The sequence below is a fragment of the Wolffia australiana genome, chromosome 2 (genome assembly GCF_029677425.1).
Source record: "Wolffia australiana isolate 7733 chromosome 2, ASM2967742v1".
In the NCBI taxonomy this organism is placed as follows: domain Eukaryota; kingdom Viridiplantae; phylum Streptophyta; class Magnoliopsida; order Alismatales; family Araceae; genus Wolffia; species Wolffia australiana.
In genome coordinates this window covers 15475688-15545614 of record NC_135836.1, presented here as the reverse complement: position 1 = coordinate 15545614, position 69927 = coordinate 15475688, and the positions used below count along the sequence as shown (strand labels likewise).

The 69927-nt window shown below is 42.6% G+C and overlaps 6 protein-coding genes across 7 annotated transcripts; 3 read left to right on the top strand and 3 right to left on the bottom strand.

Annotated features, from left to right (window-relative positions):
• Positions 1-15591: 15591 nt before the first annotated feature.
• On the top strand, positions 15592-17942 carry LOC144716973 (GroES-like zinc-binding dehydrogenase family protein). Its single transcript, XM_078592265.1, has 10 exons — positions 15592-15750; positions 15833-15969; positions 16052-16101; positions 16183-16514; positions 16583-16665; positions 16749-16824; positions 16911-16972; positions 17127-17222; positions 17298-17459; positions 17626-17942. The coding sequence occupies exons 1-10, from the start codon at positions 15711-15713 to the stop codon at positions 17734-17736; spliced, it is 1149 nt and encodes a 382-aa protein (XP_078448391.1). The 5' UTR covers positions 15592-15710; the 3' UTR covers positions 17737-17942.
• A 4841-nt stretch (positions 17943-22783) lies between these two features.
• Positions 22784-36293, bottom strand: SETH5 (transducin family protein / WD-40 repeat family protein). Of its 2 annotated transcripts, none has more exons than XM_078592263.1 (20): positions 34935-36293; positions 34170-34481; positions 33864-34076; positions 33649-33769; positions 33428-33582; positions 32709-33342; positions 31272-31336; positions 31097-31198; positions 30426-30565; positions 29886-29941; positions 27340-27998; positions 27011-27201; positions 26618-26918; positions 25852-26136; positions 25658-25767; positions 24866-25151; positions 23688-24095; positions 23435-23542; positions 23248-23356; positions 22784-23165 (listed from the first exon to the last, which is right to left on the bottom strand). In XM_078592263.1, exons 1-20 carry the CDS (start codon positions 36216-36218, stop codon positions 23140-23142), a joined length of 5565 nt encoding a protein of 1854 aa, XP_078448389.1. In that variant the 5' UTR covers positions 36219-36293; the 3' UTR covers positions 22784-23139. The 2 variants fall into 2 exon arrangements, with proteins under 2 accessions (XP_078448389.1, XP_078448390.1); XM_078592264.1 differs by having other exon boundaries at positions 33428-33561.
• A 5846-nt stretch (positions 36294-42139) lies between these two features.
• GBSS1 (UDP-Glycosyltransferase superfamily protein) lies at positions 42140-46538 on the top strand. The gene is made up of 13 exons (XM_078592261.1): positions 42140-42294; positions 43010-43391; positions 43469-43549; positions 43639-43737; positions 43838-43927; positions 44119-44182; positions 44254-44354; positions 44714-44823; positions 45039-45459; positions 45692-45883; positions 45958-46044; positions 46125-46253; positions 46326-46538. The coding sequence occupies exons 2-13, from the start codon at positions 43041-43043 to the stop codon at positions 46449-46451; spliced, it is 1851 nt and encodes a 616-aa protein (XP_078448387.1). The 5' UTR covers positions 42140-42294; positions 43010-43040; the 3' UTR covers positions 46452-46538.
• Positions 46539-46570: 32 nt separating this feature from the next.
• LOC144716971 (large ribosomal subunit protein P1-like) lies at positions 46571-48261 on the bottom strand. Its single transcript, XM_078592262.1, has 5 exons — positions 48134-48261; positions 47948-48024; positions 47681-47804; positions 46855-46949; positions 46571-46767 (listed from the first exon to the last, which is right to left on the bottom strand). The coding sequence occupies exons 2-5, from the start codon at positions 48011-48013 to the stop codon at positions 46714-46716; spliced, it is 339 nt and encodes a 112-aa protein (XP_078448388.1). The 5' UTR covers positions 48014-48024; positions 48134-48261; the 3' UTR covers positions 46571-46713.
• A 163-nt stretch (positions 48262-48424) lies between these two features.
• LOC144716968 (ubiquitin carboxyl-terminal hydrolase 9-like) lies at positions 48425-59783 on the bottom strand. The gene is made up of 13 exons (XM_078592260.1): positions 59353-59783; positions 58403-58627; positions 52415-52559; positions 51720-51779; positions 51532-51627; positions 50734-51129; positions 50536-50676; positions 50262-50432; positions 49918-50175; positions 49691-49839; positions 49148-49612; positions 48790-49066; positions 48425-48717 (listed from the first exon to the last, which is right to left on the bottom strand). Exons 1-13 carry the CDS (start codon positions 59499-59501, stop codon positions 48541-48543), a joined length of 2709 nt encoding a protein of 902 aa, XP_078448386.1. The 5' UTR covers positions 59502-59783; the 3' UTR covers positions 48425-48540.
• Positions 59784-66910: 7127 nt separating this feature from the next.
• Positions 66911-68368, top strand: LOC144716372 (pentatricopeptide repeat-containing protein At3g53360, mitochondrial-like). The gene has a single exon (XM_078591490.1). It carries the CDS (start codon positions 66911-66913, stop codon positions 68366-68368), a length of 1458 nt encoding a protein of 485 aa, XP_078447616.1.
• Positions 68369-69927: the final 1559 nt, after the last annotated feature.

Genomic DNA, 69927 nt, shown 5'->3' with positions numbered 1-69927 from the left:
CCAATGTAATCGCACATCGGTGGTTAGGCTTGTGAACTTCAGAGACGGAGGCTAGCTGAAAGTGAGTATGGTATGGTGTAAGGCTCCAACATATGCGACATTCCCACACAGAGGCCTGCATGCTAACTTGGGTAACATATCTGTATGCATGGATTCACGATTTGGCGACTAAGTCATGAAGTGCGAAGCTACAACATGCACTGCAGATGGTGACGCCCGACCCTGATTTTTAAAGCTATCACCTTTATGGTGTGCGTTCTCGTTGGTGCTCAAGCACAACAGATCAGGGGGAGGCCCGTGTGTGGGACGTGCAATCGGCGTGTCAACGTTGTGGTGTTGCACGCGGAGTCGTGCGTGTGAGTCGTGTGCGCTGTGTGTGCGGGGCGTGGGCCGGAAGACATTCCACCAGGAGATTGAGGCATTGGCAAAAGACATTACCCACGTGGCGCCCCCACGGGCAGTGCTCGGTGCACAGTGCCCAGCTTGAGGCGCCGAGCACGACTCAGGACCGCATGCGATAGGTGTCAACGCGGGTGCTAGTGGTGCGCGGAGCATCAAGGCTGGGATGGGACAACAGATGGCCGAGCGCAATGCCCACAGGTGCATGACATCCGGCTTGGGGGCACGCATGCAGCAGCGGGGCTTGTAGGTGCGCATGGAAGCTACAGGCCTCAAGGTGCAGGTGCGACACTACTACGGTGTGCGACACCTCATCTCGTTACTTTGGTATCTTCCCTTGTCTCCCCCATGTAATGTCCATGGCTACAATGTAAGCTCTTCACGATATGAATGCAATGACCCTATTCCTATACAGGGCTGCATCTCCACCTTCTCTCCTAACCTATTCTATGCAATCTTAAGCTATTATGAAGACTTCCACATCAACAAAGCAAGGTTTCCCGGTGTTCGACTCCAAGCACTGAGGTCGGCGGCCATTAGATTCGAGCATTGTTCCTAGTTCGAGATTTGACCGCGTGACATATAGCTATAATATATCTGAGTGCAAACCTACTGGATAAAGGAGGCCCAATGAAGTGCTCATGAGATGCCTAGAGGAGAAAAATCATGAAATAAGTACACATTCATGTGATTCATATCAGAAGAAAGTGTTGGCAAAATTAGATTGTACTCACACCTGGAAATAATTTCAACATGTCTTAAGGGATCTATGATGCAGACAAGGATAAAATTATACTGATTTATCTTAGAATCAGAACAGGTAGATTATGGAAACCAAAACAATCCAAACATCAGCATCACTTAAATCACTAAATGTATCTCAAAAGTAATGATCTTAGAAACATAAAAACACATAATGTTGAAAAGTGTGGGCTAAATGTATCTCAACAAATAATAATTATATAAGATAATATCAACATCACTTAAAGCACTAATTCAGTCCTGTATGAATACACCACATCCTAAGTTTCAAGATACCCTTTTCTAAAAATTTATAAAATTTCAAGTCAATGCTACAAATAATTGGTTGTACTCAATGTGAAAGCCCATTTTGTTGATCATATTTAGAATTTGATCTTAAGGGATTGCACCAATGAAATATTTTAATGATTGTTCTATCATGTTCAAAATATTATTTTCATTACCTTTGTTGTGACCATGAAATAGTAAATTGAAAAAAGCAAAAATAAAAAATCTCTAAATAAGATGTCCAACAAAGGCATGACTGGTTTTAACTATTCTTGTACCCCGAACACCAATGAAATACAAAGCCTCCAACATATATTATTTTTATTAGGCTTTTGTATGTTAGATAACTCAATTTTTACGTAATTATAATTCTTACTATAAATCTCAAGAATATATGTGAAAGATCTGTCCCTAATTTGGTTTAATTTTTACTATATATATATATCAAGTTTTATGCTCATCAAAGAAACAATCCATGAGATCACCCAGCCCCTCTTACCAATTAGCCCTAAAACATTGCAGGACATGCATGGAGCCTATAATATGGGGCTATTTTTTTGAGACATACAATAATTTTAAATACTATTTGATAGAGCTTTTAATTGTGTTTTCCATATAATTTTCAGATAAAAATATCTAGGGCAATAAAAAATATAAATGTATAATATCATACTAAAAGTTTTCCATCTTTTCGAGCCTTGAAAATTTGTGATTTTTTTGGTCTATGTATATTATTTCATGACTTTCTATAAAGTAATTAAAATTCAGAGTTCAAGGTAAAATTTCCTTTTAAAAATAGAATTCCAAACATGTAATATTAATTAAAGTTAGTTTATCTAGGTATGGAATTGGTATAAGATTCATAAACATCAATGATATATTACATTCCAACAAAAAAATAGAACTCACTAACTTTGTGTCTTCGTTTTAAGGAAACTACGATCATAAACTAATCAACAACATAAATTATGCATTCAAGAGAAAATAAGGTTCCTAGATAAATTATATATAAAATGATAACTCGGACGAGTGAGGTATGAAAATATCTATGTTAATTTAAAAATAGTTTATTTACAGAGAGTACATGCATCAAAGCAGTTCAAAAAGAGGTAACCTTTGAAGTGACCAACAATAAAGCTACATAATACTAAGTTTCTTTTTAAAAACTTAAAATTTAAAATCTTCATACTATTTAGAAAAAATAATCTCATCTAAATCCAGAAAATACAAAATAAATTTAGTCAGTATGCCAATCATATTATTTATCAATCTACTTAGATATTTTAAGGAATCAGCATGCGCAAGAAAAGTTTTGACCCATAAAAAATGACGACTCACAATATATAAATATTCCATGAATTTAAGATGATTTTATAAATTTCACGTTATTATTTAAGTATTTTATAGCTATTAAGGTTTAGGTTTAATTTAGAAAAAGGTTGTCAAACTTGAATGTATCATCGTTATTTCTGTTTTATATCTTCCCATGAATGGTGCATTACCACCACTCTAGCACAGATAAATAAATTATGAACTTAGATTTTCAAATAACGAAGATGAATTAAACCATATCCAATTTTAAAAATTTCTGATTTTAAGATTTATTGTGACAAAATAAGAAGACAATTAAGAGTTATTTTTCAGTTGTTGACTTGTTTGAACAAATATTATGGTCTTGTGTCATTGAATCTTCCAAGATAAATGATATTTTACTAAGTTTTATTTTGTGCTGATGGATGACCTTAGTAAGAATAAGCAGTGAGAAACCCATCAGTATACCTGCTCAAAAACTATACAAGCCTCAATTCTAGAGGAAATATTTAAAATGATAAAGCAGATGGCCTTTGACTCTATTATCTATGTGGATGATTTATAAATTTAGAAATTATATTAGTAAAAAAATTAAAATACAACTGGAATAACACTTGGGGTTGAGCCCCAAAAATCCACCAAAAATAGAATTTACTTCTACTTTTTTACTAAACTTTCTGTTAGGAAAGTTAGGGTACTGCTCTATTTTTAAGTAGGAAACCCTAATGTCAAGGTAAATAATTGAAATGTTGGTAATTATGGGTGATATGAGAGTTGCTTTATAACCTTTCAATATATCTAATATATCAAATATGGGGCTCTAATTTGCTACAAAACTCAGAATCATCTTAAAAGGAAATGGTTTTTAATAAAAAATGAAATATGAATCATGTTTTCCATTTAAACCGTACACTGTAGGGGTTTTTTTATACATGTATGTGATCTTGATTTCTTTTAACTTTATCTCATGTTATGAAGAATGGACTACAGTGTCGGTATCCTAATATGACATGAACACATAAATATGTTATACTGTTTGCCTTTGTGTATCATTGAACATATTCTGCAACAAGTTTATTTCAGCATTTCCAGTGTCCCATAATACCTGATTATAATTATACATGCCTTATAACATATATTCTTTGTAATTAACTGTATCAATTTAATTATTAAAACAATGTCTGAAATTCTAAAATTAGGTAAATTCATTTGATGCTTATATTTGAAAAAAGAAGGCAAAAAATGCATCAAATTAGGGGGAAAATAAAGAATTGAGATCTCTATAGAATAAAATGAGAAATCAAAGCTATTCACACTCCAAATTTTGAGAAAATGAGAAAACATAGTCCTAAAAGGAAGTTAATCAATATGCTTTCTCCGTGCATGGGGTTAATTGTTATCCGATACAAACATTTTGGAATGATGATATGAAAAAATCATATGGATTAAATAGGCCATGGGATATTTAAGGCAGAAACAAAAATAAAAAAGATAATTTCTCATGCAATGCCTCCATTTTTCACAACTTGACTTTGGCCCGACAAAAAAATGATTAACAATTGTTATTAGACAAATAAAAGTCCCACATACTAGAGAAACCAAGAGAATGATTGTGACTTCAATGAAAGAAAGAGAATGTCAAGGAATGTGAAATAATGACTTTGTCCATCTTGAGTGTGTATCTTGATAAGATCTTATGCCACAAAAAATATTACAAGAGCACCTTACTTTAAGAGGAGGCTATCTACTTAAAATCTCCTTTGAGAGAACCATGCGTACAGACCATAAAGATAACACTTTTATAGAGCCGAAGCATGCTTGCACCACTCCCTCAATCTGCCTAAATGCAAGGTGACAATCAAGAGGGCCAATCAGGTTGCGGTAGGTGAGGACAGTTCAAAGGTACCAAAGGAGAGAGGGGAGAGTTCGTGTGAAGAGCAGGGGGTCTTTCAAGCCGACCTGCTATGTGAATCTAGATGGATATCATCGGTGGCCTCAAAGGCAGGTGGCTGACACCAGAACTGGGATGCCCCCTTGGCATTGGTGCCCAACACTGTGGCTGACGTTAGCATTGTCAATTATTGGAACTTAGAAAGTGCCCCGAATAGTGTCCAAAATCAAAATTTTGGAATCCATTTTGGGTATTTTTGCTTTTCATTTTGTTTTATGGCCCTTAGGGCCTGGCTCTGAAACCACAGTTGGGTTATAGGCCATGAAGTCTTAAGTTGGAAAACACTTTCAAGTTGCAGAAGCTGAAATCAATCTCAAGTTAATCTTTAAAATTAATCAAACTTATGTACCTTGAGGGAAACTTGTTCCACCCTTGACTTGGTCCTTGGGAGTGTCCACTCGATCAAGGGGCTCTTAAATATCCACTTCTTCTCCAACTCTTCTTGGAGACCTTGCAATGAAATGAAATGTAGGGTGCTATATTGTCTTTATTATTTGAGTTAATAAATAATAATTTATAAACCTTTACTCATAAAATAATTTTACTAGTTAGTGATAAGCAAGGGTCGTCTCTAGGGTTTGAAATTTTGGACTGGGGACCAGACATACTTGATTGACGAGACTGCCATTATGCCATTTCAAGTAGCACTAGTTGGTCGGGCCGGATCCTGTCCAACTGTCAAAATAGACAGTGACCAGATACTAATTTAAAAATAAAATTGTTATTTTTATAATTATTTAATAAGGATGATATGTATAATAATACGAGGAATAGGTAGGAGGACATGGATAGATCACATGGAGATGAGAGAGTGAGATAGATGAAGACATGAAGTGATGATGAATAAGAAGACATGATGATGAGATGGGTAAATGGACATGAGTGTATGTGGATGGATGATGGTGAAATTGGTGGCGACAACGTCAACGCACCAACCTCGAATGCACCGCCAACTTCATCCACAATGCCTCGCATCCAGACTCGTCATCAACATCAACTAAAAAACCGCGAGGATGACGACCAAATCAGCGCATCGACGACGAACGCACCATCATCGGACGTGCAACCACCACCTCCTGAACCGTCACGCATCATGACACGTCGTCAACGACAAATCCAGAACTGCCCTTTGACGTTACACGATTACACGTCGTCCACTTTTATTTTATGTCGTTTCTCATATTTTCTCTTTCCTCCAAGGCCTATATGTAGGCCAATGTTGCAAGAAACATTTGGCAAACTTATTTTCAAGAATTGAGTTTTCTTCATGGAGGATTTTCCCTAACCCTCTTTCCATCGGACCGTCGCCGCCGCTACCGCCGTCGTCGCCATCACTGTCACCTCAAGCCGACGGCCGTCGCTCCTTCTCCGCGCCCGCTCGTGCCCTGCTGTCCAGTGTCTGGCTGCCAGTGCCAGGCCACCCAAGCGCTAGGTCGCCCTTCGCCAGGGCCACCCAACGCCCAGACCGCCAGAGCGACCAGGCCGCCCAGGGTCCGGCCGCCCAGCGTCCGGCCGCCCAAGCGCCAGGCCGCCCTTTGCTAGGACCGCCCAGCACCTAGGCCGCCGAGCGCCTAGTGCCGGTTGCCCAACGCCTAGCTGCCCCAGCATCAGGCCACCCCTTCGCTAGGGCCGCCCAATGCCTTGGCCGCCAGATCGATCAGGCCGCCCAGCACCTGACCGCCCAAGTGCCATGCCGCCCCTCGCCAGGGCCGCCCAACGCCCAGCTCGTCGAGTCCCCAGTCGCCAGTGCACGCCAGCCGTGCTCCTGGACGCCCTCACAGCCACTAGTCGCCGCACATACCGTTTAGGTGTCGGGGCGCTGCCCCGCACCCCGCAAGGGGGCAACTCCCACCTTGACCCCCCGCCAACTGACCGCATAGTTGAATCCGTGACACCCTGTCGAAGCGCACGTCAATCATCCCGCCAACGACGCGTCGAGAATTCCCACATCCTCGTCATGTACCCCTGGTGCAGAGGTACCCCTAAGCTCTTTGGTGTCCGGTGTTCTTCGTCTAGTGTTCTGCAAGAAGTTCTTCTACCGCCGTCGGATTTCTTTTGGATTTTCTGGAATTCTCAACGACTAGTGGATTAGGTATTTCTTGAGTTTTCCAGCGGACATGAATTCGATTGTATTGGTTTTGATGCTTAGCATCATCGCGGTGGTTGAAGACATTACTCCCGCCCTCGACAAGAAAAGGGGCTACACCACTACTATCTCATCAGATTTAAGTCTTCGAAATCGACCGTGTGATTTGTGGTCTGTTTTATCCATGCCCACCTTAAACCAGCCCAATATCTATCACCCCCATTGTCCTTTTTTTCCATCACCTCAGTCGTCCTACATCCATCACCACCTGTCATCCTACATCAGAAATAGAATGGTGGAAGGAGAAATGATAATGATTAACTAATGGATCTGATGTAAGAAAGGATAGGTGGTTGTGAGATGGAGAAGAGGATGATGCACTAGCTGATTTTGGGCTTTGATATGAGATGAAGGTGATGAGATTGAGATGGGAGATGACTATGGTAGGGCCAGATGATGGAAGATGGTGATGAGAATGTAATTATGAAAGATACTGATGTAGGTCTAACTAAAGGGATGTGATGAAGATAAATCAAAGGTAGGCAAGACCCTAACCTTAGTTCCCTACATTTTTCCTAGATCAAAGTACTTTCCTGATGTTCTTCTGATCTTCCCCAAGCAATCAAGACACCAAGAACACTCATGATGGGCCTTCAAAACTTCACTTTCTTTGAATCTGCATCTTTAAGAGAGCGTGAGCTTAAAGATAATTTCTTACAAAAACCTCAAGCATCTATATATATATATATATATATATATATATATCCAACCATACAGATGGAAAGATTCAGGAAAAATGAAACTATGCTCGAAATTTCAGCCTCAAACTCCTTAGGGATCGTCAAATATCTCGACTTGAACTTGGATCACTCTTAGCCTTATGATTTCTCTCTCCTCTAATTTCCCAAGATCAAAAAAGTCAATGATTAAATAATTTTGTAAAATAGATATTAATTCATAAAAATGTTAGAAATATATTTTTCAATTTTAAAAAGGATATCCCTTCGAATATAATGCAAAAGATTAAGGAAAGATTATATTGTGACTCAAGAATTACGTTCTTTTATAGTATGACATCATAAACACCATTAAAAACACTTTAAAATTCATAAAACTCAAAATATGATTCTAATTTTAAAAATCATTTTAGACTTGATGACACACATTTATAATTAATTTAATGCAAATAAACATGTTAACTAATTTTTTTTTCCCAATTACCTTGTTGTCACCTTCTTGCTGTTCTCATGATCAAGACCCTCTCTTTGGTTAAAGGAGAGAATGAGAGGGAAGAAAGGGGGGAACCTAGATCTAATTGGCCTGGTTTCCCTAAATGGGAACTTTTCACTATTAATACTTTACTTATTTTTCAATAAAATTGCTTAAGTAAAAGTATATCCACCAATGTCCCTTTATACATTTGACCTTATGGACCCATGTATCATTCTAGTAAATAAATTTAATGGCCCAATATAAATTAAAAGCCAAACTTATTAATGTACTTCATCAACATAGATATTAATTAAGGATTGGTTTGACCCAATAGATAGGTCAAGTTTCTATCATTTGGGGTGCAAAGCTAACAACTTGTTCTCTGAAAAATATATAGTAGTGCTTGAACTCTCTCAAAGAACCTTTACCATTATCGGTTAACATATATGTATAATCCTTCGTCTGCATGATATTCCCTAATGACTTACGATATGGTTAATCATGAAAACCTAATCAGTCATTCAGTTGTTATTAATGCATAGTAGAGATCATTGAAGAGTGCCTTCTCAAAATATCCTCACTATCAGAAACATAGATATGACTACAACTTCTTCCTTGAGTAAATCTCCTTTTATACGGAGGACGAATGATCCCATCTTGTCCACTCAATGATCTGTGTACTTGTTGCTATATCTAAGCTATGACTTATATGAATCTTAGGATTAGAGACTCAGAAGTCATAGTCAAAACATAATTGTCCATCCATGATATGTCCTTGGCATATTAGGTCAATAGATTATTTACAAAATTATGATTAGAATCAACATAATTGACATTTAGGTATAATATCATTCAGGGATTCATGAGAATCCGTTCAGTGAACTCTTTCTTTGAAGAGCACCTGCCCTAACCTCAATGACTCTACACTAATGATCACATGATCAGCCATACTTATCATATAAATAGGATCAGATAGTAATATTCTATCTAGATAATGTGATGTCTATTTAAATTATCCATAGCACAATAATATGTAGAATACATGATTAAAGACAATCAAAAAATCTATTATGACCTCACCATAATTTACTATGGCATGGCACATTGATGGACTTCATTATAAACATCACATGTCAATAATAATGATAATGTCTTTCAATGAACTGAAGCAAAACATGGCATTATGATTGACTTGATGGCCACATATTATCCATTAGGAATTACATCAACTTTCAGTGGAACATCTCCAAGTGCCAAGTTGTTATCTCACCCATTCGTCTTTATTTCTCTTCTATCCTCTTGTCCTATTTTCCTTTATTTCATCTCTCCACTTTGATAGTTATCTAGTCAATATATAGGTGGCAAACAAGGTTGGAAGTTATAAGACGGGTGACAATATGTGGAGAGTGATGGAAGGATGTGAGCGATGGTGTGCAAGGGGTGTCAGACATGGCAACTATTGGTGCACAATGGATGCCAGATGGAAGCTATTAGGCTCTTAAAAGATTGACGCAAAAAATGAACATTCTCCTCTTAATGGCCATCATGGCAGCCCAAGAAAGTGGGCCGAGGCAAATTTTGAGCGTAAAACCTAATCCCATTAAGAAAATGATCATTTAAGCCTATTTATAGAGATGTAAAAGAGATAGAAAATAATGAAAATTTGATATTTTCAATAAAATAAAAGAAAATACTAGTAATAAATGAATTTAGGATCCTACTTCCTAGATTGGTGAAGATGGTGTGAAATGACCCGGGTTCTGGTTGTATCCTCCAACACTGATACCATTTGATCAAATGGGAAGGGTTGGGTATTTGACCCACCATACATGTCCCCTAATTCAGGTTGTTATCTTATTTATTCATCTTTAGGTATCTTCCCATCCTCCTCCAATTGATATATCACCCCATTTGAATATTTAGGTGTCACTTGAAAAATATGCATTCATACAACTTTTATGTTATTTGTTGACTCTTGGTAATTTTTGTAATTGAAGGAAATAAACTTATGTCTTATGATATAAATAAAGTAGTTATTTGTCAACTTTTTATGTTTTAGAAACATGTTCTAAAAACATAAAAGGAAAACAACAAGATAGTACTTTAGTTGTGTAATAAATTAACACAAATATTAAAAAATAAAAAATATTTAATTGACACGATGTAAGATCAGCTGTAAATTCCTTTGTTGTAATAAAACAAACTAGTAAGTTTGAATATCTATTCCAATGGTATAGACGATGATAAAGATCTGGGTATTGGAAGTTCATTTTTTAATGATGAACGAACATCCTTCATTAATGAAAGAAAAACTAAAAAAATTATGTTCCTATTTGTTTTTAGTTTGTAAATTTTTATTCATGAACATTTGGATTTTTGTTATGAAATTCAGTAAATAATGACATGGGAAAAAAGGCCATTAAAGACCTTCTTGACCAATGATATGGTTGACCATGGCGGTATAAAACGGGGAGAAATAAAGGGTCTGGATTCCTAGAAAATTCCAATCAAACACCTCAACAGAAAATATCCCCATATTTGAAGGCCAGAGCTTCTTTATCTGGATAGTTGAATTTACACCTTAGTGGTGACATGTTGCAGTAGTAGGCTCAGTATGATGACATTCTGATGGAGGACAAGGCCTTAGCCCAATAAGATGGTTGGCGAGCACGCCATCAGGCACACTTCCTGCTTTTGACCCTCCATCTCATTCTAACTGAGTTTCATGGTGGTTTGGGATATATTGAGAGCTTCTAATATGAGGAAACAAACATGTGCAGAATAAAGGGCAGGAGAAGCTAAGTAACCAACTGAAGGTAGACGGTGGTTTCAGTAGCACGGCAGCTTCTCTGCACTCTAATTGTTCTCTCTCTATCTCTCTCTCTCTCCTGCATTTCCATCTCTGGTACCACCTTGCATCAACCCCGATTGGAAATCTGCACCACAAAACCATTAGAGAAAAAGAGAAAGACGAGAGAAGATATACAAAAAGAGGGAGATAGAGAGGAGTTAAATGGGGAAGACAAGAGAGCCTTCAGTGAGTTATATGGCATTAGAGGAGCTGAAGACGCCACCAGGGCCGACGTCACAAATGGTGGCAGAAAAGTTTGAACATTCTTCATGATTTATGCATTTGTCGCACCTGATTGATGATAAAGGAGATGTTTCTTCTTTTGGGTCATCATGCACAACATTTATGCCACCATCATGCCACATGTGCGGGTGAAACAATGAACTGCGCCTCCATTCTCCACCACTCAGCACTCATATTGGTGGTTTGTACAGTAACTTCTAGGAATGCACAGAGGGCTTCTCATATGTGTATAATGTGTGCCTTGACACACATGTTGGCAGAAAAGCTCGGCCATTCCTTCTGAGGAGAGTGTGGTCATTTTTCTTTTGTTCACGTGTTCAGTTTTATTGTGAGTTTCTTGTGCCTATAAAAAGCCTTGAGTGTTCAATGCAAGTAGTATGAAATTTTATGTGTTATCAAGGGGTTCTTTCATTTTATTATTATATTATTTCTTATTGAGTGTTATGTGAGTGTGAGAAGTGCTCTTGGATCATCGCCTTGGGCATACTGTATTCCAACAGATGAAACTCGCAAAATAAAATGCATAGATTGACAAGCTGATCATATTGCAGATGTGAATGAGCCAATGTGGTTGAGTGCTGGAGGGGAAGTTGGCCCGGTCACTGGACCGGCCAAAGAAGAAACCAGTCTTTTATTTGTTCCAAGTGATATATTGTTTGTGAATGGTGTTCCTATGTTTGTGTAAAAATCAGTTTGCCAACAGTTTGTAAACAGTGTTTGTGTTAAAAATCAGTGTTCATCCTCATGTTCATTTGCAAATGTTGACATAAAACTTCCCCTTTTGTGCTTTATTGCAGTAAAAATTCAAAAATAAAGGAAATTGATTTATGAAGGTTTGGGCTATTCTTTGATCCCAAAACTATGAAAAAAATCCCTCTTGATGTTTAATGCTTTGCTGTGGGTTTTGATGACAACCATGAGCCAGAAAGTTAACTAAACACTCCGGTTTAATATAGACGTTTGCCCCCGTTTTCATTATTTCCCTGAAAATGTTCATCATATACATTGAAAAATCAAGAAACAATACATTAGTTAATTTTCATACAAAGATATTAAGTTCTCCTTTGAGACACTAAACCACAATTTATAGCTTCATATGATATAAATTTAAGGTAAAAAACTTACATTCCAATGATTGATCATGATATCAGAAATCAATTCTTTTCATTAACATTAAATTCTATGTACTACTAAAATTTCCTTGAAGATAGCTCCTATATACGGTGAAGGATGGGCTGAATCAATTTTGGTGCTAGTAGTATATCTATATAAAATCACCTGAATGTATTCTCTTTTATTTCCAAAATTATCTCACCCTGAAAGTTGAATCATTCAAGCACTAATCATATATTCAAATCATCCCATGATCTCAATGAATAATTTTGTAGCTAATCTCACTATTTCCTGGTATAAATATGAGTATTAAAATAAATGATTTTCTTCATAGTTAAAAATTTTGATCTACATGTGAACGTAGATTTTATCTTCCCAGAATTAAAATTCACATTTTATATTGTGTGTTGGATCATGGTGTTAAAGAGCTGTATATTTATGTTTATTTTAAACTGAAATTTAATTTAGGTAAAAACCCTACATTTGAATGATTTGACATTACAGCAAAAGTCAAATTCTTTTCATTTACATAAAAAGCTAAGTACTACATGGAATTTACCTCTAGTTGGCTCCCAAATCGTTGGATGTTGTCCTAAGGTTTTGTGGAGATGTAACTGGTATGGCCGAGGTTAGATTCTATTGAGTATAGCAGCGTCCTCTCACAAATTGAGATCTCTAAGGCAATGAAAAATATGATTCAATATTAATAATTTTTTTTCAGGAATTTAACATATTCAATGATATCCAAAATCTAATTTGTCATCGTGCTTGATGAGGCCTAAGTTAAAAACAAGATTGTACTGTAAATGCCTAAGTTTAATCCCTAAGTTCATATCTTCAAGTAAAAAACAAGATAATAGTCGTAATAATGAAACTCAATTGTTGGCTAAAATGGACAAATCCCTAAGGTTCCAAATACTATGCTCCCTTAAATTGATCTAGTGATCCAGAGAAAGGAGACACCACTCCATCACAGATTTGCATTGAGTTTATCATTCAGCGTGTAGTGAACAAAAACATAAATGAATAAATAAAATACGTGTTGAAAAAAAGAATTGTTGAAGAAAAAGGAGTGATTATGACCATGGACTCATGGTCTACCTGATCAAACCCCATATGTTGGCATAATTATATTTGATAAAAAATCAACTCTGATCATAATTGAGCTCTGATGAGAAATCACTTACTAGCATAAACTTGTATTTCTGATTTTACATTTTACCTCAGTAAGCTATGATTGGAATCACAATGTGATAATAATTGAACTCAGTTGTCTGCAAAAATCAAGACATTTTAAATTCTATGCTCCTTAATCTTGATCTATTGATCCTGGATATGATATACCATTCCATGAGGGGTTTCCATTTAGGTGATCATTGCTTGCATAGTGATCAAATATTGTTGAAAAAAAGTATCACATACTAATCAGACTATGACTCTGATCATAATCCCTCTCTACTCAAACATGGACTTTGATCAGAGTAAGTCTCATCATAATGTATTCTTACTAGTTGATTGAGTCTACATAACACTCCATGAGGGGTTTCCATTGAGGTGATCATTTCTTGCATAGTGAACAAAAAAGAAGAAAAAAACAAGTGTTGAAAAAAAAGTTAAAGAAAAAACAGCTGATCATGTTCATTAATGGTCGACTCTGACCAAAGTCATTTTCTTAGCAGAAATTGTATTTGACCAAAAATCAACTATGATCAGAATTTATGTCTGACCAGTAATTACCTATGAGTAGAAAAGTGGGCTTTCTATTAGAATCAGCTCTGATCAGAATCTGAATCTGATGAGATTTTCACGTTCTGTAGACTCAATCAACTAGTCAGAATCCGTTCTGATGAGACTGACTCTGATCAAAGTCCGTCTTTGAGTAGAGAGGGATTCTGATCAGAATCATAGTCTGATTAGTATGTGATACAAATCAGACATTAAATTCTCATCAGAGATTGTTTATGAGCAGAAATCAACTCTAACTAAAATGTAATAAGATTAGACTAGATTCTTATCACAGCAATTTTCTGAGAAGAAATGTCATCTGGAATTAATGTAATTCTGATTAGAGTCAATTTGTGCTTAGAAATAAACTTTTACCAGAATTACGTGCATTACATAATTCAATAAAAGGAAAAAATGCCGTTAATGTAGTAAGATACATTTTATTTTTTCCCTTTTCAGGTACAGATGGTAGAAGCTGTTTTGGCATGTCATTTAAATTGAAAATTGCAATTATTGGTGGCTTTGGTGGCAAAGGCATGTAGTAGTGCCTTGATGGATTATCTTTTCACATGGATTTTGAAAAGTCAAACTAAGCATTTTTCATAGATATCAGAAACATCAAAAATAATTTCAAATGAAATATTATCCTCTTGGATTTGATGACATATGTCAAATCTCATCAAGCTGGGGTACATACAAAACTTTATCACAATGTTTGCAACCCAATTTGATTATGCACCTAAAATTTGGGAATATTGAATGATGTGAGTTATATACATAATTTGAATAAATTCAGGAAATTAATATACAAAGATAGAGCCCAACTAATCAACAGCATCAGATTTTGAAACTTGAATTGGGTCTGAAATTCAAAATAGGAGCATAACCTAAGGTAAGAAAAATATGGTCGGTGTACATGCATGACATAAATAAGTCACAGGCATCTGCTTCACAATGCATGAAACCCTAATAGTGTTTTCCTTTTATTGAGGTCAGGCCATAACTTTTCCTAATTTGCAAATTAGGGTTTGACTGTCCTGGTGCTGTCCACATTTTTTTTGGTTCAATTCTGGTCCGTTGTTGTTTGGTTCCCGTATAGTCTTGTTTGATCCCCCTGGTAAAAAATGTCCCTTTCCTCACTTCCCTTTATTTTGTCTGTCTCTCTATCTCCCTCTCAAGGTCTTTCTCTCTCCACACCTCTCTTCCTTCATGGTATAGGTTGCAATGTTCTTGCAGGCCGCCTTAGAAGAAGAGTTCCTCTTCATCAAGTGGGCACCTATGGACAGTAAAATATGCCGCAGCAGCATCGAGCTCGATAGAGACCGCTTGAACAAGTTGGGTCCAATAATTTTTATAATTTTACTCAAAATATCTAACAAATATTTAATAATATACTTCCGGTTCAGACCTGGTTTGATCCTCATACTTAAACCTGCCCAACCAACTGGTCCCCCTTATGATGGCGACCTGTGGTCCTGGCTGGGACTGGTCTGACAGTTCTCTGTCCCACAAGTCCAATTTTATGTGCAATCATCAACCAAGCAATTACAATAATGCCCTTCACATGTGGAAAGTCAACTTCCCTTCATCTCCTAGGTTTTTAACAAAAGAAAGGGGAAAGATTGAATTTCGATTTGTTGCTCTTCTTACATCGGTCATGTTGATGTATTAGAACTAAGTAAACACAACAGTTTACTTTATAGTGACATCAAATCAGAGCTGTCGCTTGTTCCTCTTATTAGAGAGAGAATACAGCTGCGAAGGAGGACACAGATCTCTTCCACGGCGCCATGGCTTGCGACTGGACAGGAAAAACCATCACTTGCAGAGGTACGCAAAGAAAGTTTCAGCGAGATCTCTGTTGCTATTCAATTTCTTCTTCACAGCATCTCATGTCGGCCAATTTGTGAAGCTGCGGTTCTCTGGGGTCCTTCGGAACCGCTTTCCATGGAAGAGATCGAGGTCGACCCTCCTCAGAAATTGGAAGTCCGAGTCAAGATTCTTTTCACCTCAATCTGCCACACCGACCTTGGCGTCTGGAAAGGAGAGGTACGTTCCAAGCGAACTCACAAAATTATCCTGACTTTTTTGGTTCTTTAACCTCCAAGACTTTTTCTCAATTGTACATTAGAACTCAGCCATGAGCGTATACCCCAGAATACTTGGACACGAGGCATCCGGGTACCCTTTCTCCACTCTCTCTCTCACGCTCTCCCTAATCTTCTCTCTCCGTAGTTCAATTTATCAGCTTTCTTCGAGCAGCGTGGTAGAGAGCGTCGGAGAAGGGGTGAAAGATCTGAAGAGGGGCGACCACGTAGTTCCAGTATGCGTAGGGGAATGCGGCGATTGTGTCTACTGTACTTCTTCCAAGACCAATATCTGCGACAAATACCGGATCAACGCTTTCAGAAGCACCATGATCAACGATGGGAAGACGAGGTTTTACACGGCCTCTGCAAGGCAGCCCATCTATCACTTCCTCAGCACCTCCACGTTCAGCGAGTACACTGTTCTCGACTCGGCCTGCGTCGTCAAGATACAGCCCAGCGCTCCCCTGAACAAGATCTGCCTCCTCAGCTGCGGTGTCTCCACTGGTATATCCCGAGGGACAGCTTAAGAAAGATAGCGTAGTCCGACGATAACAAAGATAAGATTATCTCAGGAGTCGGTGCGGCGTGGAAGACGGCTAACGTGCAGGAGGGGTCAACGGTGGCTGTGTTTGGGTTAGGCGCCGTGGGATTAGCGGTGAGATTATTTCTCTTTAGATCTTCTTCAGAATAAAACTCGTCGTGTTCTTGCAGAGACTGATATATCGACGTGTCTTCCAGGCAGCGGAGGGAGCCCGTATTAGAGGAGCTTCTCGGATTATCGGAATCGACGTCAACCCGGATAAATTTATCAAAGGTGGACGATGGGCACTGCGGATAAATTTAACAAGATTTAATCTTTTTCTTTTACCGACGGCAGTTTTCGACTTGCACCATGTGCAGCGAAGGGGATGGGCGTCACCGACTTCGTCAACCCCAGAGAACAGTCGATTCCTGTCCATGAGGTACAACGGAAGAATCGGCACTCAAACAGCGTCATTTAAAACCCTTTGAACTGAGGAACATTCGTGTTAAAACCTCATAAAATCTGGAGGATAACGAAGACGAATGTCTTCAGCGCCCGTTTTAATTATGTGTACTGATGGCATGGCTGCTTAGGTAATACGTAGCATGACCAACGGGGGCGTCGATTATTGCTTCGAGTGTGTCGGCAACAGGGAGGTTCTCCGGGAGGCGTTCATGTCGACCCATGACGTAAATTCGATAGTAACTTCACAAAGCTCAAATTTTTAGCTTTCTCGTAGTGACAGAAGGCCTCTTATTTTACAGGGATGGGGACTTTGCGTGGTGGTCGGTGTCCATTCATCGCCAGAGCTTCTTATGCTGCATCCGATGGAGCTGTTCGATGGCCGGAGGATCGTCGGAACCATCTTGGGCGACATCAAGCCGAAGTCAGAGCTGCCGGACATGGTTGAAAAGTATACCAACGGGGTGAGCTCCTCTCCGTCTCAAGCTCTAATAGACACAAAAACACTTCGCCATCAACGGGGAAGGAATACAACCCATCGTTCGCAGTCATCCCTTGGCGCCTTGTCAGGGGGATATCTCAGACTACCATCTCTTTGTTTATTGATTTTCTCTTACTTGTTTTCTGTAGTTCCTTAAGGTGGATGGGCTGATAACCCACGAGCTACCGTTCGAGGAGATTAACACGGCCATGAAGCTGCTGGCGGACGGGGTGTCTCTACGGTGCGTTCTCAGCGTATAACTTTGCCTCCGCTGGCCGTCCGCTAAGCGAGGAACAGGGAGGTGGAGTCCTTTCTGGGAAGAGACTTGTAAGGGGTCAACGCCCTCTACTGGCTTAATGAAATCTACTTGCTCAAATGTTCTTCTTGTAATGTCAAACCGGGATCTCCCGTCGTAGAATTTGGTTATTGTTGTGATATGTTAACAGAGCAGAACTGTTTTTGTTAAGGATAGTGAGATGATATGTTGTATTCAAGAAGTGGGAAGTAGAGATGAAGAGGGAAGGAGGGTCATCTCACGATCCGAACTCAAAAGCCATTCGGGCTGATACATTAGAGAACAAAAGAGAGAGACGGTGATCGGGGGAGCCGACGCAATGGGAGACACATTTTGGTGAGAAAAGCCTCATTAAATCAAGAATATTACCGAGTTATTTATAGTCTCAAATTGAGACCGTTTCACTGAGGACCATTGTCATTCAGTTATAGCAATGGATCAATTCATTGCCGTTTCAGAACGAGCCTGTTATACTGCGACCGTTGTTGTTCAGTTGTGCAACGAATCTTAACTTCCTCTCCTGGACGACTGTAGCCAGTTGTCTCAATAGTTTTAAGCTACTTAACGCCATATTTTGGCGGTTTTGACCATCTTTTGGGAATTTTTTTACCTATTTTGGGCCTCGTTTCGAGCCAGAGCAGGGCACTTCGGTGATGAATTCCAAAGTCATTTTAAACTGAATTGGTGGAGATAGCTTTAAACAGTTAAAGAGATGGATAAGAAAGTTGATTGGTCGTTTTAACAATTTCGTTTTAAACTCAGATTCATGATTTCCAAAGCATCCAAGCTCATGTTTTGCTCAAAGTTCACGATGATTATTGATTGGTCAAGATGGGATCATCTGGCCTTGGTAAAACGAGACGGTCAAGGCAAGACTATATGATGAAGTTCTTGGATAAGATAGTGGTGATTGAAATATATGTGACCAGAAATCCAATCACACATTCCATATAACTTCTCATGTTCATTAATCTAATAAACTCATTTATATTACACATGTGATGCTTACAACAAAGTCTATGAGTACATGATCCAACTGTGCGTGAATTATGATGGGATCAAAATACAGATATCTCTATTATTTAAGCATGAGTTCTAAATACTTGTGTTCAAAGGATACTCAAGAAGGATATGAAAGTATTCTAACAGAATAACACTGTCTAGTCCATCTCATACGAGGAGTATGTTCGATCTTGGAGGCATTAATGTGGAAGTAGTAAGGATAGATAGTGGGTGTTCTTTAGTGTGAAGTTTTCACTAAATTGGTATGTATGTATCTTTGAATGGTATCATTCCAAATTTTTAATCAAGTTGATTCACATCACAATTGTGTAAGTGGTCCTTAAACTTGAGAATTTTAAGATGTCCTTTGGATGAACGATTTTATTTTAACCATGACATACAAGTTCATAATCGTGGAATTACAAAAAATATAGTTCACATGCATTAAGAATTTATCACAGATTATTGAATTGATGTGAATTGATCATTTCCCTCGGTATCTGTGGAGATAGCTCAAGGAAGGTGATGAAATGAAGTCCTACGCCAAGGTAATGGAATGTTAGAGGAGTTCTCCAATGATTTCTAAATTACCTTTCAATTTTATTTTTTTTATATGTTGGAGGGGTGCGACCAGCGGGTTTTGAACCCAGGTCTCCCCACTCAGCAGTTGAGGCTCTGTAACCATTGGGCTATAGATTTCTAAATTACCTTAGCACTAACTCGAATGACCAATTAGGGTTTGATTGTTGACCATACGCTATGTCATCCTAGGAGCGTTGAGCGAATGGATTCAACATACACGGTAACTAATGACAGAAAGGTTCCATTAGTGAATCACAAAACTATTTTTTATATCTTCTAAAGTGTAAGGTATAGTTTGACACTCCATCAGCTAGAAACTAAACCTCTCCGTAGGGTTAAATTGATGGCTGATTAATTAATCTATATAATGATATAGGTAATAAATGTAACCGTAGAATAAACTTATTGGGCCATTGGATTCATTAAATAGACTGATATATGGCCCTAGAAGATTACACACAAATGTTCCTTTGACATCAAAATATTAACTTTAATTCTAGGTATATTATGAAAAGTTCTCACTAATTATAAAAGGGGAAGGCCCTAATTGAAATTCACATAGGTCATAACTATTCACATGCCCACCCTTCTTTTACCTTACCCCCTTAGCTCCTCTTCACTCCTGATGCGATTGAGACATTATAATACACAATGGAGTGGTAACAAGTCTCTTCAAGATGGAGTAAAGACAACGTGCCTGGGATTGTGATGATACATCTAGAGGATGAACACATGAACAGCTCAACCTGTCTCACTCAGAGGACTGAGAAATTATAAATATGGGATTCACATGTTTTTTACACGAGAATAGATTGAGCTTCATCTCAATCATGTCCCTAGAACCCAACAAGTGGAATATTGGAAAAGAGTTATACAAGGATTCTCAACATCTCAATACTATCAAGATTGACCAATTAGGGCTTGACAATTAATTTACCTTAAGTCCTCATTGTACCACCATGCAGATGAAGGATATACGCACAAAGTAACCTATAGCTATAAGGTTCCACGAGTGAGCCATTGTACTCCTTTATATTTTCTAGAGCACAAGGTATATCTTGTAACTTCACTGGATATAAACTCAACCTATTGATTGGGTTAAACTCACCCATGATTAATTAATTAATATATATGGTGATAAGTAATTAATTATCTCACCCAATAGGTTATTGGACCACTAAAGTTATAAACTATGTGGATATATTGGTCTAGTGGGTCAAATAAAACTGGTTTGTTAGATGTCAGAAAATAAACTAAAAGTTTCAGGATTGTAAGATAAAGACAATTAAGTGTAAATGTCTAAAACACATGCTTAAAAACTAGTGATCATCTTATCATGATTTCATCATAATTCACTTTGTCAGATTGATCGTCATATTATGATGTCATCATAATTCCCTATGTTGAATCATGTATTCATGTACTTCATTATAAGCATCATTCACTTATTATAATGGAAATATTTTCCTAATTAAAACTTAACTAGATATGGAATGTGTGACTGTCTTGTCGATCACATATGTGTCCATAAATCAGAACAATAAAACAAAGACGGAGGATCAACAACAGGGATCGTCAAGAGGGGATTTCACGTGTTGGGAATCATGGGAGTACGTTTAAAGCCTGGACCTATGAGTAGCTTGATGTGTCTGTCTTTCAGAATTGAGAAATTTCAGATTCGATCCACACACAGTTTATTTGATCATCATTTTTAAGTGGCATTACAATTATTTTTCAGTCGTTTGCTACATGAATTGCCTTCTTCATGTCAATTATGGGCTTAGAACCCAACATAAGGCATATGTCCTTAGGTGCTCATGCAAGGCATACCTGGGTGCCCCTCCTTTTATCAAATTCTCTGAAAAAGCTGCCCTCTAAAGAGACTAGATGATGAGGATATCTTCTACGATTTAAAGCCTTATTTTTTCAAGGGAACAACTAGGAGATCCAAACTTCTGAAGATTACATGGATACATATAAAAGCTAGACTCTAAACTGACTCCAAGAGAGTTGTAGAAGTATCACACTGATAATGAAATGTGTCCCGCATAAGGTGATTAAATCATCTGATAGTTTGGTTTAAATACTATTCGATTTGCTTCCTTTCTATAGTGTGAATTGTTTTAGATCATCAATCTAGCCTAAAAAAACCTGATAGCGATGTTTTTAACATCCAGAAGAAAGAACACATTTTTTGAGGGAAATATTTGTTGTTTTTTTATGGAAAAGTATTTTTTTTTACAGAAAATATTAATGTATGATAACATAGGTATCATTTAGGATGAGAATGCACTCAATCAAAATTAGTTGTTCTTCGCCTTATATCACATTATATTGAATAGCTAATGGAAGCTAGGGGTCGTCCTCTGTAATTGGATTTTGGAGTTAGAGATTGGAGATGACCTTTATTGATGATTGGAGGTGAGCCATATTTGGATAGATTAGGTTCAGAGGCAGATAGATGTGAGGACTCAAATATGGACAAGATGAATCCAGAATGAAGAAATTGGAGTACTGATATAAAAGTACATATGCCCGCTATTTATCTACTCCTGACCTCCAAATTTCCTTGCATCAACTTACAAGATGCAGATTATATGAAATTACCAAAGAACGAAGAGCATGCATTGGGAGATATCGCTGCACCAGCCTCTTGCTTCCAATCTCTACAGAGACAGGCCCATCCCCTTTGGGCCAAGCTTCTCCAATCATTCATCAAGAAATACCATCTCAAGAAATCACAAATATCAAGATACAAGTAAAATGGATAAAGAACATAAAAGAATTGCCTTAGAGTGTTGTTTCATTTATCTAGCACAAGGTTTAATTAAAGATAGAGAGGATGAGAATATTTACACCTGTGTGCAGTACTTAACTATACAGTAATACGAGAAAACAACGTCTGTACCAAATGTAAAATTTATGCCTTTCGAGTCTCTCTGGGTAAAATTTCAAGGTTAATGTAATTAATCCAACAGATGGCTTTATCGCATGGAAATGTGTCATTCAAATTGATTAAGCAAGAAACATCAAATTTGGGGGGATTCAATCGCACACCATTAAGAAGCTTTCAGATGTGAACTATGTTTGTTTTCCATGGATTTTGGGCTAACTTATTCTGACGTTGACATAACTCGTTCAAACACTTGATAAGGAAGAACTCCATAAAGGCCAATGAATGTGATGAATGATTCAGATTCACATTGATAAGGGTAAAGTGCACATGCATCAGATTACACAAAATAAAGAACGGAGAGTGATAACTGAAACTATTGGCGCCTTTCAGCTTGAGCTTTGAACGAAAGGGTTTGCTCATTGTAAACGCCAAAGTGATATAAATGGTACGAAGGTTGGATTTTATTCAGTTCGCCATTTCCTTAAGCAGACAATAAAGTAGAGCAGCTTTTGAATAAAAGTGGCTAACACTCTTGACAAGTTCTTTGTTGACATGATATAAACAGTATTCTTTTGCCAGCAGAGCTAATGCTGAATGTCCCAATTAATATACAGAAAAGAAACAATCCAGGGTATCATAATTTACTGATCGTTGACTAGGAAGGGATTTCCCATGGATTATCAAGAGGACGGAAGCCACCTTGTCAAGCGTGTTCTAAGCTTTATTATTTTCGATCCAATTAATTTTGTGATATTCCTTGTCAAGACTGTTCTGTCGTTCACAGTTTTCTCTATTTTATTGCTATTTGACCTTTCATTGTAATTTGTTTCAGAGGAAGCCCCCCCCCCGTCTTTAATATAGATGACAAACAAATAGAGGTCGACTTATTCACCGGTTCACAAACTTTTCTTTTCCTGAAAAAGAAAAGAGCTCATAAATGAGCCAAGAATCGACAAGGAGATGCGTTCATAATAATAGAAGGGCTTGCGCACATACCAAATATTGTCGACTTTAAGGGGAACCTTTTTGAGAAGCCTTTTGTAGCACCATCCCGAGATTGTGAGCTCTTGCTTGGCTCATTTTTCAAATATTCCGGGCTGCCTCCCTAAATATATTTGTGAAGTCGTTCAGTTTTTGCTCAAAAAGAAGAAATCTTTCAAAGAAAACATTTAAATTGAAGGACCTTTTGGACTTTCTCATGGTACATGGAAGGCGGTGCCAGTTTCAAAGGTAGGACGGGATCACCCTGGACCAAATTCCTGGATTCTCGAAGACCACTCAAGATCGCAAACTACAAGTTGAACCAGAACATAAAAAACGGTAAGGTGAAAATTAAAACATTTTTTAAGAAAAATGCTTATTTTATTTTCTATGTTAAGGTTAAACAATAACCCAGTCATTAATACTGCTAAAATATTTGGGAGGGAAGGAGTTACTCTAGACACTGGAGTCCCATAAGCCTTCTCCGGTGCATCATGATCATGATGAAGATGATAAACAGAGCTGGACCGTTTGATTGCCCAAGAGGTCGGATCTCCGATCAATGTCTTCTCTGTTTTGACAGATTTATCTCTGGTGTGAATTTGCTTTCTTTTGAGCACACATAACGGGCAGCCACCAGGGAAATCTCGGCCACCAGCCCCTCTCTCTTGAGGCTCACAATGAAGATGGGTGACATGACCACAGCTGAACAATCGAATGCTTGACATCGATGCAAGTTTGGAGAGGGAATATCCACAGAGACAGCATGTGAGACTCTGCGGAGCGTAAGCATGGGATACCCCTTTTCTAAGAAGACCCAAAGTGTGAAACGTGTCATCCTCAATCAGCGACTTTGCTGTAGTCTGAAAACAGAAAAAAAGTCACCAATGTTGTTTAGAACAGTTCCCCGGGAGGAGAGAGTCAAGGTTTTAGTTAGAATAAAAATGAACTCACGCAGAATAACAACTGTGAGTTTTGTGATAATCTGAAAATCGGAGAGAATCACAAATAATGGAACAAATGATAACAAAAAATAAAAAGAAGTAGAAAATACAACGAAAATAGATAAAAAGGAAAAATTAAATTTGTAAAAGAATATTAAATGATAAAAATAAAATGATAGATCAAAAAATTAAAAGATAAAAATAAAACTGACGGATCAAAAAATTGAAAGATAAAAATAAAACTGACAGATAAAAAATTAAAGAATAAAAATAAAACTGTCAGATCAAAAAAATAAAAGATTAAAGTAAACTGACAGATCAAAAATTAAAAGTTAAAAATAAAACTGTCAGATCAAAAAATTAAAAGATAAAAATAAAATCGGCAGATCAAAAAAATTAAAGATAAAAGAAACTGACAGATCAAAAAATTAAAAGATAAAAATAAAACTACGGATCAAAAAACTAAAAGATAAAAATAAATTGACAGACCAAAAAATTAAAGGATAAAAATAAAATTGGCAGATCAAAAAAAATTAAGGATAAAAAAAACTGACAGATCAAAAAGTTAAAACATCAAATTATAAATGAAATGAAGTAAAATAAATTCTAATGAAATAAACTAAAATTAAATAATTAAATAATATATACACGAAAAATAAAATATAAAAAAAGGGAGGAACCAAAATTACCAGGATTCTCCTCTCGAAGGCATAAGTTCCGAGCAACTCTGACAGGGCAAGTTTAAAGTCTCCAAACTCCTGGGCTCCGTTATCAGCGAGGATTTTGCTCATGACTGATAAAATAGGCACATAGCCAACCATTTTCTCTACAATCTCTTTCACAAAATATGAAAAGATACCACGTAAAAGCCTCAGTTTAAGCGATGAGCCTTCTTTGGAGACTGAGAAACCAGATGACGGATCAGATTGAGAAGATACCCGGCTATCATATAGGGCCCTCAAAGGCTCACAATACCTGGCTCAATTCGAAGAGACCAAAAAGTACATGAAAAGCCATTCGTAAAGCTTGAGGAGATAAAAAAATGGGAGGCAATTTTCAAAAGTCAACCTATGAAAGAGTTGTTCCTCTATTAGTTTTCATCAACGAATATAAAGAGAAAAAAATAGTTAAGAGAGAATATGATCACTACGAAAACTTAACTTCATAAAGAGAAATGAAACTTCAAACCAAGGTTCCGCGGTCTCAATGCACACTTCTGCAACAGAAAATAGATCTTTAATCTCTGAAACGACGCAAGACAATGTTCTGTCTAACGTCGTTCAGAGACTTTTTGCATATTCGAGGGAAAGAATTGTATGCTGTCTAAAGGCTTAAAGATAAGAAAGAAAAAGCAAATTCTTCACCGTTGTTACTGTGATTCTTGCACGATTTAAACCGTAGGCCTTCATAATCTGGTGATTTAGAAGCTTAAGTTTCTTCAAATTTTGCAGATGATACAAAAGCAAAAAACATGGACTTACAAATCAAGCAGACGAAACCAGAGAGACTTTGATTCTGGGAGATCTAAGCGTTTGGTATTTCTCTGGCATAGACCAATGGCCATGTCCAATACATCGTGTAAGGATGAAACCTTCAACATACATAAATTCGATTTCAAAAAGATGAAACTCATCCAGAAAGAATCAACTGAAGCTTGAGGTGTTGAACGAAATACCTCATCCATCTGGAGACATTCGTTCAGCAGATATGCTTCAGGAATGTGCACAGACTTTGCGGTCGTAAATTCTTCAACAGCGTCAGCAAGAATCGCAATCTTTGTGTCCATCCCATTCATGAGAAATTCTAAAGCAGCTCCCACATCACCGGCTCTTTCGAGCAAAAAAGCAGCAGCATCATTCACGCCATACTTTTGACACATTTGAAGGCAATTTTCTAGTCTATAATTGTCGAAAGTCTCAAGAAATCGAAGAACAGTTCTGGGCTCGTACTGGCACATAAGCTGCCGGAAAAATAGGCATGATTAATACATAAATATTAAAAAAAAGGCGAATGAATGGATTTAGAAGCTAGAGCAAGCCACAACAAGGATGCACAAAATCTTTTGTCGAGAGAGAAAAGTATGTAAGAAAAAGCATGCCCCAAACGGAGTTGGTATCATGTAAAAAGATTCTTTTTTAAACAAATCATGTTAAAATATAGCATAACTATGAGTTAAGCTCCCTGCAGATGGAATAATGTAAGCAAGTTTGCAGTCCATGTTACCTACCTTTTATGAATAAAATCAGCTAAGAGATAAGAGAAGTTTATCCAGAAATTGATTGTTGACAGAAAATTTCACATGAATTGCATTGGAATGAATGTGAGAATGACAAAAAAGAAGAAAGGAGTACACTTTGTTTTGAACACGGACATTTTCTTTTTTGAAGAAGTTTTGAACACGGACATACTTTGCTAAAAGAGAGAAGATTTGACGGACTGACCTCGATAAAGCTTTCAGTCATTTTATCATCAACATTGAACGGGTTTTGCAGAGGAAGCCTGCCAAACTCTGAAACCCGATTCATATACAGTTCACGTTCGCTGCATGGTTTTCCCATTCTCCATGTGACCTCTGAGACCAAAGAATTTCTCAAGACCGGAAAATCAAGAGTACCATGCAAGTGAATATCAAAAATACTCTTCAGAAAGAGAAAAAGGCTTTCTGGATAGCCTTGCAGCTGGGAGAGAATATCCATGCTCTCCGTGCCAAAATAATCTAGAACCAAGAGAAACGCATCCTCTCTGAGAAAAGAACAGAAAACAAACTGTCATTTATTCTTTACAGGGATAGACAAATGAACACAAATATAAAAAACGGAAAGAGTTAAACCTACCTGGATAACTTGATCAGTTCAGGAATTCTACGTTTTACCCCAGAATGGAATGTGGAGAGTTCGGAATTTTTTAACTTAGACATCGTATCATGGATAAAAACGAACGTTATAAAATTCTCATATTTGTCCCTCATATAGCAATCAAGAGCAGATAAGTAATGTCCTCCCCTAGCGTGTATTAAGCCACAAGCCTGAAAAACGAAAAGGTGACGCAATTAACCTCTGCACGCTATTTGAGTTCAATCCCAAAACATAATAATACAGATGTTTTGAAAGAATAAGCAGATTCCTATTTTAAATATCGTATATGAACATAATATAGAAAATACCTGAAAAAACTGTGCCTTTAGACATTGATCCAACACGACAGAATTGTCCCAATCTGTCCCAGCTGTATTATTCAAAAGTGACAGCACTTTCTTCTCTAATTCAAATCTTTCACTTGTATCAGTCTGCCAAGTTGAAAGGGTGACATCAGCCGTCAAAAACTCCAAAATATACTTCAGTACATTTCCCCCAACTGTGACTTGTTTTGAAGCAGTGGACCAAACGATGAACTCTATAACATGAATGAGATCTTTCTCTAAAGGCCAACTCTCAACCACCCCATTTTCATCAACTTTAAAAGATCTTTTCTCAACGGATTCTACGTCCAGGATGAGAATGAGGAAGTTCAAAATGTTTTGAAGCAAAAATGCATTATCTCCAACAAGCGTAGAAGTATTTATGTCTTCCTCACTGTTTAATTCACTGCACTGACTTGCAGAGCTGTCCAAATTTATAGATGGCCCTGGAAATGCATACCTAATAACCTCTAAAGTAGACTCTGTATCCAGCCACAGTAAGTGACATAAGTTTGGGCAAGTTCCATAAAAGGACTTAAAGTTTAAAACTACATTAGATGTTAATGCTGTTGAATCTTCGAGAAGAAATTTTAGCAGCTCTTTCCTGACCGAAGCTATTCGATTAGGGGGAAGTTTACCATGACCTGCGATCAAAAGATCCAAAATTAAAGATACTGACGATATAGGCAAAGCACATATTAGCGCACATAAAGTACAGATAAATTTAGAATAACAAGTATGAAAAATTGCACCAAATTTTTGGAGCCTCAAATAATATGCCAGGATTCATGCTGTTGATGAACTTGTTTTGATTTAACAGCTTACCAACTGTGCTAAAAGCTATGGCTAATAGCAACGGTGCTACTTTTCATTTTTAAGAACGATATTATACTTAAAACAAGCCACCACAACACCTGCTGCTGGCCATTTTATGGCCCAAGCATGCAATGTGTTGCTACCGGGAATTAAACCTGGCATCTGGCTCTGATACCATCTTAAATTCAAGTGCTTATCAACCATGTTAAAATCAATAGCTCATTGTGAGGGCGCAACTTTCATCTTTAAGAAGGATGTTGTCCTTAAAGAAAACTAAATCAAGACGTTCAAGATGCCAGTAGGAATCAAAAAGAGACTTGAAGGCCTGTGAGACACTTCTTGTGCAAAGACTCCGGGACCACGCAAAGTCGCAAGCTGGCGCCGGTGGCATTGGATATCATTTTCAGGCCTACAAAACTAGGAGAATTGGGAGTCTTATATACACAAAGTATGAACATGGCACTACTAACAAAGTATGTGACAAGGGTCATGAACCCCCCTGATGACCTTGTCATTCAAATATTGTGTGACAGTTATGATCAGGGATAAGAAAGCAGGCCCAGTCAGAGGGTTGTTGCCATTCTGACAGGATCTGAGACAGTTTTCCCCCAAGTCCGAGACTTCTTCTCCGCCAGGTTTGGAGACGGCTCGATACTTCAATTCTTGTCAGATACATGGCTGTCATTTGGCCCTTTGCGAGAGGCGTTCCCTCGGCTTTTTGCATTAGCCTGGTGTCCAGATGGCACAGTGGGGACTGTTGGGACAGCACATGGAACCCGTTGGTAGAAGACGCTCAATGACACCAGAGGGTGGCGGAGTTCCTGGTCATGCAACAAGCTTTGAAGGAGAGCAGCCCACAACTCAGAGAACAAGAAAGTGTGATATGAACCAGTGCTGCTTTTTTGGTCTGAAGGGCATATGCAAGGATCCGAGAGGGACCTGAGGAGGAACAATCGACTATCTGGGCATGTCGGCTACATGGCAACTAAAGGTTCCATTGAGGGAGGGTAAAGATTTTTGGATGGCTTTTAATGCGAAACAAACTGCTGACTTCTGCCTTTCGCCAAAGGATGTATCCAGATACATTGGCAGTGTGCATGTCATGTACAAGAGATGATGAGGACGGCAATCATCCGAAAGATTGCCCCTTCACCCGAAAGATTCGGGCCACCCAAGCGCAAATGATGGTGAATGTCACATCAGAGGAGGCCTTATGGGTATGGGAGTCCATCTGGAGAGGCGGCCCTGGGAGTAGGGAAGAGGGGGGCCAAGAGATGGGCGTGCTCTGGGCAATATGACTCCATTGAATGAGGTGCTGTTTAGGGGGAGGCAGACTTCTACAGACTGGCTTGCCCACAAGGCTGAGGGCCTCATGGCGTCAAGGTTTTCTCGAGCTGTAAACAGCAAAGGGAGGGGATGACCATGTATGAGTATAGCTTTAGGGACCCCCATGTGTAAGGTGAGCAGTTACCGTTTCGTCGAGTGACCATCTTTTTCAATCATCTTTCAAAAAAATCAAAATTTTTAAATATGACTTGATTTTAGCCAGAACAACAGGTGAAAAATGGAAAACTCCATTTTATAATACTGATAAAAATTAACCGTTTGAATGAATAGAAAAGACAACACATGTATCGAAGTCGGAGCCACAGTTCCATTCGAAAAGATTCCGAATAAAAAAGTACTCAATCTAGTAAGGATATAAAAGGGCTAACCTGGTGGGAATGCAAGACCTAAAAAACAATACTTTAAATAAACAAGCATCCTGTACCTGTTCCAGGGAAGACCATAAGTTACGTACTCATTACAAAAAAGAGAAGTTCCACAGAAAGAATAAAATAATTTACCACAGATACCATAAAAAAGATGTCCAAACTCTCTTTCATTTTTTAAGATATTATGAGTACAGTAACGTGGAGCATCACTGCGAGTAAAACAGGTATCAACGTGTAGAAAAGTCCAGCAAGAAAGTGATGTTTAGAAATGATTATTCCTCACTCATTCTGAACATAGAAATCTACAAGTAACTCAATGAAAAAAGAAATAAACTGATATTTACTATGATGTCAAATATATTTCTCGTACAATTTTTTGAAAAAACCCTTTCCCGTACAGTTAAAAACGGAAACTACACCACTCTTACATTTGTAAGGAAATCTAAGTTTCTTGCCCTTAAATTTAACAGTGGACAACAATCTTGAGGATAGATGGATGAATTTTAATTTGACACCAAAAGCAGATTAAGATCCACGTACATGAGAACAGTCTCTGTTCTCTGATCCTTGGTTATCACAATCAGAAGATCTTCTAAAGGTGTCCTGTAGTCATCCAAGCCTCGATTGAAAAGATAAATTAGGGCACTGTATAAACCATGCTCACGGCATAATCTTATAACCTACACAAAGGAGAGAAAAATATATTTCATGTACGGAGATAACAGATAATAAAAGTTTTATTCTACAAAGGATATGAATCATCCATCAAAATCCCACGGTAGAATTAGCACATATTTAAATAGAGACTAATGAAAAGCCTAAAACTGTTTCGTGCCAACAAGAGAGTAACAATAGTAGAATTTGCATGGATCACAATAATAAATGTAAAGGTCGAATGATTTAAACGAGGGAACCAACAGTTGCATGTCAACTCCACCTTTGAGACTATCACGATAACACTGCTCAAACTTCAACTTAATCTCAGATGGAGACTGATATGTGGAATAAAATGATTCTTTGCGAAGACAATTTAAGTTGACAATTGAGATAGAAATCAGAGAACATGGACTTAAAATGTTAAATTAAGCTAGTTCATGCATGCCAAGTGGATTGAATCCCTGATGTCCCTGGTCTCACTACATGAAAAGTAGTCGGTAGCCCATATGATCCATTGAATGATCATCAACGTACTCACAACTTGTCTCAAATACCTGATTAAAATCCAATGATGAAATATCCATGTGGAGAACACACTGTTCGACCCTCTGTAGCCATCCCTTGCTACTGTAGTACTCCACCAACGCTTGCATAATCTTTAAAAATCAAAAGGGTCAGTAGAGGGACAAAGGCATATCTCCCATAAATAATGATAGGAGCAAAAAGAACCTCAGGAGGCAAGCATCCAAGCATGTCTTTTAGTATATATGGCTCCAAAATTTCCAAAAAAGTCCCTACAGAACGAGAAGGAACGCAACTTGAGCATACAATAATCTGCCTCAAACTGCTAGAAACAATTTTATAGGGTTGGACACATGAAATTCGAACTAAAACCCCTATCTGGAACGTATCAGGTACTGATGACCAATGCAATTGATAATTCCAACGGATCTTGATATTCAACGAAAGAATGGTTCAATTCCAACCTAACAAAAAGAGAGAATTAGGGGGAGAGAGAGACAAAGAGAGAGAGAGAAGAGGTGAGGAGAGGAGAAAGGAGACGGAGGTCAAAGAAAAGAAAAAGATAATTACTTTGAATTAAATGCTAACAGAAGGCACCAGATATTAGGCTATGCTTCAGTACTCCCTATCAGAGTATCTTCTCTCCTAATTCTCAGCCCCCCTATGTACTCTTAGAATTTTATGATAGAAAATCAAACATCTATCACATAAGTTCACCTGTTTTGATAGAGGTTACAAAACTAAGAGGGCTAAGCCTGTAAGTCCACAAAGTGCGCCATGAAATCAAGTTGCCCCCGAGTTTGAGTCATGTGACTTCAGTTATGAAGTACATGGAAATAAAAACGTTTAAAACAAATTGTCGGTATCATAACTCAAACAATCTCTGTGTTTAAAGCGACGCAACTAAGATCCTAAATGTCCAACCAGACCCAGAACCAATTAACTGGATCCAACGATAGAAGCAATAAGATTGTAATAAGATCCTCTCACATACTTATCATGAGAAGAAGGGGAGAAAACTCAACCCAACAGATGCGACTGACATGGCACGAGGGAGTTTGTATTCATAAAGTGGCAGGAAAGAGAGCCTATAAGTAAATCGGAGGGGAGAGAGTCAAGGCATCAGTCAAAGTTGAGCTGCGGCTTCTGGCTGGAGGGAGATTCTCTCGTCCCGGAGGAAGGAGAGCCGTTTCAATTTGTACCCGGTTCCCATTTCTTTTTTTCCCTACATCGTTTGTTCTTCTCGTAATTGTAAGACTCAGTTTGGCACTTATCATTCAGATCTAGAGGATTTCTGAGTCACTCCCTTCGGGGATAGTAACAAACTGCTTGTATGCGCCTAGTACAGTATGATTCCTCAGAACGAGACAGAATGTCAAATCCCTGAGGATAATGATACGAAATCTTAACAGCTATATTTTCTTCTGTCAAAGAACGATAACTTCTAAGATCCTAAAAGCAAAAACGAAATGCTGCTGACATGATGACAAAATGCTCATTAAAGTTCTCGGGTTCCTTAACAGGACAGCACCGTCTAGAACTGGCTACCAAACGACTGTCACAGCATGCATGAATTGATGAAAATGGAGTAAATAAAAATGTTACAATTAATGGCAGGGTAAAAGAAAGATAATCCAATTATACCTGCATGCTTTACACTGACAAACCTGAAGAATATACCATCAAAAAGGATATCAAGCCTCATGATGTGAACACAAAATTCAACAGCAACTCCAGCAACACAAGAAAACTGTTCTTCTGCTTCAGCCGTTGATGAAGGGATTCCTAAAGCTGTATCGTCCTCTTGACTTTGTTTTACAGGTTGATAGCCAGACGCCACAGAAATATACGAAAATACTTCATCGACATACGACAAGATGAGGTCAACAAGAAACGGCATCATAACCTCACGTATAGCATCAACTGACTTTGGAAGATCAATAACACCGTGTGATTGGCCATCATAAAGCCTCATAGCCAGATCCAGCGCACCCATCCAGTCACCTGCTCTGTGGAGCGTCTGTATCCTTTCCTTCCAAGGGAGAAGACGCGAAACAACAAGTTGTGTACGAGTTAGTATGTATACAGTTGCTCCTCTCACAGCAACTGAACTTTGATAGGCTTTCTCAGGGTTGCCAAAAATATTAGTAAAATAGGTATGGTAGATTATGCCATCATCTATTCCAGAAGCATTTGAAGCAAAACTTGTTCGATGAAGCTCCTCACCACCCTTCCTGTACAATTCCAGATAACCCTTGAAAGTAACGATGACCAGCATCTGAATGCAAAACAAAGTCAAGTTAATTTTTTTTTCAAAAGTAATAAGGCAATTAAGGTTCTGGCGGTTGAAAGGTTCCACCCACCTCGTCATCTAACCATTGAATACCCATTGCCTCACTTTCGAGGTTCCACGAACTATATTTTGTCAGTTTAGATTTATTCAAATGGAATATTTCAACCTTCCGATCCCATGCTATGGATAGCCACGATACAGGATCTGGATTGTTTGAGTGTTGCTCTGTCACGTAAGATGTCAATAATTTCGTGGGTAGATGAAAAAAAAAGAAAATTAATGAAAGCTTACCGCTTGACATCTCTCGTGAGTATGAATAGCTTTTCCAAGCCGTGTATGGCAAAGAACCTTCCCGAGTTCCATCTGGCCTGGAAAGTTTTTCGTACACTTCTACATTTGGACTCAGCCTTACCTTTGAAAAAAACAAGGAGATGTTACTTATCTCAGATACTAGCCATAATTTTTTTTTCTTGGGTGACAAAAATTTTTTTTTTTTTTCTACATACCACTAAAGCATTCTGATGGGTAGCAAATATGACCACCCCTTCCTCCGGAAGTGTTCCTTCGCCGAATGGCTTTCGAACAGTATCTCCTCCAACGCCAGCTCCTACCATGCTCCCCATGCTGCCTTGAGAAGATAATGAACCGAAATATGATTCATGGAAATGAAGCGGACTCGCAGAGATTACAGTCCCAGTCTTTTGCCCATCGAGGAGACACTACAACGGCAACATTGCCACAAAACGACTTTAAATATTCTCTACATAAAAAAATAAATACTTTCAATTTTCTTTTCCTTGTGGAGAAGATACCTGGGTCTTTACAGAGAAAAGATTAAGCAAACGGACCCCAGAAAAAGTATGCAAAAGGACAAGACCCTTTGAATCACCGGTAACAACTTTGAACTGCCGCGTAGCCTGTAGATCTTGTCCAAGAAATAGCACGTGCACAACTGGAGCTGCATGCTCCCCATGAATAATCTTTATATATGAAGCCTTTTGGACATCCCAAACTGTTAAACGACCATCCGAGCACCCGACGAGTAGCAGGTCACCTTGCGGGTTGAAGCACATGGATGTTACTGAAGCATAAGGTCTATCTCCGTATGATCCTAGCAAGGACATCTGAAATGAACCATCATATTAGCAATAGCGTACTAAAAATTAAAGTATTAACTCTTTACTTCGTTGAATAATCCAAAGAGTACATCGATATTCAGGAATAAGAGCTCGAATTACTAAAAAAAACTAAGGACCAGTTGTTAAAATTTCAATAACGAGATTTCACAATAGGCTCAAACAGACATTGAAAACGTTAACGAAGTTTCCCTGCTGCAAACTCAGAAAACGAAAAGGATGATTAAACAGTAGAGGAAAGAATTAGCATGCTTTAACAACTCCTGCACAGTGAAAAAGAAAACGAATGATTAAACAGTGGAGGAAGGAAAAAGTATTCTTTTAAGCGACAACCCGGGAATCCAGGGTTTCTCGTTCAAAAAGGAAGGCGACAAAACATCTTAAAGCAATGGCCATTCAAATTTTTTTCACGCACTAACCACAAAAGAAACGAGAATTAACCTTCGCCTCCATATTATCCTCAGATTGAGAAGAATATTTACTTGGAATTACAAGAACCAGACCCTTCGATGTGCCCACAGCAATAGAATTCAAGTGCACTGCCAACACTGTGGGAGATCCATGATCACGCACAAATATCTGGGAAGATAAAGCACGAGTGACTGCATTATCAGAGGTAGTCTGCAAATATCCCACTGCCGGTGGATCTCTCCTAGTGCCCTTAAGCCTCATTGGTTGAGCAACTGCACCCTCTTCCCAGTGCAATCCTGAAGAAGCCTGCCTCTTCTCCAGTTCTTCAGCCCATTCAACCGGCTTCATCGATGATCTTAACCTCTTTTCAGCTTTTCTAATAGCCCTTTCCTTTTCCCCCGAAATCTGAACTGCATCTAACTGTAATTCGATATCTTCTTCCCTTTCTAAGATAGTAACACTCTCCTCAAATTTATGATCATCAGATGGCTCTTGGGACAAAGAGGAATTTCCAACATCCTCCCGGATGGTCTCTGTCTCTGCCTCTGTCTCTACCTCTGGCTCTGTCTTAAAATCAAGCGTTTCTTCCGACTCCTCTTCAGGTGCAGTATCATCATTTTCGGTAAGCAAGCAATGGGTTGAAGTATTTTCCTCCTTAGGAGCTATTTCCAGATCACTGTCATCAGAAGTGGGGGGAAGGGATGGAGATGGAGACGGCAAAGACGACTTCAGGTTGGTTTCTCCAGAACTGGGTTTGGCTCGTAAGCCCAAGCTGTTATCAGAATCAAAAATGCCAATTTCTTCAATGTCATCGTCGTTGTTCGTCGGGATCACAGACTGGGCAACTTTCTCCAGAGAACTGAATTTCTCTCGACGGGACTTGATGGCACGCGATGCAGCGGCAGCAACGGCCAGAGCTTGACCAGGTTTGGGGTTCTTCCAAAGACCACCAAAGAGAGGAGGCAGAGAACGAGAGAGAGAAGAGACGGAAATCTCTTTGGAGTTGGTAAGTTCAGGAAATGTTACGCTGCTCGAACCTCCGTTCTTCTCCTCTTCTGCCGATAGTTCGGAGCGTCGATCGATTGGTTCATCCGCTGGTGGAAGAAAGATCGCGGCGGATTGAAGGGAGACGGTGTCGCCGGAGGAGCTTGAAGCGTCGGAATCGTCGAGGATTTCGTCGACGGTGCGATGGCGGAAGGCGTTGGCTTCGATCTCTTCTTCTCCATCGTCTTCCTCGTCGCTGCTGACTGCGCCATGCGATCGGAGGAGAGAATCGAGGTCGAGTTCTCCTCGGCTCGAGCTCGCCATCGCCATCTCAGATCCCTGCTCATCGGAAACTAAGCAAAACCGACATGAATCCTCCGCCCCTCTCCTCCAACTATGCCAAGTTTCAATATAACTGTTCGGCTGTTCTTCGTAACGGTGACTATGTTTATAAATTTGACGATGACGGTTAGAAGACGCAATCCGTCATCGTTACTCCTCTGTGGATGACGTAGTGGTACTCATCACCCAGGGATCGGTAGTCGTCATCCGTTATCCGTCAATGTCCGCGAAAGTCTACACTGCATGGACGTTTCTACTAAGGGTTGCTGACAGGCGATGATGATGAGACAGACATTTGTAGTTTAGCAGCGCACCAGCCTTGATCTCGTAGTCTAAGTCAAGCAGCATGCACCATCTCAGCAGAAAATCGCTCTCACATAATGGACAGGCTGGACCCGTACCTGGGAATTCCCTCAATATCGTAGTTCTTGATATTTAAGCTCTCGCCTAAACTAACTCGAGCGCGGTAGAGTGCAGTCGACAATATGCTGAAGACAATAATATAACTGACGAGCAGAGGGAACGATGTACCTCGTCGGTGGTGCCGCTCGTCGCCGCGTCTTGTCGTTGCAAAATGGTACAAGCAGGTGCGGAGGAGGTGCTAGAGGCGAGCACGGCGTCGCTCGACAGGCGGCGGAGTCGCGGCGCTGGAGCGTGATGCGGGAGATAGTAGAGAACGAGTCGAAAGGAGAAGTGGCATAAGGCAGCACGGGCGGGCAATCGCAGTTCGGGCGGCGATTGTGGTTTGGCAGGTGTGACCAGAGAAGTCGGTCGGCACGAGATATTGTCGAGAAAATCCTAGATAACTGGTCATTTGCCTTACATCTGATACGAGCGGATGTCGATTTTTCCAGTCCTCTCCCTCAGCATTTGCTCACCCATGGTTGATACTGTAGAGCACACCACATGACACAAGTCTTTGGCCAATTATGCACTCCAACACCGTAGCAGATGCGATGTCCTATGCACAGCTAGGGAACATCAAACATCATGTCATAGTGACTGATAATGTTTTAGAATGGTGTGATGATGATGGATGATGTGACTGTGGGTCTCGGATGGGCGACGTGATGGGATGACAGTCATGGATGGTGATGGTGACATATTTTTAAATCATGAGAGAGAAAAGGTGGAGAGAAAGCAATAAGATGGAAAGAAAAAAAGATAGACCAAAAGAGAGAAAGAGCAAGAGAAGGGAGTCTTAGAGAGAGAAAGAGAGGAGAGTGAGATAGACTAGAAGAGAAAGAGCCAAAGAGACACTCGTAAAGCAAGATTCACCCTTATAAAAACAAGTTATCATTTTATTTCACATCTTATGTGACAAGGATGCCACTAGCGATGTGTAGAAGATGGGATGCAAGGACACATGACAGGATTTTCTCAAAACACATGACATATGACCAGACGAGGACATGATGAACTACATGACACGGTTTCATCCATCACTGGTTGTCATCTAGCTCTTCACATTTTGTGCATCCAATATGTATTGTTCCCTATGAACAACACTTGAAGGTCGTGATGTAAAGCAGAAGGTCTGCCAGCCTTTAGTCAACATGTGGTTAACATAATAATTGACATTTAAGTGATCCCTGAGGACTAGGATGAGTTTGGTTGTCCAAATGTTTTTTGTAGAATATGCATGATGTCAGTGCACGCCCTGAAGGAAATATATGTGGCCGGCAAGCCAACCACACATTCCACGTTTCGTTCCATGTTCATTAATAGAACATATTCATTATAGTGCATGTGTGATGCTTACAATGAAGTCCATGAATACATGATCGGACTTAGTGAATTATGATGAGATCGTAATACAGAGATCACTAGTCTTTAAGCGTGTGTTCTAAACATTCATTTTCGAAGGATACGCGAGAAGGACATCAAAATATATGGATAGAATAGCACTATCTAGCCTCACTCGTATGATGAGTATGGCCGGTCCCGTAGCCATTAGTGTGGAGACACTAAGGATAGATAGTGGGTGCTCTTTAGTGAAAAGAGTTTACTGAATTGATCTGTATGAATCCCTGAATGGTATTATACCGAACTGTCAATCAGTTTGATTTGCGTCACAATTGTGTAAGTGATCCTTAGACTTGAGACAACAAAGACATCTTGTGGACGGACGGTTGTACTTTGACTATGGCCAACAAGTCTCTAATCATGGGATTCTAAACGGTCTTAGTTCGGGTACATCAAGAAGTTCACAAAGACGATCGAGTGGTCAAGATGGGATCGTCCACCCTCGGTATAAGAGGTGACAGCTCAAGGAAGACGATGCAATGAAAGTCCTTGGCCAAGGTAGTGAAATATCGGAGAAGAGTTCTCCAATGATTTCCGAATGCATCAGTACTAACTCGGATGACCGATAAGGGTTTGACAGTTGACCATACCCTAAGTCGTCAAAGGAGCGTCAAGTGGATGAGGGACTATACATACACGGTAATCGACCATGAACATGTTCCATGAGTGAGTCGATACACACTCCTTTGTATCTTTTAGGACACGAGGTGTAACTTGGCACCCCACGTGTCGGAGACTCGACCTATCAATTGGGTTAAATCGATCCGACATTAATTAATCTATATGATGATATAGTTAATTAATTTGGAAGGATAGTAAAGGTTATTAGGTTGCTTGAGTCGTTAACTAGACTGATACATGGGCCTAGAGGGTCACATGCAAATGGTCTTTTGGACGTCGGAAGATATACTTAAGTTTTGGGGGTTTTATGAAAAATACCCACTTAGTCTAAATAAGGTAAGGCCCTGAATGAAATTCACCTAGACCATAATTGTTCAGGGGCCTTCCCCTTCTCCACTATCCCCACACCCCTCTCCATGCATGATGTGATCGGAACGGCGTAATGACGACGGTGGAGGTAAAACGGGGCTCACGTAGGAGGTCAAGGCTCGTCAAGGAGGAGGAGATTTGACATGCCGAGGATCACGTAGATACGTATAGAGGCTGCACACGTGTGCAGCTCGACTCGGCTCGCTCCAGGATCCAAGAAATCACATATGTGATATGTGTAAAAGTCCACTGATTTAATAGTTTTAATGATGCCGTTTTGATTCTGTCATGTGTCCTCCGCTGCGAATCGTTTTGTTTTGTTCATCCATGTTAGGGTCTCTAGAACCCAACAATGACGATGATTGTCATCTTTGAGGACCTGGACTTTCATGGATGACAACTAAGACTGCCATTATTCGGGATGACAATGGTGTCACTTATTTATGTTGAAGACAACATAAATACATTTCAATGTTAACAACATCACATCTAGATATCATCTGGGAGTGGCTATTTGATGGGAAATGGTTAACCACTCTCCCTCTCTCTCCTCTCTCTCCTCTCTCTCCTCTCTCATCTTTGGCTTTTCTCCCCCTCTCTCTCGCGTTCTTTTTTTTTTCTCTCTCTCTCTCTCCTCGTTCAACTCCTTTATTTGACTTTTCTTCTCCGCTCATTGTCTTTCTTCTGTGTGCTCTCTCATCCTTTTAACTACCTACAATTATTGACTATTACACCTTTCTTTTTCTCTCTAATTTTCTCTCTTTCTCTCTTCTCTCATAACTTCCAATTTGACTTTTCTCATAACTTCTCTCCCTCACCTTTCTCCACCCCTCTATACCATTTTATCTTCAAAAACCATTTCGAATTGACAGTTTATTGTCCTTGTAACTACATGTTTCTTTCCCTTTAAAAGGGCCATGAGCCTGTTTGTGTAGACACTTTTGCTTGAAGATTATTGTGAAGTTGTTTGTGAAAAAGAGTGATTCCTTGGTGATTACTTCTGGCGATAACGGCAACAGATCGACAACAAAACGAGTACGTTGCATGTCTTCTTCGACACTGTCAACTCCTTTTGGGTTTCTCCTTTCTTTTTCTCCATGCTTTATCCTCTCCATCATTTACCTATCATCTTATCCCCACCATCCCTATCATTGAACATTGTTCTTCAAATTAACCCACCATCTTCAACTAGTTTAACTTGTCCTCTTTCTTCTTCACCTCATCAATTCCCACACCTTATCCCATCCAATGCATCCAACTTCACACTTCCCTTCCACTCCTTTCACTTTACCCATCAACACTTTCTTGTGCCAATCAAATCACACACTTCCATTTATCTGTCTTCCCACACCTTCCCCTATATTCATTCACATCGCTCGCGGAGCTGCAGATCAACGTCAATCAAGGCCATTCAACATCAAGATACTCAAGCTATTGGCTCTCGTCTCTCAGGTATCTTGAGACACCTTAACTTTTGAGATATTTATGGTTCATGATAATTATTAATTTGCTCTAATGAAAGTTACTTTAGAATTTCTGGTGTTTAACTTTAGACGACCATTTCGAATACCATATCTCCATTAGTTATTACATTAAAGCATTACCAAAGTGCCTAGTAGATCCCCTGCTCCATTTACGTAGTCCCTTTCTATAGGATTAAACCGAATTCGGATCACCCTCGAGGAACACATAATTAACAATATATTTTTATTAGTTTACTAAATTCATGAATCTATTTTGTTGTCCCGCATCACCATTCCTCCAGATAAGGGATTTATTGATATTATCACACATTCAAAAACCAGCTTTCTCCCTTTCTCTCCTCTCTCGTTCACTCTCTCTATCTCTCTCTCTTTGCCTCTCTTTCCCACGCTCCATTTGTATCTCTCTCTTTACCTCTCTCTCATGAACAGCTGACTGAACGGACGGCCGTTCAATCCCGTCCCGTCCGCCCAAAGACTTCAATCCTCATCCCGCCAACATTCCTAAATTATGTTCCCAGGTCAGAACTTCTGGGACGGAACGGAAAACGGGTCGTTAACCAGGTGACGGTTGACGTGGCCGATTTTCATTCGTTCGATCTGCCGCCGCGGGATCGAAATTGGAATTCAATCGCGCTCAATCGGAGGGTGCAAAAAGAAGACGTGCCCGGGAAGAAAAGGGTTATTGCGGAACGATCGAGCTTGCACTTTCGAGCGGCGGCGGTCGAGATCCGACGGTTTTCCGTAGGATTTCGATCCGTCATCACGTGTTTCGCATCAAATTCCTCTCTTCGATCGGTCCAAATCGGAATCAACGATGTTCAAGGTCGCCGGCGTGTTCGTCGCTTCCTCGCTAGCCGCTCTCTCTTCGGCAGAGATCGCCCGCCTTGCCGTCGGATCTCAACCTCTACCAATCTCCGCGGTAATCAATCTTCCTGGTTTTGCATTTGAATCACCGCCTGAACTAATCCGATCTCAAAACGACGAACATCGTAGATTCCTCTCGACGTGCCGATTCCGGCTGCTGGTAGAAATAAGGATGGAGTGTACGTCCCGAGGTTCGATGGCTTGAAGTTCGTGGAGAGTCTGGTGACGGCGCATCGATAACGCTTGGAAGAAGAACATTCTTTCCTTGCTGCGTCGTGCGATTACATTTCTTCGCGGGAGCCTCTTGCTTGATGGAAGAGAAACATGTTCTTTCGTGTGTTTTCAATTTCCGTTGTTGTGATTGAATCTTCTACGGCAGCTGAATTTTGTTCATCCCAGTTGTGAACTGATTTGCATTATCTTCGATCTTTGATTCTTGCGTCAGTCGAATCCTAAATTTCAACACTGTTTGAGGAAATTATTCAACAATTTGGGGGGATTAGAAATCTCGAAAGAGCTCAATAAACCGCAGTCGGATCTTCAGTCTGAACGGTTGGGAGTGATTGTCGGATGAAATGTTGACCGTCCAGCTGTCAGGGACACGTGTACGCTCGTCCTTCATTTTGCTTATGTGGCAAATTGAACGGTGCTCACGCAGGGGGGCCGCCACGTGTCGGCGCATATTCCATTATGCCGCAGAGCAGCAGACCGGCTCTGGTGGCTGGAGAGCTCTCCGCCGTCCTTGTACGATGCGTTGTGCCAATAGGAGAATGCCACGTGTCGGTTGCCGTTCCGGTAACCCGCCGCTACAAATAGCAGCTCTCCCGTGGACTGGACTTCACTTCTGTCGAGGAAGTCCGCCGCTGGGGGCTTGCAAGCTGCTCCGGACTGGATCGTTGCCTTCCGATTCTCATTCCTAGGTAACCGATTTTCAAATGTTTGAAAGATTCAATGTCGCATAATCGACGGATCGTTCGATCGGTTTTTGTGATGCGATGAATCGTTTTGCTTCTTGAATTTCATCCGCTGTGGATCTGTTTTTGCTCTTCGATCTACGGCGCCTCGCTTTCTGCTTGCCGAATTTGTTCTGAGGATCTTTCACTCTGTCATGATCTCGTTTTGACCGCATTTCTTGCGAGTTTTTTGGTCCGTTTTATCACGATCTGTATTTTGAGGATTGTTTTCAAGAGTTTGCCACGTGTCGAGGACCTTTCCGCTCATCCACCGCTACGAGTAATTGTTCTCCCGTGCTCTCAAATTCACTTTCTGTCCGGGAAGTCCGCCGCACGGGGCTTACAAGCATCTCACTCCTTGGTATCTAGCTTTCAAATCTTTGAAACCGCATTTCTTTCACTTTGTTACACGATCAAGGGATCTTTCTATCGGTTTTATGTTTGATGGAGATCGTTTTGTTTTATCGGCTTTTCGATCTATGGCGCCTTGCTATGTCGAAAGTTTGCCATAATCTTGCTCTAACCGCATTCTTTGTCTGCTTCATTAAAATTCGCATGCCACGGCGAAAGATTTGGTCCGGTCCCTCTATACTTTACACTAAATATCTATCTCTCGTACCGTATTGTTCTTGCCGTCGGAAAACAAGTCTTTACGAGAGTCTTTGTACTGTCCCCGATCCAGCTCCATCTTCAGAGCGGTGAAAGCCTCGGGAATGGCATCAATCACACTTTCAAACGTCGTCTCGGGGAGTGCTCACGGAGCATGCGAAGGGGAGCGAAGGAAATCAGTGAGCAGGAGCTTAACTTGCCAGGGAATTCAGAAGAACGCATTTCTTGGGCTGCGAACGATCAACAATGTGGATTCGTTGCGATCATCGAGACTCTCAAAATCAAATCTCCCACGCGCTCTCAAGAAAGAAACCCGGTCCTCGGGATCCAAGAATCCTGGAGCCATCGTTTGTTCGGGTGGCAAGAACATAGTCTTTGTATCGACGGAAGTCGGCCCGTGGAGCAAGACAGGGGGATTGGGCGACGTCGTCGGTGGATTGCCTCCTGCTCTGGCCGTAAGTACAAAGTTCATCTTCTACTTTTATGTTTTGGCATCGGCAAAATTTAAGATTACGAGGCTTGCATTTTACAGAAACTTGGTCATCGCGTGATGACCGTATCCCCACGTTATGATCAATACAAGGACGCATGGGATACATCTGTTCTTCTCGAGGTAGATTCAGCTTTCTCACATAATTTTTCTTTAATTTATATATGCGTTTAGGACTGCATTCATCCCGTCCATGTAAATGATCAACTCAGCTGCAAGTCGCGGGAAAGTCGCACACTGTGCGTTTCTTCCACTGCCGGAAAAAGGGTGTTGATCGCGTTTTCATTGACCATCCTTTGTTCCTGGAGAAGGTGATTCTTCATTTTCCTGGTTAACTATCTTCGTTATAACATTAAAGTAAAATCATGAACCTTATATCCATTTTCTGTGTATCAAATCAAAAAATTTCAGGTGTGGGGCCAAACCGGAGGAAAACTCTACGGTCCTGTGGCTGGAGAAGATTATCAAGACAACCAGACTAGGTTTATGCTTCTCAGTCTTGTGAGTAGCTTGTTCCATCCAAGTAGCATACTCCCCAAATTAAGGAAGACTCATACTCCCCAAAAAATCATAAAACGTCTGTTATTTACAGGAAAATTCATTTTCTGGTGTCAGCTGTTGAATAATCTTACATGTACTATTTAAACATTTGTGTGTAGTTTCTGAAACCGTCCCTTTCTTGTTTGTTCCAGGCCGCGTTGGAAGCTCCTCGCATTCTCAATCTAAAGAGCAGCGGATCCGATGTTGGGCCTTACGGTACGCTTCAATGACCCATTTTTTAATCTCTTAGTGGGCCGTTGGGTAAGTTATATTCCTCCTAAAAACAGGGGAAGACGTCGTCTTCGTCTGCAACGACTGGCACACGGCCATTCTCCCCTGCTACCTGAAGACACTGTACAAACCACACGGCATTTACAAGAACGCAAAGGTACGTAGACTTGACAAGTGTTGGGGTAGTTGCGGCATCTGTCCCGTTATTTAACCTCATTTGCCATCCGTTCTGATCTCGGATCGGGAACGGAAACGGAACTCTTCCTGCCTTTCCGTCCCGCTCCCTCATTGGGTGCGGGTAATTTACATAGTTTATTACCGTTCTCCGTCATTATGTTCCGTCGTCCGTCCTATTGCCTTCATGAGAAGTACTTTGTTGGAATATTATAATATATATTTTTAGATCACTCTTCCCACGTGTTTTTGGAGAATTTTTATTACATGCCATGATTCTTCATTATAAACTATTGCGACCCACGTATATAACGCATCACTTGAATTTTGTTCGATTGCCAGGTGGCATTCTGCATCCACAACATTGCGTACCAGGGCAGATTTCCCCCCTCCGACTTTTCATCTCTCGGCCTCCCGGACAGCCTCAAGAGCTCCTTCGATTTCATGGACGGGTAATGAACTGTGCTACAAGCTATAGCTGATGGTGTTGATGTGAATAAAGAGTAATATACTGTTTAGTGCTTTCATTATTAGAGAATTGTATTCAAACTATAGCTGATGCTTAAAGATTGAAGCGCTTACCAACTGTGCTTAAAGCTATAGTTGATGGTGTTGATGTGAAATAAAGAGTACTATACTGTTTAATGCTTTTATCATCGCTGTGTAGATATCTGAAGCCAGTGAAAGGGAGGAAGATCAACTGGTTGCGGGCGGGGATCATAGAGTCAGACTTGGTGCTGACAGTCAGCCGGTACTATGCGGAAGAGCTGGTCTCGGGTGTGGCAAAGGGCGTGGAGCTGCACAGGGAGATCGCGGCCGCCAACATCGTGGGGATAGAGAACGGGATGGACGTGGAAGTGTGGAATCCGGCGACGGACAAGTTCATCTCCGCCAAGTATGACGCGAAGACGGTCCTCGAGGCGAAGCCTCTGAACAAGGAGGATGTGCAGGCCTCCCTCGGGCTGCCGGTTGATCCCTCTGCAATCCTCCTCGCCTTCATTGGAAGGCTGGAGGAGCAGAAGGGCTCAGACATCCTTGTTGAGGCCATCCCCAAGTTCCTCGCCAAGAACATCCAGATGGTTGTCCTCGTAAGTGCATCGTCACATCTATCCATCCATCCATCCATCCATCCATCCATTCGCCATAATGAGCTAATCCCATCAGCATTAACATCAACCGGTGACAGTTGATGGGATGTTGAATGTGATGTCAGTGTTTACTCTGTCTTCGGTTCTGTTGACGGGAACAAAACTAATCACAGTGTCCGGTAACTGATGACAGAAAGGTAAGCCCCGTTGTAATCATCTGTTAATCGCGCAGGGAACGGGGAAGAAGGCGATGGAGAAGCAGGCGAAGGCAATCGAGGAGGCGTACCCGGACAATGTGAGGGCGGTGGCCAAGTTCGACCCAGTACTGGCGCACAAGCTCTTCGCCGGCGCCGACCTCATGATCATCCCAAGCAGGTTCGAGCCGTGCGGCATCGTCCAGCTCCAAGCCATGAACTTCGGCACAGTACGCAACAATTCAACATACTTTTACGTAATTCTCTCACGGGGGGGAGGGATTTCTCATCGCGCTTGTTTCAGCCATCGCTGGTGACGAGCACGGGCGGGCTGGTGAACACCGTCGTCGACGGCGTCACCGGCTTCCACATGGGAGCCTTCAACATCGACGTAAGTTCAACCTACAAGCTCTTAAGAACTAATATACATTGAATATATTGCATTAACGCCGGTGAATGCTGACATGGCAGTGCGACGCGGTGGACCCGGCTGACGTGGAGGCGATCGTGACGGCAGTGGAGCAGGCGGCGGAGGTCTACGGCACGGCCCAGTTCGAGGGGATTATCCAGAATTGCATGGCGCAAGACCTCTCCTGGGAGGTTCGGTTCTCTTCTCAAACTGTCATAACCGTATTACCTACCAACTAAATTTCTCTAACTTGTGATATGCAGAAACCCGCTGAGAAGTGGGAACAGGTGCTAGTGAAGCTCATCAACAGCGAAGAGGAGACGAAGGCGGCCACCGCCTCGGAAGAACTCGTCACCACCGCTGTCACCGCCGTGACCGCATCCGCATAATCAGCACTGTCATGCTAGTTTCTCGCTAGATTGTGTGGATACTCTCTTCTCCAAATAAGAAATTCAAGGGTTGTTTCATTGCGAGAATCTGTGAATCTCTCCATTGATGAAGGACGATGGATAGAAGTAGATGCAAACTTAAAAATTAAGCAAAAAGGCTAAGTTGTCGTAGATAATAATGATTCACGAGTTTGGAGGAGAAAGAAACGAGAAACAAGAATGTGTGGCAAACTCTAAACGACGGACGGAGTGGACGGAGATCTCAGTCGAACAAGCTGAAGCCCATGTCGTCGTCGCTCTCTTCCTTGGGCTCCTCCTGAGAATCGATGGGCAATTAAAGGCGGATTAGAAAATGGGGAAATGAATTAGAGTCGCGGATGGAGTGAGATGGACGGAATTATACCTTCTTCTCTTCGACCGGCGCCGCGGCGGCAGCCGCTGCGGCACCGCCGCCGGCGGCCGAGGGGGCGGCGACCGCCACAGGAGCACCTCCTCCGCCTGCACAGACAGCCGACGACTTCGGTTGAGAAGTAGAGACGGATGACGCCAGATGTCAGACGGCAATTTTCGGTTAACCATCTGCTACATAGACTAGAATTCCGTTCCGTTCCGTTTTGCCAACAACCGATGACAGAACGGAACGGAACGGTAATGGACGGTGTGGGTGACGGATCGAAATCCGTCCACAGACCTTACAGATGATACTCGCCCGAGAATGAATCAACGACAGAATTATTTTCTCTTTTTTCTCAAGGCAATTGGATAATGTTCTTCGTCTTAGTCTTGGGTTCGAAGAAAAACGATTACAATGCACTATAACTCTACGGATAAAAATGTAGGGCGCCTGAGAGTGAAACCATGTAGTCAAATACATCCTTTGAAAATTGAATCTCAAACTCATGCTTCCAAGATTGAATTGTTCTCTCTTTTTTCAAGGCAGTCGGATAGAATTTTTCATCTTGGTCTTGGATTCGATGAAAAACGAAATAAATGCAACATAAATTGATTAATAGTTTCTTCTTAAACACGTAGGGCTGAAGAATAAATCCATGCAGGAAAATCCATAGCCTGAGGATAAATCCAAAACTCAAGCTTCAAAGATGGAATTAGTTTCTTCTTTTCCATGGCAGTCGGATTGAATTCTTCGGCGTAATCTTGGATTCAATGAAAAACGATATAACGCACGAAAACTCATAAAATAAACACGTAGGGTACCAAAGTAATCTTACCAGAGCCGACGTTTAGGATGAGATCCTCAACGCTTCTCTTCTCTAGCAACTTGGCGAACAAGGACGGCCAGAAAGAGTCTATCTTCACGTTCGCAGCCTTCACTAAAGTAGCGATCTTCTCCGCCTAATTCAAAAGGGACAAGGAAAACACTATTATTAAGAAGCCAGCAAAGGAACAGAAAATTACCAAGATATGATCGACAGGTATAAACGTAAATCATGATTGACAATCAAATCTGCAGAGAGATGGACACGCAGAGAGAATACCGTGATGGGAATGTTATCATCGTGAAGGATCAACGCCGCGTAGGTACAGGCGACCTCTGAAGACATTGTCGATTGACCTAAAAAAAACACCCAAAAGTAGAACCAAAATCAGTGATGCTTGAGCATACAATCAACATAGCAAACAAATCTGATAAAAAATAAAACAACAACCAAACGATTACTCACCTGCGAATCGAGCAAGGCGCGGAGAGACTCAGCACTTGAACTGGCGGCGATGGCAGAGAACTTGACCTAATATCGGAGGCGAGCTTTATATAGTTAGGGGTGGGGAGAGGGGACTGCTTCTTGGGCTATTTTTTGAGATTGGTCGGCCCAATAAAGTTAAGATAGTCCGAATTCGTTGACTTTGGGCCTAAAGAGCTTAAAAACGGCCCAATAACCTAACATGGATACTACGATAGGGGGCTAACGGGGCTTCTTCTCCAAAACTGTGTAACATCGTAGATAGACAAGATATAAAGTCAAGCTTCGAAAATTGACCTTTTTTTATTTCTCACGACAGAAAAAAATTACACACGGGGGACTAAAATTCCTCGGCGTTGACTCCGGTTAGAGTGAAAACGAGACCGCAGTCAACTCTGCGCCGCCGCCGACCCGCTGCCAGAGGCCTCCGCCTCCTGCATCGGCGTGTCACCGCTGTCGACTCTGCGGTAGAAGAGGACGTAGGCGGCGGACGTCCTCACCGAGTCGCCGTTGACCGGGGACACGTGGCTGTCGTCGAAGTGGTACCACCGGTTCTCCTTGGTCAACTGCACAAAAATTCAACCCCGTTGACCGACGACTCTCACGAAGAACGATGAGGAGCACTCGCCGAGGGATACCTTGGCGTAGGCGGTGTAATGGCCGCCGCCGAGGCCGCCGTAATGGTTGATGACGGCGTAGAGCTCGTAGGCCAGAGACTTGGGGCTGGTTGACTTGTTCATCACGTAAAGGCCGAGATCAAGATCCGTAACTGGGAAATTGACGAAGGTGTCGAGCTTGTTCTTCATGAACCGGTTGTACGAGAAGCGCTTCAGATGGATGACGAGTATCTCCGGCAGCCGCCACAGGTCCAGCTTCTTCGTCGCCTGCCTGTGCTTCTTGCACCCGGGGCAGTACCTGCCAGAAAACACAATTTTAAATAATAAATACAAAGGATTAAAAAGTTTTTTACTTTTTTTTTTCTGATTTTGATCTTACCACATGTCGTCGGGGCCCAGCGGCTCCTCCCTCAGGAAAGCTTCGAGGCAGGAGAAGAGGTTGACGCCCTCCTGCCGCGTCTTCTTGGCGAAGAACCCGGTGTGCTTATAAACCTCAGGAAGATCATCCAGGAAGCTTAGATCGTATGAACCCTGCTCTTTCTCTGTCCAGTCGAGAAAGATTTTTACGCGCTTGGCGGCCCCGGACGAGGAATCCCTGAAGGAGTTCCTGTCCTCGGCGCCCGCGAGCTCAAAGCTGGGAACTGCGTCATTTTCGTCTTCGTCTTCGTCTTCGTCGTCTTCTTCCCGGGCGTGGCCATTTTCCCGCTCTTTGCTGCTTCTGGAGACGAACTTAGCCGATTTCCCTCGGAAAAGCGGCGATAGAACCACGCCTGCCGCTGCCCGAATGCCAGCAGTATCTACTGCGCCTTCGGGAAGGCACGCCACGAGTGGCGTTCCGAACAACCTGCATTGACTCTAGGTCAAACCATGACTGAAATGTGAAAAATGTACTGAAAGTTCGAGGAAGTTGAACAGAGCTGACCGATCTTTCTTCCTGTGAGTTATCTCCAGCCTCGTTGACTTCTCCTGCTTCGAAGGAAGCCTGTACGCCACCAGATGATCTTCATCCTTGATGTGGGTTAACGGTAACAGAGGCCTTTCGTAGTATCTATGTATCCGGTGATTGAGTACCTGTAGAAAAACGTAATCAAATATCATTATAGAACTCAGGTTGTGCGAAAATTAAATCTAAAAAGACCTTGTTTATACCTCGACGAGAATTAATTCCTCGTTTTGACTCAAGCAGCAGGCAATCCCAATGGCCTGAAGGAGGTCCCTGCAGGAGCCCTGCTTTGGCACCGTTACTGTGGTCGGAATAGGAAGGCGGCTGCCGTCGCTGTAGACGACGGTGGCGGTAATTGTTCGGGTGACGGATGACGGCAGCGGCAGCGACAAGTACATGAACGGATCAAATGTCACGGAAACCTTGCTGCATGTTGGACAAACCAGAGTTGACTTGTACTGACCCTGCGAGCATAGTTAACTAGTCAGGTTTTTGATTTTAGAACCAAAAAAAAAAATTACGAAATAAAAAATTATATTTAAAAGCTCACTTGGCACACGTCCACGATGATAGAATCATTACGGGCTTTATGATTTCTCCAGCACTCATCAGCAAATTCCTCATCTGGACGGCCATTTGCACTTTTAGCCTCGATGTAAGGCTTATTTTTTACACGATTTAAATCTTCATGCAGCCCGTCGAGTAAAAACGCGAGCAATTCCTGAAGAGAAAAAAATCGTAAACAGATGTAACCCTAAAATTCCTGAACAGAAGCATGTTAGAAAGTTAACGCGGAGATAATGGAAATGAAAGAGATTTTTAACCTGGGAATCATGCTGGTTGTACCCACTAAATTGAGGGGCAAACCGCGCGAGCTTTCCTTTAAATAAACGGGGCGCGACAGAAATGCCACTGGAGGACCACAGTTGTCGAAGCAGGTCCCCGAATGCAATTGCAAGCTCTCCCTAAATACATTGGTTAGATACAAAATAAAATGATAATTTAAAAAACTTAATGCTTACTTGCATTCCCAAGGGATTGCTCTTGTTGATCTCAAATGTAAAATCACCCAAGAAATATTCAACCAGCTGCGGCGTATGCACTAAGCACTGAATAGCACTATTCATGAAGCAAGTGTTTCCTAGATTAAGCAATCCAGTGAGGCCCCCAGAATCAACTTTCGAAGAAGAAGAACTTGACGAATCTCTCTGAGTGTCAGAGCTCCACAACCCTGAACTCGATTCCTGTGCCAAATCAGGGAGAGACCCGGTCGAATAACGGTTTGAAACCGTGGGACCTCCAGCAATTGTAATGGAGGACCTTTGAGGTTCGATCGGAGCCAAAGCTAGCCTATTGCCTGTTGAATCCATTTGACCACTGCCCAAAGAAATTCCATCACCGAGCTCCTCTATAAGAATCTGCAATTTTCGTGAGAAAAAAGTCCTATTATGCTTTCAAGATCTGGGAAGAAGTATAAAATCCATATAAAGTAAAGCTTTAGCAAGAGATCAAAAGGACAGAGGCATATAATCCTCTGCACTGCAAAGTCAAATTATGTACATACATAAACATATATATCAAAAGACAAGAGCAAAGACTCTTTTGATCAAGTGTAAAGGGAAAAATTCATTCAGGAAGGCATTTAGAATGCGTCTAACCTTGAACAGGGTTACCAACAGTCATAGAAAGCTACAAAGGCAGCCTCAGATTTCTTAGGCAAGTTTAAAGTAGAACTTTTGAAATACATATCACATTGTTAATCACGAGCACAACAGCTACAATCAGTAACAAAATAAGTGTAGATCAGAAAAGATATTTACCTCCTGACCCGATGACAGCAGAACCTCTTCTAGAGATTCATCCGTTTCACTCAAAAGTTTCTGCTTTGTTTGGTTGAAGTAATCCCAAATTCTGATCTGAGGAAAGAGAAAATCCATAAGTCTTGGTCAACGACGGACAGACAACAATGTCTATACCATTAACACTATGTTGAAGGAATTGAACAAACCTTGGACCGGCCCAATTTGAAGAGTTCACAGATCCTGTCATACAATTCGTTTACACGCGCCTGGAAATGTCACATAACTAGGTTATAATACCATATTAATGAATGTGAGTACCTAATGGATAATAACTTCAGTTCTCTAGTCATCAGTATACTGCTAATCTGAATCCAAGAATAGAAAAATAGTTGAAGGAATTCAACATCATTTTGATAAGAACCCGTGAGTTCTTATCTGGGAGAGGAGAAGGGAGGCAGAAGATGCCGCCGGAACAGTCTTTGATAAGAGGTGAAATACTGTACTTTGGTAAGAGGAGAGGAGAGGCGAGACCCTGGTGGAATGGACAATGCTCAGGGAAGGATCACCGGCAGGATGGACATTGCTCAGAGGAGACAGAGGAAACAATATTGATTAAACTTCTTCGTCTGCCTTTCCAAGTGGAGTTCCACAGCTATTTAAAGGGGGAGACCCTAAAACATAAACTAACGAAAATCCGACCCCATCAAATGCAAAATTATGAGAAGAACCCTAGGCACGATCGGGGATAGTATTACATTTTTAATACAGACAATATTTGAATTTCATTTTCTTTTAGACACAGAAAAGAAAAATTGCCACAAGGATTGGCAAGAGCACATCAGCCGCTGCTTGTTCACGAATAGACAATGAATCACAAAGAATGTAAATAAACACGAATTACCTTCTTACTAATGTATATAGTCCTTGGGGAAGTTTTTTTGGGATGTATTATTCTCAAGCACAAAAGGTACACCTCCACCGATAATTCCCTATTATTTTGGCCCCGGGAAATCAATTTTCGCACAATTGTCGGCCCGCCACCATACCTGAACAGAAAAGGAGCAGCAGCAGAAGGCAAATTAACACGCAATGTTCACTTCTGCCTGCATGGATCCCAAATGCACTAAAATGTAGAGTAAAATAAAACATATGTCTTATGCTTCGAATATATTACTTCAGCAATAAGATATTGGATTATCATTGAATGCTAAAAAATATTCGCCCCAAACTCATATGTAGAATTGTTAGCTATACAGGCCCATTGGGTCCATAAAGATCTACGACCGTTGGACTCCTATGGTTACGAGATGACCGTTGGTGTCCAACGGTCATCTCTCTTTGTCTAAGAGGCTATAAAAGCCAATGTAACTTCTCTTGTAATTATTGAGTTGTTCTTTGATGGTTATAAAAATTATTCTATTTTGTTCACGATCATTCTTTTCTTCAAAGTTCCTTCCACAAACTCACATGGTATCAGAGCACCTTCGAGACAGTTTCGTTTCGGAAGGGTAAAGAAAAAAAAAAGGGGTCGTGGAAAAAACAGTCGATCGGAGCTCTTCCCGCAGAGATCACCTTGGCGAAGATCACCTCGGCGAAGATCACCGCGGAAAGGGAACCACACCTCGGCGAAGATCATCTCGAATCGGGTCAGTAGCTCGATTTCTTTTCTACTGCTTCGACGGAAATCATTCTTTCTTTAGTCGTGGAACTATCCTCGGCATTCTTCGGTGATTTCTGTTGCAAATATGACCCGGGAACTATCCTCGGCGATTTTGCAACTTCTGCGACTTCCGCGATTTCGCGATTTCCTCGACAGGATCGTATTGGTGGGCCGTATTCATTCGGTGACCACTCCTCTCTTCAAGAAGAGTCTCAACGTCAAAGTTCTTCAAATTGGGTGCCATATCCATTCGGCAGGTTTTCTTGACTGCAGGCCGTATTCATTTGGCGCGTGGATTTTTTTTAGCAGTGTTCATCAATTATTCTTTGGCTGGTAATTGGTTATTCGTCCAAGCTTTGTTCACCAGCTGTTAAGAATGGGAGGGAAATCCAAATCCAAGATTCTGGAGAGGGAATTGGAGACCTCAATATCTATGATTAAGGAGGCAGACAGTATAATCCAGAACAGGTTGATATTACCCGATCTGGATATGAAGTATAACGGGATCAATGGGCAGAAATGGGTGACTCTTGCTCAAAGGTCCCTTAAAGCTGCATATTTGGGCAGACATCTAACTGAAAATGCTCCTTCAGAAGATGATCGAAAACTGTATATTTGGGAGTCGGAAGAGGCGTTCATTGTTAACTGGATGATAAGAAATATGGAAGAAGAACAAAGAGATGACTACCTTCTTATAGATTGTGTTCGTGATCTATGGGAAGAGATAAATAAATCGTGTGCAGAGACCCATAGTGACTTCCGCGTTTTCGCCCTACGGGAACAGGAAAGGACACTGAAGCAAAGCAGTATGACCATATCCTCATATTCAGCAAAGCTCAAGGCTATTCGGAGGGAATTAGATCTTCTCTGGCCCACTGGGGACAAGAATTCACCATCCTATCTCCGAGAAGTAAAGTTCAGAACACTCACTTTTCTGATGGGTTTAAATCCAGAATATGAAAATTTACGGAGTCAACTATTACACCGAGAAAGATTTCCGACACTAGCAGAAGCCATCTCCGAACTGCAAGGAGCAGAACGTCGGAGAAAATTGACAAACAAAGATGAAGAACCCACTACCCCTGCCTCTGTAGCTCACCTAGCTAAAAAGGGTGAGCCACGGAATAATTCAAGCTCTACGGCACCTCCTCCACCGACTCCTAAAGCGACTCCAAAGGAAGGTAATCCATCAGAAACGCTTGTCTGTGGCTATTGCAGGAAGGAAGGCCACGTGAAAAAGGATTGCAGGAAGTTGGCCTGGAAGGAGGAGCAGATCCGAAAAGGTCTCTGGGTTCCCAGAGACCAGAAAAAGGCATATATTGCAAGTGAAGGGGGAGATCCCTCCACCAAGAAGAACAATGATGGAGGCGAAATTCAAAAACTCATTCAATATGAGATGAATAAAATTCTCCAGAAGATAAGCTCAACATCATTGGCCAGATCAGGTGCGCACTTTGCCTTCACTACTTACAATAATATTAGCCCTATAACATCATTTTGGCTTTTGGATTCAGGGGCGACAGATCACATGTCACCCCAAAGATCCCTCTTTAAGTCATACGACTTAGTTTCAAGTGATCATAAGGTTTTCACTGCTAATGGTGGGATTATAAAAGTTGAAGGAAAAGGGACCATTTTGATCAAAGGAGTACTACTAAGGAATGTTTTACACGTACCTGAATTAAAAACAAACTTACTTTCCCTGACACAGTTAGTACTTGATACTGGTTGGAGATTTACCCTCAACTCCGATTCCTGTTTTCTGTGCATAAAGGACACCGGGAAGAAGATTTCGTCTGTTAGACAGGAAGGGGGGCTTCTTCTACTAGACGACCTAGAGAAGGATGATAGCCAAAAGGTGGTCTACAACACCATGAGTGAAGAACGGATCATCCTCCTCCATCGGCGACTAGGACATCCTTCATTTTCTCTTTTGAAACATGTGTACCCCAACTTGTTTAAGGGGATCATTGTTGACAATCTCATTTGTGAGTCTTGCCAATTTGCTAAACACAAAAGAGCTGTGTTTCCTGCCTCAAATCATCGATCTTCTGCTGCATTTGAGTGTATTCATAGTGATGTCTGGGGGCCTTGTTCCATCACTGGTCTCTTCCAGCACAGGTGGTTTATTTTGTTTGTGGATGATTTCACTAGATATACGTGGGTATATCTACTGAAATCCAAATCTGAGGTCCCATCCGTCATTACCCTTTTTTGCGAGATGATTAGTACTCAGTTTGGAAAAAAAGTAAGAATGCTAAAGACCGATAATGCTAAAGAATATTTCTCCGGAGAAGTAAAAACGTATCTAGGAGAAAAGGGAATTGTGCATCAATCCTCGTGTGTCAACACCCCTCAGCAGAATGGTCTCACTGAAAGGAAAATTGGCCATATTATGTCTGCAGCCAGAGCCCTCTTATTTCAAGGAAACTGTCCCAAGCACTATTGGAGCGAAGCAGTCACCACGGCCACACACCTTATAAATCGCACTGCATCTAGAACATTGAATTTTTCTGCCCCTATTGATATTATGTCTTCTGAATTTCCTCATGTATGTCTAAGGACTAATCTTCCAGCCAAGATATTTGGTTGTACTGTATATGTACATGCTCACCATGCAGGGAAATTGGATCCCAGGGCTCTCAAGTGTTTGTTCCTGGGTTATTCATCTACTCAAAAGGGGTACCGATGTTATCACCCTAGCTCAAAGCGACTCTACATCACAGCAGATACTTCTTTTGATGAAGCAAGGATGTTTTATGATTCCGAGAGCAGGCTGGATGGAAATCTTGATTCTGTACTTCGGGAGCCTGGCGACAATGGGAGTCAGGAAACCCATGTATCACCTGATATGGGTCAGCATCATCTTGCAGATCAGTCCTTCAGTCCTATTCAGGAGGAGGAACGGCCTGATGTCTCAGATAGCATTCCAAGAACTGAAGAAACAGTTTATGAGGATATTCCCAACAACAGTGGCTGGTCGATTGCCGTGAGCAAGGGTGTTCGGGCATGCACACAGACCAAGCGGTACCCAGTTGGCAACTATGTTTCATATACTCAGCTCTCTCCAGAGTATAATAAGATAATTCACGCCCTTATGACCGTATCAGTTCCTACTTCAGTCAAAGAAGCTATGTCATCCACTGAATGGAGGAGGGCCATGGATGAGGAAATGGAAGCGCTTGAGAGAAATGGTACATGGCAAATGGGTCCTCTCCCAGCCGGGAAAAAGGTTGTCGGCAGCCGATGGGTCTTTACTATTAAGTATCATTCCGACGGCTCAATCGCAAGATACAAGGCTCGATTAGTTGCTCGAGGGTATACTCAGTCATACGGTATTAATTATAATGAAACCTTTGCCCCATTTGCCAAGTTAAATACAGTTCGAGTCTTAATTGCCTTAGCAGCTTTATTTGATTGGAAGTTGTATCAATATGATGTCAAGAATGCGTTCTTACATGGCGAGTTGGAAGAAGAGGTGTATATGTCACCACCTCCTGGATACTCTATTTGGCCGACGTATGTCATCTCAAGAAGTCTTTATATGGTCTCAAGCAGTCACCTCGTGCCTGGTTTGGAAAATTCTCCAAAACCATGCTTTCTGCTGGCTTCTTTCAGAGTGAAGGAGATCATACTCTATTCATCAAGCATAGTTCAACAGGGAAGTTAGCCATCCTTATTGTATACGTCAACGACATTATTATTACGGGAAATGATGTGGATGAAATCAGGAGTCTTGAAGCACATCTCACTAACTCATTTGATATTAAAGCACTCGGCCTCCTTACCTACTTCTTGGGGATTGAAGTGGCCTATTCTAAGACGGGGATTATATTGTCACAACATAAATACATCCTGGATCTATTGCGGGAAACAGGTAAGTTGGATTGTCGTCCAGCTGCTACTCCTGTCGACATCAACGTTAAGTTAAAAGCCGAACAGCATGACAAAGATGCCCCAGTAATCAAGACGTTTTTTCAGAGACTTATTGGACGGTTGTTATATCTCAACCATACTCGTCCGGATATCGCCTTTGCTGTTAATTCACTGAGTCAGTTTATGGGTGACCCCCGTGAGTCACACCAAAGAGCAGCCGATCAAATCCTTGCTTATCTTAAAGGCCCTATTGGGCAAGGTCTACTGTTTCAAAAAGGAGGAGAACCCGGTGTCGTTCTCTATACTGATTCTGATTATGCTGGCTCGTTTGAGAACAGTCGGTCCACATCAGGCTATTGCAGCTTTATTGGGGGTAATCTGGTTACATGGCGCAGTAAGAAGCAGAAAGAAGTTTCCCTCTCAAGTGCTGAGGCTGAACTCCGTGCCTTGAAGAAGGGTGTTTGTGAGGGCATGTGGCTCAAAGACATTTTACAAGATTTACATCTATTTCCTGGGACGGGGATCCACCTTTATTCTGACAGTAAATCGGCCATCGCCATGGCGAAGAATCCCGTCCAACATGAACGGACCAAGCATGCCCGAGTCGCGCGACACTACATCAAGCAAAGCATTGATGATGGGTTTATAGTTCCCCACTACATACCCACTCTGGAACAAGTTGCTGACGTCTTCACCAAGGGTCTCCCCGGTCCACATTTCCAAACGATGGTGTCCAAGTTGGGCATGTTCAACATCTATACCCAACTTGAGGGGGGGTGTTAGCTCTACAGGCCCATTGGGTCCATAAAGATCTACGACCGTTGGACTCCTATGGTTACGAGATGACCGTTGGTGTCCAACGGTCATCTCTCTTTGTCTAAGAGGCTATAAAAGCCAATGTAACTTCTCTTGTAATTATTGAGTTGTTCTTTGATGGTTATAAAAATTATTCTATTTTGTTCACGATCATTCTTTTCTTCAAAGTTCCTTCCACAAACTCACAAGAATAGAATTTGCTTCAATAGAAAAAAGATTCAATAGTGACCATTAAATATGTTTAAAAATTGGATTCACAGGGTGTTCAGCAAAAAAGGCAGTTGAAATTCTATATTTGCGCACATGATCACTGGTGACTGGATTGAGGAGGGGAAAGAAAGAAAGAGACTTGTCCGAAAATTCCTGTGATGGTGTTCATACATAAAAGAAATAGAACATACGGTGTATTCTCCTCCGCTAAGTCTCTTAACGCTCACTCAGAATAAGAAATAAGACGTTGTGAAAAAGTAATTGATAATCCAAAAGTCTAATTAACCATGATGATTAAAAAGGGATCATAAGATGGAGGATGATTACCATTCTTTGAGCTTCTTCCAAACATCGAGGGGGACCAAAATGTAATCAATTTGTTCAATCAATCCTTCCCGGAGAGTCAACTCATCTTTTTCGTCGTCCATTTCGCTCGACAACAATTCCGAGTTATCAATCTGCCCGGGACGAATGGACTCAGCCAATGGGGCCTGAGCCAACAGCCCAGAAGACTCGTCTAGTCCCACATAGTCTTTCCACCCATTCCACCACCTAGATAATGCGAGAGGAGGAAAAACTGTCAGAAACCAACGATTATCACCTTATCGATAAGTTTTTTTTTTTGGAAGAAAAACAATGTGCCCCATCCAGAATGTATTCTAGTCGCCCTAAAAATCACCATTGACCATTAGAGCATGTTCAAGGATTCTACAAGAAACTTGCTAAAATAAAGTCCTGATAAGGAGACGAGTACAGAAATAAAAACTTCATGTGAATGGATCCAATACGCAAATCAAAGTCAGTTCCAACTAAGGGGAAGCGGATACCTGCAGATATATTGAATCGGCATTTCTTACACGATACAGAAGATAAGACCCGGAAGAGGGGAGTCATCATACATTATGTGACAATTCTTTATAACGGGACGCGTCAACAAGGTTTATCAATGTAAGTCCGCAAATCACAAATGTTCGAAGCGGAAACAATAACTGGTTGCCAACTCGAAGAGCCAAGTAATCAACAACGGTCGAAGCGAAACAATTCTGTGTAAATTTCGTGGCCGGCCTGCTTCTAAACATTTGACAATCGAAATAGCTGACTGTCGCGGAACACAAGGTAAGCATGCATTTTCCGTACGAAAGGTTTTCATTCCCAAAGCCTGATCTGATCTCCGCGAGATCATCAACCACGTCGCATCCATGGAACAGAAAAGGATCACTCGCCAATCTTGGAACACCAAAACCGATCACAAAACAGGAGCAAGAAATTTCACTTACGTGGCAGAAACAAGACAGTACTGATCTCCTTCCTTGCGATTCGACGAGGCGGCGCGCTCCAGCAGCTGGATAGCGCGTCTCTCCTCCTCCGGCGTGAGAGGAAGGCAACTATCGTCGCTGAGGAAGCCAATTGATCTCGGAATCGTCATCCCTGAGGTCCTCTAGGGTTCAGCAATTCATCGAACATGCAAAATCTCCGCGAAAAACAGCAACGGAACTCGATTCCGGAAACCCTAGCCCGATCGAAGCCAGATACCAAAACGAAGCGCGATCGAAGGCGGAAATCACAAAGAGTCGAGCAGCTCCGCTCCGCCGATGCTGTAGATTTCTTGGGAGGAGGAAAATCTCCTGACCAGCTTGCCTATCAACCCCTTCTCCAACTCCGAGATGAAAGAACAAGCCCGAGATTTCCCCCTTTCTCTCCCCCTTCCCTTTCCTTTCCTTTTTATCGCCCTCCGTGGACCCCACCGTTCAAGCTTCTCCCACCACTCTCTTCTCTCTTACCCTATTTCCTCCTGTTTGACTTCCGTCTCTTTCTACAACAAGTCAAACTTCCCGGATGACGATACTGACTCGTCATCGTCTCCCCTTCCCCGGTCAACGTCATCGGACCATGATGATGACATCGACGAGGACACCTTAATCCTCATTGCTAACCAAAGATGACGAGCCATCATTAGGCCTCAGTAGGATGGCCATGACGAGCCATCACTGATCCTCACCAAGATGATGATATCGAGCCATCACTAGTCCTCGCCAGGATGGCCATGAAGAGCCATCAATAGTCTGCAATGACGAGCCATCACTAGTCCTCGCGGGGACGACGATAACAAACCCTCATTAGTCCTCATCATTAGTACTAAATGGGATGATGATGATGACGACTAATAAATAGTCCTCACAAGGGTTGGACATTTAGGATGAGGACCGGATTATTTGGACAAAGTTGAGACCATAGGTCCTCCGGTTTCAGGTGGATCGTTTGGACAAACAGGATGATGTAGCATTGAAGCCCATTTTTTGAGGCACATTAGCAAAATTAGCAACTAGAGACTAAGAAGGAGACTCTTCTAGAACTGACATGATCGTCAAAAAATTGCCAAGAGCCCCTAAAAATCATCTGACAAAATTTTCTCTAACATAATCCTTTGACAAATTCTTTGTTTGCGTTTGCCAGAATTTCTCCTAACAGCTTCTAATGCCCCAGAATCTGTAATATATCTCTGCCCATGCCTTCTAGGCTGCTTATTTTTTGTTTAGGCTTGTCGAAGTTACTTTTCCCAATGTTATGAGTTATCCTTTCATGGTATACTCATTATGGATGACCATACACTTGTTGGGCCTACATAAAGTTCCAATGTGCTAAAGGATCACTATCAAAGTCTATTGTTTTGTTGAAATGATTGTTTCTCCCCTATGAGTGTTCTTGATGGGGGACCATATAGCTTTGAAGACCTCGGTGAACGACTTCGTCGCGCGAGGCCCACGCGCAAGACCTAGCCTCCAAAGTACCAGGCCTAGTCAACAGGTCAAAAAGGTTTGACATTATCTTTTCTTATTTTTCTTGTTCAATAGGCCTTATATGCTGTCTGCGTATGTCTGTTTTCTGTTTGTTTGCACGTGTTTGGACTGCTATGTGGGCGTGTTAGAGGATTTCCCTCTCCTCTTAGGGGGCCCTAAATAATCTTAATTCGGCCTTATCCCCTTTATTTCTAAGCGGGAATCCCATATTTGCCCCTATAAATGGTGGGGCTCGCCCATAGGAAGAGAAAGGAGAAAAAGTCTGAGAAAAATGTGATTTTTTAATGATTTCTGTGTCTTTTTGTTTTTTTGAGTTTTTGACATATTTACGAAAATGACACTGCAAAAATAGAGAGAGGAAAAAACCTTAGAGATCGCCGGAAACCACCGTCATCTTTGCCCACAACCGTCGTTGCCGCCACCGCCAACTGCCTTCCCGTCTACGACCGTCGTCCCATGGCTCACCCATGTTGCCGTCGTGGCCTGCCATCGTCGCCACGGCCGCCAACGGCTAGCCGCCTTGGTGGCGAGGACGTCAACGCATCATCTTTGGACGCGCCGCCACCGTCATCCGAGATGCCCTGCATCCTGACTCATCGCCAACATCAATCGAAGAACTGCCTTGATAACGACCAAGTCAACGCACCAGCCTCAGACGCATCTCCACTTACACACAACATGTCCCACATCATGACACGTCATCAATGCCTGATCCAGAACTGCCCTTTGACGTGACACGATAACACATCGTTTACTTTATTTTATTTCTCATATTTTCTCTTTCCTCTAAGGCCTATATGTAGGCCAATGTTGCAAGAAACACTTGGCAAATTTATTTTCAAGAATTGAAGTTTTCTTCCTGGAAGATTTGCCCTAGCCCTCTCCCCTCCCGTTCCGGCCGCTGCCACCACTGATCGTCGCCGCGACTGCGCCCTTGGCCACTGCCCTGCGCCCCGGCTGCCCGCGCCCAGCGCCCTCACCCATCCACGACCCATGACCGCTTCCCTGCGTCCAGACCGCCCACGCCCTTGGCCACCGCCCTGCACCCTGACCGCTCGCGCCTTTGGCTACGGTCCTTTGCCCGACCGCAACGTCCAGCCCCCTAGGCCACCCGCCCCCCTGGCCGCCACTTTGTGCCCCAACGCCCAGCGCCCGCACCCCTGGCCCTTGGCCTCCCGCACACCTGGCCTTTGGCCGCCCGCTCCCTTGGCCCTTGGCCGCTCGCTCCCCTGGCCCTTAGCCGCTCGCGCCCTTGGCCCTTGGCCCTTGGCCGCCTTGGCCCCTTGCCACCATCCTGCGCCCCCGCCGCCGTGCCCAGTGCCCTAGGCCGCCCCCGCCCCTGGCCACCACTCTATGCCCGGCCGCTCGCATCCAACACCCGGTCCCCATGCGCCCGCGCCCTTGGTCCTTGGCTGCCCCCGCCCCTGGCATCCATTCTGCACCCGGCCGCAAGCCTCCAACGCCCCGCCGCCCTGTGCCCGTGCTCTCGGACGCCCTGGAAGCCACTTGCCTCCGCGCTTACTATTTAGGTTTCAGGGCGCTGCCCCGAACCCCGCAAGGGGGCGACTCCCCCCTGGACCCCCCGCCAGCTGACCGCGTAGTTGGATCTGCGACATCCTGTCGAAGCGCACATCAATCGCTAGTGTCAATGACATGTCAAGAATCTCTCGCATCACTACGACGCACTACTCTAGTGCTGAGGTACTCTCTGCACTCTTTGGTGATCGTGTTCTTCATCAAGTATTCTTCGAGTGTTTATCCACCGCCGTCAAATTTGATTTGGATTTTGAATCTTCAAGTGACTATTTGAATAGGCCTTTGAATCTTCTAGCGATCACCGTCTGGATTTATTGAACGTGTTGCTTTATTTTCACCGTGGTGGTTGAAGACAGTACTCCCGCCCTCGACGAGGAAAGGGCTACACCATCACTCGGATTTAATTCTTCGGAATCGATCGTATGATTTCTGGTATGGTTTTATCCCACCCGCTCCTTAGTCGTCCAATATCCTACACCCATTGTCATCCCGCCCCATCTCCTCTAGTCATCGTGCATCACCCCGTCCTGTCTCCTCTAGTCATCCTACATCACGCCTGCCGCCACCGTGCCCTACCATCGTTGCCGTGCCAAGCGGTCGTCGTGCTTTTCTGCCCTGCAACCTCCGTGTTGTAGTACCCTGTTGTCGTCAAGCCATCGCGCCCTACTTTCTTTCACGATGCCCCGCCGCCTCACTCTACCGCCTTTGCACCGCCGCATCCTACCGCCGTTGTGCTTGTTACCCTGCCCTGTTGCTGCTTAAGCCACTCATGTCGCAACACTCTTAGGTGCGACTGCCTCTACGTCCGCCGCGGTACCCATTGCCATACCTCACTGTCGCGCCCGCTGCTGCTCCGGCCTCCCGGTCACTGCGCTTGCACCACTCTATCACACTGTCATCTCTAACGTTGCCTTATCGACACGGCCACCATGCACGTCATTGTCGTTGCTGCTCCCGTCATTGTCATCGCTTGTCAGTGCCCCCGTCGTTTCTTGTCATCGCCCAACCGCTCGTTAGGTCGCCTTCCAGCCTCAATATCACTAATACACACGTCAGGCCGGCCGTCACAAATCGGGTGCGCTCACACTTATTCCCTTTGACGTGTTCAATCATTTCTTTCGGTACCTCCCAAGCGTGTCTCCACCGCGGGGGTTAGGTGAGTGATAGATATGAAAACGTCAATGGGAATAGGTTTTTATTAGTACGATCTTGGGTGGCGCTTCGGATGGTGCTCTCACGAGCAGCAATAGTCATACTTGCACCATTCGCCTTCAACTCGTCGTTCGCGGTCATTGGGAGCCAAGTGGCATTCCCAAGTTACACTTACCGTAGCCTAGTGATCGTTGGTGTTCGTCGGTGCCGGGCTAATACTTCTCATTGATTTCATCGTTGCATCTTCACTTGCGTTATGTCCACATTAGTTGTCTCCATTACATAGCATGATTGAACTCGTCCTCCTTGTGTGTAGCACGAGCTGTTCGATCCCGACGTCCATCGTGTTACATCATTTCTCTTCACTGGAGAGATGCTTTAATGTTTATGGGTTCAACCACAAGCCCTTGTGGACTAAAGGGATTAAAGAAGCTAGTTCCATGGGTTCAAGAGTCTGGCTCCTTCAATTAGAGCAAAGCTTGTAGATTCAAGTATTGTTCCTACACTGTCAGTGAACCGGGACCAGGATGGAACTAGGAGGAGCAAGTACGGGCAGCAAGGGAGGCCCAAACTCAGAATGAGGGGCGGCGGCCGCGAGCCAGGATGATGATGATAACAAGCCATCACTAGTCCTCACCATGATGGCCATCATCAATAGTCTTCAATGACGAGGCGTCTCTAGTATGACTACTAATAAATAGTCCTCACTAGGGTTGGACATCAGGACCGAGGACTGGTTTGACTGGACTGAACTGAGACCATAGGTCCTTTAGTTTAAGGTGGATCGGTTGATCAGACAGGTTGACGTAGCCCAAAAGTCCATTTTTTGAAGCCCATTAGCAACTTATAGCCTTAGAAGGATATTCTTCTAGAACTAACAAGATCATCAGAAAATTATCAAAAGCCCCTAAAAATCCTTTGACATGATTTTATTTGACAGTATTCTTCTTTTGCCAAGATCTTTGCTCTAACCTATGAGAACTGCATATCTTATGTTTTGTCACGTTAATATCTTCTTAAACCATACAAATATCTCTAGACAACTTCTACGGACCCAGAATTTGCAAGATATCTCTGCGTAGGCCTTCTAGGTTGCTTATCTTCTGTTTTAGCTCGTTAGAGTTATTTTTCTCTATGTTTCAAGTTATTCTTTCAAGGGTAAAGTCATTATGGACAACCCTGCACTTGTTGTGGCTTATATAAGGTCCCCTTGTACCCTTGAAGGATCATTACTTTAGTCTATCATTTTGTTGAAATGGTTGTTTCTTCCCGCTGAGTGTTCTCTTCACTAGAGAGTGCTTTAATGTTTATAGATTCAAGCACAACCCCTTGTGGACTCAAAGGGATTAGAGAAGCTAGTTATGTGGATTCAACAGACAACCTCTTTCAAGTAGATCAAAGTTTGTGGATTCAAGTTCTGTTACTACATCGTTAGTGAAATAAAGCGGCGGCACAGGTATAGTTCGGGATCATCCCGGATGAAGGATGCGACGATTTTCATCCAACGGTACAAAACCGTCACAACCAGTCCTTCCGGGGCAAATTTTTGTCCCGTCTGGGGAAAAAACCGTCCCGTCCCTCGTCCCGGATGAAAAAAAATCATTTGATATTTTAAATATATTAATATAGATAGAAAAAGTTTTGAGGAAAATATGGAGGAGAGAGAATCCAAATGGACATATGTATAATTATTTCTGAGCGGCATCAGTTTTAATGCGCAAAAAAATTCAGAGACTTTGATGCAAATTGTCACAGCGAGGCCACGTGGCTCCATCTCAACCGTCAGATGTGAATCCGACGGTTTTTCGTCCACATTCGTCTGTCCATCATCCAAGACCTCTAGACCGAAGATCTTCTAGTCCCACAGGACGAAAACCGTCCCGTCTGGTGGTCCCCGGGATATATTCTCGTCCCAAACTTCGACCATACCCTTGGACAGGATGATTTTTTAGTCCGGAACCGGAACTAAATTATTGATTATTCTTTTTTAAACCTGAACTCGACATTGATTAACAAACCTGACCAGGCCAGGCCGGACTAGGAAGAGCAAGTCCGGGCGACGAGCGCGGCCCAAACGGCGAGCGAGGGGCGGCGACCGCGAGCCACCATCTCCTCGAGCCAGAGCACGGCGTCGAACACCTGCCCGGCGCGGGCGAGCCCCACGATCAGCCCCTCCAACGTCTCCGTCTCCGGCCACAACCCCCTCCTCGCCATCCTCTCCACCACCCTCCCCGCCGCCGCGAACCGCCCTTCCCGGCAGCACCCCCTCACCGCCGCCTCCCACGCCTCCTTCCCCGCCGCCGCGCCCCACCCCCGCAACCTCTCCTCCGCCGTCCCCGTCCTCCCCCCTCCGCACAGCCCCTCCACCAGCCGCGCGCGCACCGCCGCCGTCGGCATCTCCGCCGCCGCCGCCGCCGCCTCCTCCGCCCTCCCCTCCCGGCAGAGCGCCGCCACCCTCGCCTCGTAAACCTCCGCGCCCGCCCTGAACCCCCTCCTCCCCATCTCCTCCACCACCTCCTCCGCCTCCCCCGTCCTCCCCTCCCTGTAAAGCTCCGCCGCGGCGCCGCCGTACGCGGCGGCGCTCCCCCCCCCGCCGCCGACCAACGCCTTCACCACCGACCCAACACGCCCCCCCTCAAACCTCCTCCTGCTCGCCGGCGATCTCAGCCCCTTCTTCAAGACCTTAGCGATTATCTCCTCCGCCGCTCCCTCCGCCGCCAGCGCCTCCAGCAAGATCTTGTGCGCCACCACGTCGCCGCCGCAGCCCCGCCGCGAGATCCGCCGTAGCATCCCGTAGAGAAGGTGCTTCGCCTCGTCCAGCCTCCCCTCCTCGCAGAGCCCCCTCATCAGCACCTCGTACGAGCCCTCGTCCGGCGAGAGGCACATCTCCGAGAACTCCGAGAAGACCTCCATCGCCAGATCCGCCCGCCTCCTCCGGCAGAGCTCCGCCATGATCAGGTTCAGAGATCTCACCTCCACCTTCCCTTCCGAGAACACCTCCCACGCCTTCTCCGCCTCCCCCGCCATGATCAAGACCTCGAGAATCGCCGTCAGGGATTCCGCCGAGCCCGCGCAGGCCAAGTGAGGAATCTCGCGGAAGAGTGCGACGGCTTCTTCCGCCCTCCCGAGCTTGCCGTAGCTCCGGATTATCCCCGCCATCATCGAATCCCGAAGCTCGCACGAGTCCCGCTTCATCTCCTCGATCACGGATTTCATCTTGTCGACGAGGTTGGCGGAGGCGAGCGCGTCGATCATGGCGGCGTAGGCCGGCGCGTTGTGGCGGTAGGAAGGGAACTTGGATGGAGCGGCGTTGAACATCTCCAGCGCGATTTTCGGATTCTTCTCCCGGATGATCATTTGGCGGAGCCGCGTCGGATTCAGAACCCTCGGCCATCGCCAGATCGGTGGCATCCTGTTCTTCGGTTCTTCGATTCCTGTTCTTGGATTGAACGAGTACGGGATTTCGCGGTTGCTGAAGATCGCCGCAGCGGGATGTCCGAGCTATGGGAGGAGGATCGTGCAGGCGGTTGCCGTCAAGCTAGGGTTCCTCCGGTACACTGTTCTTGCGACGGCCTTGATGAGCGTCGCGATCAAGCGAGACGGCGATCTGCGGGAGGCGAAGGCGCTGTTCGAGGAATTGCCCGATCCGGATGTCGTCTCGTGGAGTTCGATCATTGTCGGCTGCGCGCAGCGAGGATTTTATACGGAATCGTTGGGCTTGTTCCGGCGGATGATCGCTGGCAAAACGGATCCGAACGCGTACTCCTACTCCGGCGCTCTCCTGGCCTGCTCCGGCCTCCGATCTCTAAAATTAGGGCGGGAAATTCAAACTCGCTTGATCAAGCTGAGCCCGATCCGCGATCTCGAACCGATTCTCCGCAACAATCTGCTCAATCTCTTCTCCAGATGCCGAGATCTGCGCAGCGCGGAGAATCTCTTCGGCTTCGTCTCCGACGACGACGTCGTCTCCTGGAACGAGATGATCTCCTGCTACCTCGACTGCGGACTGCCGGAAGAATCCCTCAAACTGTTCTCTCGAATGATCTCGACCGGAATCAAGCCAGATCGCTTCACTCTAGCCACAATCGCCGACGCCTGCGGATCCATGGCGTCTCTCCGGCAGGGAATCCAGATCCACGCGGCGATCATCAAGAACGGACTCCGCTTTGATCGGATCATCGGCAGCGCGATGATCGACATGTACGGGAGATCCGGCAGCGTCTGCGCGGCGGAGCTTCTCTTCGAGGAGATTTCTTCGAGAGACGCGATCCTCTGGACGACGATGATCAAAGCGTACGCGAGAGGAGGATTCGCGAAGGAAGCCGTGGCGATCTTCGAGGAGATGGAGAGGATGAAGGTGAAGCCGGACGAGATCGCGTTCTTGGCGGTTCTGACGGCCTGCAGCCATGGCGGGGAGGTGAAGAGAGGTTGGGAGATCTTCCGAGCTATGGAGGATCGCTGCGACGTGGCGCCATCGCCAGAGATTTATAGCTGCCTGGTCGATCTCCTCTGTCGGAGCGGTCGTCTCGACGAAGCTTCGATTCTCATGGAGAAGATCTCGCCGACTGTAACGCCTTCCATGAAGACGACGTTTCTCAGTTCATGTAGACTGCCTGGGGAGGAAGATGAACTCGCACGTGCGGGGAGGACGGAGGAGGAGATGGTGAAGAAGGAGCCGGGGTGCAGCTGGGTGGAGACGGAAGACGGCTCGCACGTGTTTGTCGCGGAGAGCAGATCTCATCCGCGGATGAGAGAGATTGTTGGGATTTTATATGGACTGAACGTGTCTCTGAGGGAGTCCCATTGAGGGTTCTCTCTTTCTCTCTCTCTCTCTCTCCCCCCCCCTCTCTTTCCCCCTCTCTCTCCCCTCTCTCTCTCTCTCTCTCTCCCCCCCCTCTCTTTCCCCCTCTCTCTCTCTCTCTCTCCCCCCCTCTCTTTCCCCCTCTCTCTCTCTCTCTCTCCCCCCCCTCTCACTGACCCCCCCCTCTCTCTCTCTCTCTCTCTCCCCCCTCTCTCTCTCTCTCTCTCTCTCTCTCTCTCCCTCTCTCTCTCTCTCTCTCTCTCTCCTCTCCTCTCTCTCTCTCTCTCTCTCTCCTTAAATCATGGGGCTATAGTGTAGGGCTGGGGACTGGATGGTTATTCTGTCCCAGATAGAAATTCATCCCGGGACGAACGGATGAGACAGTTTTCATCCAGTAGGACTCAAAATTCATCAGGTTCGCTTCCGACGGTTTGATATTTGACTGTCCAACATTTTTATCGAAATGAAATTCAGGATGAGACAAAGACAAGGGGCTCAATAATCAGTTCGTCTTAGAGAGGCAGGTTGAAACAGATTGAAATTCAGAAGGTCCATCAAGTGCCTTCTTGGTGTTTTAAATGCTTGGAGAATGTCAACGGATGACTGCGGAGGTTACTCTTAGTGGAATATAGGTATCCAAGGTTACTCTCCTACCTTACATTGATCCATTATTCTACACACTCACGTATGTAGCTCGTATTCATTTCATCATCGGTATTGTCTATTGTCATCTACCATCCATGTAACATGTCATCTACCACCTACATCACATACCATCTATGTTGTCGCAATCCTGTCATATGTTTCCCTCAAGATTTATCTAATAAGCCATGAATTACTATCTTCCTCCATCTCTCCCCTTACTCAACTCCGACTGCCAAGACCCTCATGAATACGTCTCAATCTATCTTCAAACCCTAATTTAAGTCATAAACCCTGATTTAAATATTTCCTCTTATTATTTCCCCTTTTTCATTGTCTTTTATGATCATCACCTCCTTACGTCTTCCTCTATTTCATTCTCTCATTTTTCACTCGCTTCATTCACGTTCCACTATCTCTCACTCATGGCTATATTTATTTTATCCTTGTAAACCAGTTATTACCCCCATCACATCTTACCATTGTCACCTTATCACTATTTCTTATCTTATACATATCCCCTCTTGTTCTCTTAAAATCAACTTATCAATATATTTACTTCCCAAAGATACATTCCCTGTGGAGACGATCTATACTCATCCACTCTATAGAATATTTATGTCAGTATGGGTTTATGAATTTTTTTGCTTAAATTCAATTCCAACAATAATGTAATTTTACCTTAATTTTGAGTTTATTATGCAGATCAGCCAAAGAGTCCGATCTGAGGATCAAACAAGAGAAAGGAACGAATTTTTAATTAATAATTTTGATTATCTTTCGAGTATTAAATATTTCATCTATTTGAGAGCCAGCCTTCCACTCTCCCGATACTCACTATGGCAGACTTTCCTGCTTCCGCTTCTTAGCTTTACCACTTTGCAGTTCTCATGCTTGCTCCCCAACATCAACTTCATCCACTC

What these genes read in the sequence shown, in the direction of transcription:
- LOC144716973 (XM_078592265.1), top strand. Translation starts at nt 15,711, where the DNA reads ATGGCTTGCGACTGGACAGGAAAAACCATCACTTGCAGAG. An exon ending in CTTGGACACGAGGCATCCGG is followed by an intron (nt 16,102 to 16,182) that starts GTACCCTTTCTC and finishes TTCTTCGAGCAG; the next exon opens with CGTGGTAGAGAGCGTCGGAG. An exon ending in CCCGGATAAATTTATCAAAG is followed by an intron (nt 16,825 to 16,910) that starts GTGGACGATGGG and finishes CACCATGTGCAG; the next exon opens with CGAAGGGGATGGGCGTCACC.
- LOC144716372 (XM_078591490.1), top strand. Translation starts at nt 66,911, where the DNA reads ATGATCATTTGGCGGAGCCGCGTCGGATTCAGAACCCTCGGCCATCGC.
- SETH5 (XM_078592263.1), bottom strand. Translation starts at nt 36,218, where the DNA reads ATGGCGATGGCGAGCTCGAGCCGAGGAGAACTCGACCTCGATTCTCTC. An exon ending in CCTTCGAGAGGAGAATCCTG is followed by an intron (nt 24,096 to 24,865) that starts GTAATTTTGGTT and finishes TTCTGTTTTCAG; the next exon opens with ACTACAGCAAAGTCGCTGAT. An exon ending in ATGGGACTCCAGTGTCTAGA is followed by an intron (nt 23,543 to 23,687) that starts GTAACTCCTTCC and finishes TTCAACTTGTAG; the next exon opens with TTTGCGATCTTGAGTGGTCT.
- GBSS1 (XM_078592261.1), top strand. Translation starts at nt 43,041, where the DNA reads ATGGCATCAATCACACTTTCAAACGTCGTCTCGGGGAGTGCTCACGGA. An exon ending in AAGCCATGAACTTCGGCACA is followed by an intron (nt 45,884 to 45,957) that starts GTACGCAACAAT and finishes CGCTTGTTTCAG; the next exon opens with CCATCGCTGGTGACGAGCAC. An exon ending in TGGGAGCCTTCAACATCGAC is followed by an intron (nt 46,045 to 46,124) that starts GTAAGTTCAACC and finishes CTGACATGGCAG; the next exon opens with TGCGACGCGGTGGACCCGGC.
- LOC144716971 (XM_078592262.1), bottom strand. Translation starts at nt 48,013, where the DNA reads ATGTCTTCAGAGGTCGCCTGTACCTACGCGGCGTTGATCCTTCACGAT. An exon ending in ATGATAACATTCCCATCACG is followed by an intron (nt 47,805 to 47,947) that starts GTATTCTCTCTG and finishes CTTTTGAATTAG; the next exon opens with GCGGAGAAGATCGCTACTTT. An exon ending in CGCCGGTCGAAGAGAAGAAG is followed by an intron (nt 46,768 to 46,854) that starts GTATAATTCCGT and finishes ATCGATTCTCAG; the next exon opens with GAGGAGCCCAAGGAAGAGAG.
- LOC144716968 (XM_078592260.1), bottom strand. Translation starts at nt 59,501, where the DNA reads ATGACGATTCCGAGATCAATTGGCTTCCTCAGCGACGATAGTTGCCTT. An exon ending in TCAAATTGGGCCGGTCCAAG is followed by an intron (nt 51,628 to 51,719) that starts GTTTGTTCAATT and finishes CTCTTTCCTCAG; the next exon opens with ATCAGAATTTGGGATTACTT. An exon ending in GCAATCCCTTGGGAATGCAA is followed by an intron (nt 50,677 to 50,733) that starts GTAAGCATTAAG and finishes CAATGTATTTAG; the next exon opens with GGAGAGCTTGCAATTGCATT.